This window comes from Miscanthus floridulus, chromosome 11 (genome assembly GCF_019320115.1).
Source record: "Miscanthus floridulus cultivar M001 chromosome 11, ASM1932011v1, whole genome shotgun sequence".
In the NCBI taxonomy this organism is placed as follows: domain Eukaryota; kingdom Viridiplantae; phylum Streptophyta; class Magnoliopsida; order Poales; family Poaceae; genus Miscanthus; species Miscanthus floridulus.
This window is the reverse complement of record NC_089590.1, coordinates 91,375,730-91,447,076: the sequence shown is the minus strand read 5'-3', so window position 1 is coordinate 91,447,076 and position 71,347 is coordinate 91,375,730. Positions and strand designations below refer to the sequence as shown.

At 44.8% G+C, this 71,347-nt stretch overlaps 3 protein-coding genes across 10 annotated transcripts; all 3 read right to left on the bottom strand.

Moving 5' to 3' along the window:
- Positions 1-33,970: 33,970 nt before the first annotated feature.
- LOC136493888 (filament-like plant protein 7) lies at positions 33,971-38,646 on the bottom strand. Of its 3 annotated transcripts, none has more exons than XM_066490015.1 (6): positions 38,517-38,646; positions 37,478-37,582; positions 37,255-37,387; positions 35,149-37,099; positions 35,017-35,077; positions 33,971-34,814 (listed from the first exon to the last, which is right to left on the bottom strand). In XM_066490015.1, the coding sequence occupies exons 2-6, from the start codon at positions 37,532-37,534 to the stop codon at positions 34,293-34,295; spliced, it is 2,724 nt and encodes a 907-aa protein (XP_066346112.1). In that variant the 5' UTR covers positions 37,535-37,582; positions 38,517-38,646; the 3' UTR covers positions 33,971-34,292. The 3 variants fall into 3 exon arrangements, with proteins under 3 accessions (XP_066346112.1, XP_066346114.1, XP_066346113.1); XM_066490017.1 differs by lacking the exon at positions 38,517-38,646 and adding an exon at positions 38,415-38,513; XM_066490016.1 differs by lacking the exon at positions 38,517-38,646 and adding an exon at positions 38,336-38,458.
- A 2,026-nt stretch (positions 38,647-40,672) lies between these two features.
- Positions 40,673-43,647, bottom strand: LOC136493886 (uncharacterized). 3 transcript variants are annotated; one of them, XR_010768446.1, is made up of 6 exons: positions 43,470-43,647; positions 43,217-43,306; positions 42,095-42,413; positions 41,352-41,410; positions 40,955-41,095; positions 40,673-40,914 (listed from the first exon to the last, which is right to left on the bottom strand). XR_010768446.1 is itself a non-coding variant. In XM_066490014.1 (6 exons), exons 2-5 carry the CDS (start codon positions 43,290-43,292, stop codon positions 41,055-41,057), a joined length of 495 nt encoding a protein of 164 aa, XP_066346111.1. In that variant the 5' UTR covers positions 43,293-43,306; positions 43,470-43,647; the 3' UTR covers positions 40,673-40,914; positions 41,020-41,054. The 3 variants fall into 3 exon arrangements, 2 of the variants coding, with proteins under 2 accessions (XP_066346111.1, XP_066346110.1); XM_066490014.1 differs by having other exon boundaries at positions 41,020-41,095; XM_066490013.1 differs by having other exon boundaries at positions 40,673-41,095.
- A 12,867-nt stretch (positions 43,648-56,514) lies between these two features.
- LOC136493885 (APETALA2-like protein 5) lies at positions 56,515-60,307 on the bottom strand. Of its 4 annotated transcripts, none has more exons than XM_066490009.1 (10): positions 59,649-60,307; positions 59,152-59,177; positions 58,971-59,001; positions 58,749-58,836; positions 58,506-58,654; positions 58,269-58,313; positions 58,029-58,120; positions 57,766-57,947; positions 57,546-57,680; positions 56,515-57,425 (listed from the first exon to the last, which is right to left on the bottom strand). In XM_066490009.1, the coding sequence occupies exons 1-10, from the start codon at positions 60,050-60,052 to the stop codon at positions 57,153-57,155; spliced, it is 1,425 nt and encodes a 474-aa protein (XP_066346106.1). In that variant the 5' UTR covers positions 60,053-60,307; the 3' UTR covers positions 56,515-57,152. The 4 variants fall into 4 exon arrangements, with proteins under 4 accessions (XP_066346106.1, XP_066346108.1, XP_066346107.1 ...); XM_066490011.1 differs by having other exon boundaries at positions 57,546-57,647; XM_066490010.1 differs by having other exon boundaries at positions 58,506-58,651.
- Between the last annotated feature and the right edge of the window lie 11,040 nt (positions 60,308-71,347).

Genomic DNA, 71,347 nt, shown 5'->3' with positions numbered 1-71,347 from the left:
CAGTAGGTCCCACCTTGTCAAGGACAAGGGAACAAGTCTGGTGCTTGTTTCAAGTGTGGCAGGGAGGGCCACTATGCCCAGGAGTGTCCGCAAAACTAGCCTGCCTAGTTAGCTTAGCCCTTAGCTAACTCTCAGCTAATCAAGCAGACTATTATCAAGAAGAAAGTGCCAGTAAGCCATTCTAGATAGGTTAATTTCATGGAGGCTGAGGAAATATTGCAAAATGAATCAGTGATGGCTGGTATGTTCACCATTGATTCTCATCTAGCTTATTTGTTGTTTGATTCTGGTGCATCACATTCATTCATGAGCATAGGATTTGCACATCGACATAATATACCTCTTATGGCTATACCTTTTGCCTATAGAATTAGTACTTCGGGTGTGCAGTTGTGTGTTAATACTTGGATGGACATAGTGGGCTTAGTATTAGCCACTCACACTTACAGTCTCTAGTTCATGGTGCTACCAGGGCAAGGCATTGGTGCAATTCTAGGAATGAACTGGTTATGGGTATATGGGGTAGTCTTGATCTAAAGCAGAGAGTTGTTGAGCTATGACTTCCTTCTTCTGAGGATAGGATGTCGCTTCTTATGCCCTTAGATCTAGCCTTACCTGTTGCTACTCATGCTGAAGCTTCTCCTGATCTTGCCTCTATTCCTATGGTCTATGAGTTTCTAGATGTCTTTCCTAAAGATCTACCTGGGTTGCCACTGGATAGAGATGTGGAGTTCTCCATTGAGTTAGAGCCTGGCTCTACCCCTATCTCCCAACGCTTGTACTACATGGCCCCGAAGGAATTGGTTGAAACAAAGAAATAGTTAGAAGAGTTGTTGGAAAAGGGATTCATCCATCCTAGCTCTTCACCATGGGGTTGTCCAGCTATTTTTGTGAAGAAAAAGGATGGCACTTTGTGGATGTGTGTGGATTACCGCCCTCTCAATGCGGTAACCATTAAGAACAAGTATCCTTTACCTCATATTGATACTTTGTTCGATCAACTAGCTAATGCCAAGGTGTTCTTCAAGATTGATCTTCATTCAGGCTATCATCAAATCAAGATTAGACCACAAGATATACCAAAGATAGCCTTTTCTACTAGTTATGGGCTATATGAATACCTAGTCATATCTTTTGGTCTCACCAATGCTCCTGTATTCTTCATGTATCTCATGAAGTCAATCTTTATACTGAAGTTGGACAAGTTTGTGGTGATATTCATTGATGATATCTTGATATATTCTAAGAACAAGGAAGAGCATGAACAACACCTTCAGATAGTACTGACTTGATTGAGGGAACACAAGTTGTATGCTAAATTCAGCAAGTGTGAGTTTTGGTTAGATCGAATGTAGTTTTTGGGGCATGTTTTGACACCTAACGGTATCTTTGTAGACCCCAGCAAGGTGCAAGATGTGCTAAATTGGAAGTATCCCTAGTCAGTGCACCAGATTCGTTAGTTCCTTGGTCTAGCTGGATACTATCAGCGTTTTATTCTAGACTTCTCCAAGATAGGTCAGCTGAAGACCAAGCTACTCCAAAAAGATGCCAAGTTTGTTTGGAGTCTAGCCTATGAAGAAGCCTTCCAAGCTTTGAAGAACTTTCTTACCACTGCTCCTATTTGGGCCCAACCAGATATTGACAAACCTTTTGATGTATATTGTGATGACTCAAAGACGGGGTTGGGATATGTGCTTATGCAGAAGGGGCGTGTGATAGCTTATGCTTCACGCCTACTGAAAAAGCACGAAGTGAATTACCTCACTCATGATTTAGAGCTGGTTGTTGTGGTCCACACTCTAAAAATTTGAAGGCATTATTTGTTGGGCAACAAAGTATACATTTTTACAGATCACAAGAGCCTCAAATATATCTTCACTTAGTTCGAGTTAAATATGAGGCAAAGGAGGTGGTTGGAATTAATTAAGGATTATAACTTGGAGGTACATTACCACCCCGAAAAGGCCAATGTGGTAGCTGATGCTTTGAGCCAGAAGTCATATTAGGTTGAAGAAGCACCTTTGTCTCTCAACCATGCTAAGGTGCTAGCTCACATTGCCTTAGTCTCAGACTTACTTGAGCAGATTATTATGGAGCAAAGGCAAGATACTTTAGAAATTCCTCACATTAAGAAATTAATTGCTGAAGGGCATGGTCCTTAGGTTAGTATTGATGAGCAAGGGGTAGTGAGGTACAAGAACATATTGGTGGTTCCGTCAAATGAGAAGATTAGAAGAAAGATTTTGAATGAAGCTCACCATTCCAAGTTGTCTATCCATCCTAGCAGCAACAAGATGTACCATGATTTGTGCCACTTGTATTGGTGGTCCAACATGAAGCAGGACATCACCCAGTCAATTGCGGAGTGCGACACTTATGGAAGAGTTAAGGCAGATCATATGAGTACCCTAGGATATTTGCAGCCTTTGCCAATCCCTGTGTGGAAATGGGAAGATATTTCCATAGACTTTGTTGTGGGTTTGCTCCGCACATCTAAGGACTATGACTCTATTTGGGTCATTGTGGACCGTCTCACAAAGTCTGCTCATTTTCTTCTGGTGGACACTAGATATTTAGCCATGAAGTATGCCTAGATATATTTTGACCAGGTTGTGACCCTACACGGAGTTCCCCTTACTATCATCTCTGATAGAGGGTCAGTTTTTGTCTCTCATTTCTAGGAGCAACTACAGCAATGTCTTGGTACTCGTCTCCTTATAAGCTCAACTTATCATCCACAAACTAATGGCCAAACTGAAAGGGTGAACCAGGTACTTGAGGACATGTTGAGAGCTTATGCCATTTCTTTTCCTGAGAAGTGGGACGAATGCCTGAAGTTAGCTGAGTTTTCTTACAACAATAGCTATCAAGAAAGCATTCGTATGGCACCATTTGAAGCTCTATATGGAAAGAAATGTAGGACACCACTTAACTGGGTTGAAGTGGGAGACCATGGATATTTTGGGCCTGATTTCATCAAAGAAGCTTGAGAGCAAGTCAGCATTATTCAGAGTCATTTGAAGGTAGTTCAGAGCTGATAGAAAGCTTATGCGGACAAGCGAAGAAGGCCTTTGTAGTTTGCAGTTGGGGATCATGTGTACCTCAAGGTGTCTCCTATGAGAGGGGTGCATCGGTTTGGTGTCCGTGGCAAACTAGCCCCTCGATATGTGGGTCCTTATAAGGTTTTAGAGTAGTGTGGCCCAGTTGCTTATCGTCTCCAACTTCTATATATTTTATCGATGGTACATGATGTGTTCCTTGTATCTCAGTTGAAGAATTGTTTGCGGGTCCTGGATGAAGCTGTGGAAATTGAAGGACTTCCCCTCTAGCCTGATTTGACTTATATCGAGCATCCCATTAAGATCCTAGACAAAAAGAAAAGAGTGACTAAAAATAATATGGTGAAGTTCTACAAAGTACAGTGGCAAAACCACTCGGAGGATGAAGCCACATGGGAACAAAAGGACTATATCTTGAAGCATTACCCCCATATTCTTTCTAGTTCACCGAGGTAGTTGTCTGCATTGAATTGTAATTCTTATCTCTTTTCCCACACTAGACACATGAAATCTCGGGACGAGATTTTGTTTTAGGGGGTAGATTTGTAACACCCTCGGTGTTACACTATAAATCTTTTGCTAAAATATGTCATGAGCATCATGGTTATGTGTTAATGCATGTGATATAGTGTGTAAATGAATTTCTATAACTTGAAATGATCATCGGAAACGCGAAACGAAAGCTACATTTCATAGTCAAGTTATATCACTTAGAGTTTTTAATCAATTTTTATTAAGTGAAAACACTATAGAATGTATATACGGAATTTTAGTAGAGTTAGAAGCATGAATTTTGTAGATGGTGATGAAATGCCTGCGGTTGAGAAAGGAATTCACTAGCTAGCATACTTAATAGCTTGGAAATCGAATTTGACGTGAACCTGATCAAGACTTAGTCGATTTCGTAAGTTTGAAAAGTGGTTTTACAAGGCCAAGTTTGGCAATTTTTGTAGGAGAATTGGATTAATTAGTGGTATGGTTTCATGGCTGGTTTTGATAGCCTAACATGCCCTCTCGAGTATAGAATAGGTGGTTTAGCAATTGAAGCATCGAATTGGGTTTTTGGGACGCTTTAAAAAGCGTGCATGGCACTTTTGGGCCAAGTTCCTAGCGTTGATGCGGTCACCATGCTTCTTTGCCATCGTCGGTATGCTAGCCATGTGCGTGTGTCTGGCCACACCCGGCTAGCCCTGGTGGTTGGCTACCTAGGTGCACAGCTGCTCCTCCCCACTGTTGCGTTGTGCGATGCCGCTGACGTCGCTGCTGGCGCTCTTGTGGCTATCCGCGTCCCTCTATGCCGGCTTTGCTCCACCTAGCACCATCATGTAGGCTCCGCATCACTGCTGCTGTGCCACATCGTGTTGCATGAGATGAGCACATACACACCCACGCCATGCACCGCCTCGCTCAGTGGGTCTGATGTCTAGTTGGTCCGTTGTCGCCTGGCTACCTGCCTTGTTGGGCCATCGCCGTGCCGCAGCATTGCGTTACGTCTGCCTATGCCGCTAAGCCACCACTGTCTTGTCACTATTGTGCTACGCTGCCACTGCCCACACATGGGCATGCCCCCTCTCCTAGCTGTGCTACCTCACAATGATTGATTGGGTGTGGTCATCATGTCCCGCCAAGGCTTGGGCAAGCAGCCGGACCCCATTCCTTTCTTTTCCCCTCCCTCCTCTACTACTGGTCCGGCTAGGCCATGCCACCAATTCGGCATGGATAGGTCATGTCCATTCAATTTAGCGCGCTTCCGACTCTGTCTTCAAGTCTACTGGCCGACCGACCCCGCACTGTGTCACATCATGCCTTGGCAAGCTTCAATTTGGAGCCAGCATTCGCCATCGTGCCATTAAAGGCTTAGACAATGTTGCCGTGGGCACTACCTGTCTGGTCCTCCTGAGCCTAATATGTTGCACCCCTAGCCACCGCGCCGGTGCATGCTTGGGTGCCCGGGGACCTAGCCATGGTAAAGATAGGATATTCCAAGGGTTGGTTTGCTTAAAGGTTGACTGTAGGAACAATGCTATGGATTGCGGATTGGTTTGGTAGTATTGCGGGGACTTTTGAGCAAATGTGCCGAAGCGTGCGGGCCTTCCCATCGTGGGCCACCAATGTGCAGTTGGGCCATGCCGCATGGGCCACGCTGGTGGGTCACGTGTGCGTGCAAGCGCTGCGCGGGAGTGGGCCGAGCAGCTTGCATGATGGTCGCGCGGATGGATTTCGGTTTTTTATTTTTTTAGGGAATTAGTAAATGTTTATTCAATTTAGTTTTGAGCTGATTTTGTTAAATTATAGTAAATTCTATAGGTGACCAAAAATAGTGAAACAAAATTTGTTAGGTTCATAAAAATACTATCTATCTGTTGGTGTAGTTAGTTTACAGTTATGTGTGATAATGATAGATTCATTAATTCAATTAGAAAAGCTTAGTATTATTTAGCTTAATATTTATAGGAATTTTTGTGGCAAATTGGTGGTAGATTTAGCTATGAAATTTTTACAGTAGGTTCATTAAATTATTATGTGCTCACTATAATTTTTGTAGCCCTAGACTAGGTTGATAAATAGAGTAGCTAGTACTCCTTGTTTTATCATATATAGAGTAAATCAATATTAAGAATAGGGATTCCTTTAGTTGCTAAGTTAATACATGAAATGTTTCATACTTGTTTAGTGGGAATGATAGGTAACGTAGCATCTTAGTCAATAGAGCTAGTTTAGTAGCTTGACAGATGTATTTTGTTTTAAGAGTTTCTGTTGCCGTATTATTAAGTGTTGCATCATCATTTCATGTATGTAGATAACGAGTTAGTAGAGTTCATGCCTATGGATGAATAGGACTACGAGGAGATCATTGAGGAGTACGAGGAGGAGATTTTCATATAGGAGGGAGCCCCAGAGCCATCAGTTGCTGACTTTGTTGACAACCCGCCTACCCAAGGCAAGCCCCGATGCATAACCCTTATTTTTGAATGATGACTGAATATATATATATATATATATATATATATATATATATATGATGAGCATTTATGTTATAGGCATTTTATGGAAACTGCATGCATAGATAAACTTACCTATGAGTCCTACTAGTATAGGTCGAGTAGCTGTTATGCTAAGGATTTCGGTAGCGTGAGTAACCTATCGTTACTCATAATAGGTGATTATTATGATCACTCATGATGAAATGGTGGAAAGGAAAATGGAGATCGGGCAAGGATATGGTTTGGGTATTGGTGGGTGTAAGAGGTTATGTCCTGCGGTCAAAAGGGCATAGCTTGGTTACACTTTTTCCCTGTCTGTGTCGGTTAAGGATCGACCATTGCATTGTGTTCTAGGCAAGTCATAGACTTATTATCCCGAGCACATACTTAGGTATGGGCGTAGGGAAGACATGTTGATCTCTTAACATGGGTTCTGGCTCTTTCTAGACCGATTGATTGGAGGCAGGGATGGTGGAGGTCTAAGCACTGCACTGAGTTCGGGACTCAGGAGCGGGGGCTTGGAGTCTAAGTTTGGATGGGGACCTAGACCTCATGACAGGAGAGTGATGGGTTGATCCTGCTTGTGCCTAGGGTACAAGCAGAGTGTGTGTTTTGAGGTACCTAGCTGGGCACCTTAATTCGTGAATCACCAACGTTTCGGTACGGCTTGTCTATAGTCTAACACCATAGTAAGAACTGAAAAATGAAAGGTGATGAAATGAAATTGTTTGCTCAACTCTTGCTTGAAAGTAGAACAGGTGCTTACATAAAATGGCTAGATAATGAAGTAATCATGGCTGCTAATAATAACATGAATAAGGATTCACTATTAGTATTTCTTTGCACAAAAAAAGGAACCCAACAAACCAAACTCCACCTTAGGATGTGAAATCCTCTCTTTTCTAGATGCCTATTCAGGCTACCACCAGATCATGATGAAAGAGTCCGATCAGGTCGTGACTTCTTTCATCACCGCGTATGGTTCATACTGTTACGTAACCATGCCTTTCGTTTAGAATGCTGGTGCCACCTATCAATGGTGTATGCAGCGATGCTTCACTGACCAAATCTACCCGCTCAACCAACCTGACCAAGTCGAGCGACCAAAACCAACAATCGCCGTCTATGTTGATGACACAGTGGTGAAAATGGCTCAAGCTAGCGATTTAATCGCAAACTTGGCCACCACATTTGCGAACCTCCAAAGGTTCAGCGTTAAATTGTGTTGACACCATTTTTTGCACATGCCAAAATGATTAGAGTGGGCTAATTGGCAGGAGGAAAGTTACTGTATACGCTGACAGCCGATGAAAATTAGCTTGTAAAGATGGTTACCGATGAATGGTGGTGATCGATGGAAAGGTTGATTTAGACTCGGGCGTTGCCGATAAGGTTGAAGATGTTATTGTCGATGCCGATGAAGGAAGGCTTGAAGACTACTGCCGATGAAACAAGAAGTATGCCGATGGAAAGGAGGTCGGTGAGATTTCCATCGTAATTGAGGCGGACAGGGAAATAGATAGGAGTTGATTTCCTTTTCTATATTTGTTAGAGTATGATTCATGTAAGAGTCACGTGTTTCCTTAGATATGGACTTGGTGTCCTAGTTGTATTTGGTTATGTCTCTTTAGATCAGGGTATAAATATAGATTGAGGGGCAATGTAATAGAGAATCAATCAATATCAAAACCAATTTTTACTCCTATTTGCATCTACTTACTTTTCGGCGACTTCGTCAATTTGCATATTTTTCCTTTTTACGAGTTCTCATTGATTCAGCGAGTTGCATCGTTTCAGTGCAACCTTTGGTGATTCTCGAGTTCCGCGTGAGTACCTCTTGGCCGTGACTTCCGGGCGTATCACTGTTGTCAGGACCAAAGTGCTCATATCTTCATCCTTGTCGATTAACAGGTCAAATCGACTGGCACGCTTTGGATATCAATTCGGGTATTAGCCCTTTGTGTTTGTAGATCCACTTTTGCATCAACACATCTTTTGGCACGCATGGTGGGACCAATCAATCAATATCAAAACCAATTTTTACTCATATTTGCATCTACTTACTTTTTGGCGACTTCGTCAATTTGTATATTTTTCCTTTTTACGAGTTCTCATTGATTCAGTGAGTTGCATCGTTTCAGTGCAACCTTCGGCGATTCTCGAGTTCCGCGTGAGTACCTCTTGGCCGTGACTTCTGGGTGTATCACTGTTGTCAGGACCAAAGTGCTCGTATCTTTATTCTTGTCGATTAACAGGTCAAATCGACTGGCACGCTTTGGATATCGATTCGGGTATTAGCCCTTTGTATTTGCAGATCTACTTTTGCATCAACACATCTTTTGGCACGCCCGGTGGGACCAATCAATCCAATCAATATGTTCAATTCTGAGATCGATTCAGGGAACATTATTGCGGTATCAAAAGAAGATCTCAAGGAAGAGCAGAGGCAGGCTATGGAAAAGGCTGTAGAAGAATACAGGCAGCTTTGTCTGAAATTGTTTAGCCTGAACAAGAGTGGACAAGTCATCCAGAAGCAAGATTTGTCGTTGCCTCGGCAGGTTACTTTTGACTCCAATCCTGGTAAACTTTAAGAGATGGTTAATTCTGTAGTAAATCATGCTTTGATTAATCATTCCAATGTGCTATCCAATACTGTTCATAATGCTGTGGTTCGAACTCTCAAAGAAGGATAAGCATCACCGCATTACGTTGGGCCTGCCTATCACCAACCAGAGCCAGCATCTGTCAATACTCCATCGGCTCCCTCGGCCATTGTAGGTAGAGAAGTTACTTCTCCTCCAGTATCGGCAGGCTTACCTAATATTCAATCTACACCGATACGATCAGATCCAGTGCTACCAGGAGGACAAGTTCAGCTTAATACAGATCTAGCGGCATCAGCTATGTCAGGCCTTGTGTCTTAGAATAGCTAGATTCCTGCTAATTGGTGGGGATATGGTATGCCTCTGGAGTCATCTGCTTTCAATCCTGAGTTACCTCAAGTGTTTAATGCAGTAGGAAAAGCTCCTATACCATCGGCTGTTTCGCCGATGGCTCAAGTGCCTCAATATGCCACAGCAACTACTGTGCAACTAACTCCAGGAGGTTTTCAGATGCCTTTGGTTCAAACACCCAATTCAAGTCCATCGGCAAGCTTACTGCCGATGCAGCAGAAAGCCCCTGTTATGAGTCAAACTAGGGTTCAGTTCATGCCTCAAGCTGGTTATAATTATCCAACAATGTCAGCAAATTACCAGCTATCAGTAAGTTTTGTACTGATAAGTTCTAATAATGGTTGGTCAGGACAGTTACCTGTTCAACATACAGTTCAGCAAAATCAGCAGGTTGCAAGGATTCAACAAGGTCATGTGCAAGCTGGTTTCTAGAATCAAGCATTAGCAGCTCAGCCGATGAATCCTTTCCAACAGGTTAATGGACCACAAGTAACGGCAAATATGCTGATTGCTGGAGATCGTAGGCCACAAAGATATGTGGAGGGATATCAGCAGGCACCTCCCATAGAAATTCAGCCAGTTCGTCAGCAGGAGGCTGATGCTTTTTGGGCCGATAAGATAGCAGAAATTATGAAGGATCAGTTTGGGATAAAGCCCAAGGTCAATACTTATTCTTATCGGACTCCATACCCTCCTGCATATGATTTAATTCCTCTCCCAAATTGGTACAAGGTACCAGATTTTACTAAATTCTCTGGGCAAGATGATACATCAACAATGGAACACGTCAATCGCTTCATTATTCAATGTGGAGAGGCAGCTAGCAGAGATGAATTAAGAGTTCGATTATTTTCATCATCTTTGTCTGGATCGGCATTTACATGGTTCATTTCATTACCACCAAATTCTATTATTACTTGGGTTGATCTAGAAAAATAGTTTCATAAGTATTTCTTTGCTGGAATCCATGAAAAGAAGCTTACCGATTTAGTAAAATTGAAACAGCATAATGATGAATCGGTAGAAAGCTTTGTGCAAAGGCTACGAGATGTAAAAAATAAGTGCTACAGCCTAGTGCTGGATGATCGGTAGCTTGCCGATCTGGCTTTCCAAGGGTTATTGCCACATCTTAAAGACAAATATGCTTCTCAGGAGTTTGAAAGCCTCAGTCATCTTGTGCAAAGGATCTCTGATCAAGATACTAGGGTTTTTGAACCTAAAAAGAATTGGAGTAAAAAAGTATCATTTGTTGAAGAAGTAGGAGATTCTAATCCTAATGAAGAACCAGTTATCGGCTTAGCTGAGTGGGTTAAGAATAAAAAGCCAATATCTTGTCCCTTTGGTCAGAAAGAACCAGAAAAGTTTACCTTTGATATCACCAAGGCCGACAAGATATTTGATCTTCTGCTTCAAGAGGGCCAAATTAAGCTATCACCTAATCATGTGATCCCATCTGCAGAGGAGTTGAAGAAGATCTTGTACTACAAATGGCACAATGCAACTTCACACAGTACAAATGAGTGCAAGGTATTCAGGCAATAGTTACAATTGGCTATTGAATCTGGGAGAATTAAGTTTGGTGCTTCCAAGGCCCAGAAGCCGATGAAAATTGATCAACATCCTTTTCCAGCAAATATGTTGGAGGCCAAAGGGAAGACCAAGGTATTGACGTCAGAGGCTGCTGAGAAAAACATATCAGTGGATCCCCAACATCGGATAACTACCGATGATGCAAAAAGTAAGGGTTTGCTGGGAGAAAGCAGTAGTTCCAAAAACCCTCCTCAACCTAGCATTGTGATTACCCATCGAAGGCAGCAGGAGGGTTGGCATCAGCGTAAGGACCGATATCGACAACAGCAAGAAGAGAGACGTCGGGAAGAATAGTATCGACATAAAAATCATTGGAGGTGCCCGTTTTTCATCCATTGTTGGGAAGAAGGTATTAAATTGCCAACTGTTGAAAATTGCCCTGAGTGCAATGGTTATTATGGGGTCAATCGGTCAGAAAGGAGGTTTCAACCTAGCAATCAGGGTTTATTTATCAATGAGCCGATCAGAGACAGAGCATCAGTGCATGATCGGCTGGGGAGTAGACTTAGTGTATATGAAAGGCTTGGTAAACGCGCTGGATATTTTCTAAGGAATCAAGAGGAGCTTGAGGAGATGGCAAACGCAAGAGTTCCTGATGAAGAAATATTCTACAGGGACCCTAATATACGCCACGTGGAATCAACTAGGACCTGTTATCAGCCGGTTTGGAAGACCAAGTTTCCTCAATGGTGCCCGGAGGGTCTGACAAAGACACAGAAAAGAAGGATGCAACGTGAGCATCAGGAGGATTTATACCGAGAGGAAAATTCCTCCAATGAGAGGTCCAGTCATCAGCAGTGGCAAGTAAAACATAAAAATAAGGGTCCATCGGCGGATGTTAATATGGTATTCATGTTGCCGATGGAGTTTTTGGCACTATCTGATAATGAGGAAGAAGTTGTTCTCTCTGATCAAGTAGCTCAGTTGACACTAGATCCAATGATGGCTATTTTTGAGAAATCTACTGATGATGAGAGACAGCATCTTAAGGCTTTGTTTGTGAAAGGCAGAGTTGATGGACAGCCTGTATCTAAGATACTTATCGACGGAGGGGCTGCGATTAATATTATGCCTTATGTGATGTATCAGAAACTTGGTAAGGGAGATCAAGACTTGACCAAAACCGATATGATGCTGAAGGATTTTGAAGGCAATGTGTCACCGGCTAAAGGGGCAATATGCGTTGAATTGACCATCGGCAGCAAAACCTTGCCGACGACGTTCTTTGTTATTAATGGCAAGGGTGCATATAATCTGCTTCTAGGGAGGGATTGGATTCATGCTAATTGTTGTGTTCCTTCCACAATGCATCAATGCCTCGTACAGTGGATTGGGGATAAGATTGAGGTTGTTCCTGGTGATTCTTCTTATATCATCGCATCGGCAGAATGAGATACTTATGAGCGAACTAAATGCATATTAGGAGAAGTTTGGGAAAAAGAATTCCTTAGAGTGGCTGATTATGAAATTCCACTGATCCAAGCAGTCGGTTCTGAAGAAGAGTTTTAATGGATAGGTTTGCCGATGATGGAAAATTAGGTCAAGGGTTCACATCGGCAGATGATTTAGTAGAAGTTGGTGATGGCGATAGGCCAAGACCTACTTTTATTAGTGCTAAGTTAGATTCCAAGTGTAAGCAGCAAATAACTGATTTGTTAAAAGAGTATAAAGATTGTTTTGCTTGGGATTATACTGAGATGCCTAGATTAGACCGATCGATAGTTGAACATCGGTTACCTATCAAATCTGGATTTTGGCCACATCAGCAGCCAGTGCGCTAATGCAACCCTAATATACTTCCTGACATTAAGGCCGAAATAACTAAATTAATTGAGGCAAAGTTTATTCAGCAGTGTCGATATGCAGAGTGGATCTCTAATGTGGTTCCTGTTTATAAGAAAAATGAAAAACTTCGTGTTTGTATTGATTTCAGGAATCTTAACAAAGCCACACCGATGGATGGCTATCCAATGCCGATTGCTGATTTGTTGATTGATGTTGCAGCCGGACATCAAATTATTAGCTTCATGGATGGTAATGCAGGTTACAATCAAATATTCATGGCTGAAGAAGATATTCCCAAGACTGCTTTCAGATGTCCAGGTCATGTAGGGTTGTTTGAGTGGATAGTCATGACATTTGGTTTGAAAAATGCCGGTGCTACTTATCAAAGAGCTATGAACTTTATTTTTCATGAATACATCGGCACATTAGTGGAGATCTATATTGATGATGTAGTGATTAAGTTTGGAGATATCACAAAACATCTAGCCGATCTACGAAAGATACTGGAGTGCACAAGGAAGCATGGATTGAAGATGAATCCTAATAAGTGTGCATTTAGTGTATCAGCAGGTCAATTCTTGGGTTTTATGGTGCATCAGCGGGGCATCAAAATCAGTAGGAAGTCTATTGATGCAATTAGTAAGGTGGTTGCTCCTGCCAATAAAACCGAATTGCAATATTTGATCGGTAAGATTAATTTCATTAGAAGATTCATATCTAATCTGTCGGGTAAGATCAAGGCTTTCAGTTCATTACTTAAATTGAAAGCCGATCAGGAATTTGTATGGGGAGCTGAGCAGCAGTTAGCCCTAGATGAAATTAAGAGATATTTAACAAATCCTCCAGTGCTAGTTCCACCTCAACACGGGAAACCTTTCAGGTTGTATTTGTCAACTGATGATACCGTTATCGGTTTAGCTCTTATTCAAGAATTTGAAGGGAAAGAACGTGTTATTTATTATTTGAGCAGAAGATTAGTGGATGCTGAGACAAGGTATTCGGCCATCGAAAAATTATGTCTGTGTTTATACTTTTCTTGTGTCAAATTAAGACATTATTTGTTATCTGCCGAATGTACGGTCATATGCAAAGATGACATAGTCAAGTATATGCTATCGATGCCGATATTAAGTGGTAGAATCGGCAAGTGGATGTTAGCATTATCAGAATTTGAACTACATTACGAATTGACTAAGGCAGTTAAGGGGCAAGTTATGGCTGATTTTGTCACTCAGCATTGTAATACAGTGGACTCTCTAGAGGTTACTCCTTGGACACTTTTCTTCGATGGGTCCACATGTGGTGAAGGAGCAGGTATCGGCATTGTGTTGATTTCACCTCAAGGAAGGAAGTATGAGTTTTCATTGCCAATTGTTGCTACATCGACAAACAATCAGGCTGAATACCAAGCCTTGATAAAAGGGTTAGAATTGCTAAAGGAGATACGTGCCAATGCTGTTGAAATCTTTGGTGATTCTATGCTAGTTATAAATCAATTGGCTGGGATTTATGAATGCCGAAGTGAAGTTTTAATTTCGTATTATGAAAGATGTTTGCAATTGTTGAAAGGGTTTAGAGATTTTCGTCTTGAACATATTTCTTGACTGCATAATGAAGAGGCTAATCGACTAGCTCAGCATGCTTCAGGGTATCAGCCTATTCAGGAAGTGCTAACATCGGTGGTCAATACCAATGACTGGAGAAAGGAGATTGTCGATTATTTAAAGGATCCACATAAAAAGGTTGAAAGACGTATAAGGTTCCAAGCTACCAAGTATGTGCTCCTCGATGATGAATTATATTATCGAACTATAGATGGAGTTTTACTTAGATGTGTTAGCAGTGATGAATCGAAAAGCTTGATGGGTGAAATTCATGAAGGAGTGTGTGGAGCGCATCAATCGGCTTTCAAGATGAAGTGGATGATCAGAAGGAATGGATACTATTGGCCAACTATTCTTGAAGATTGTTTTAAGTATTTTAAGGGATGTCAGGGGTGTCAAAAGTTTGGTAATATTCAAAGAGCGCCTACATCGGCTATGAACCCTATAATTAAACCTTAGCCGTTCCGGGGATGGGCTATCGATCTCATCGGTTAGATTTATCCGCCATCGAGCAAAGGACATAAATTTATTCTGGTTGCTACCGATTATTTCACAAAATGGGTTGAGGCAATTCCTTTAAAAAAGGTGACATCGGCTAATATGATCGATTTTGTGAAAGAGCATATTGTTTACCGATTTGGTATTCCTCAAACTATCACTACCGATCAGGGTACTATGTTTACATCGGGAGAATTTGATGAGTTTGTTGTAGGTATGGGAATTAAAGTTTTAAATTCTTCTCCATATTATGCTCAAGCTAATGGTCAGGCTGAGGCTTCTAACAAAGGGATCATCAAACTCATTAAGCGCAAAATTAAAGAAAATCCTAAGAGGTGGCATGCAGTATTAAATGAAGCCTTGTGGTCATATCGGATGTCATATCATGGTGCAACCAAAGTAACGCCTTATCAGTTAGTATATGGGCACGACGCAGTATTACCTTGGGAAATTAAAATTGGCTCTAGGCGAATACGTTCTCAAAATCAGCTGACAGCCGATGATTATGATACTCTTATGAAGGATGAGTTGGAAGACGTGGCGGGTCATCGGTTAAGGGCTTTAGTTAGCATCAAAGAAAATAAGAAAAGAGTAGCCAGATGGTATGACAAGAAGGTAAAGGTAAAGGAGTTTGCCGATGGAGATCTGGTCTAGAAATTGATTTTACCGATTGGGACTAAAAGTTCAAAGTTTGGAAAGTGGTCTCCTAATTGGGAAGGTCCATATCAGATAAATCAGTCTGTTCCTGGTAACGCATATATTCTAGAAACCCTCGAAGGGGTTGTGTTTCCTAGAGCATTAAATGGACAATATTTAAAGAAATATTACCCTAGTATCTGGATGGATGCATAAAAGTATAAGTGCCGATAACAGTCCTATCGGCTAGAATTATACAAGGATGTCAATGTCTCATAAAGTGCCGATGCAATAGACAAGATTTACAAGTTTAACAAGGACTGGATAGCCAATATTGCACGTAGGCGAATCTGGTCGGCTTCCTTCATTTCTTTGATGTCTTCATCGGCAGCACCCTCCACAGGCTTGAGTTTTTTCTTCATGGCCAAGGCTTTGCGAGCCTAGATGTCTCTTTCTTGCTGAAGGGCCTTGATGGCATTGGGTAGCTGGCTTTCTTCTTGTTGAGCATGAGTTAAGGCTGCCTCGACTTCTTTCAATTCAGCCAATAGAGCCATCTTCTCTGCCGATAAATCTAAGATTTTCTGTTTAAGTTCAGCGCCCGAAGTCTGTAAGTTGCCGATGCCCTTGTGCTTCTCATCGGTAATTTGTTTCAGTTGTAGCATCTCTTCTTTGAGTTGAGCCTGAGCTGCTCTATCGGCAATGCGTTGAGCAGCCCGTTGATATTGCAGTTGGCGGCTTTCTAAATGGGCTGTTGGGAAGAGTACTTCTTCAACATCGGCAGGGACCTGGCCACGGATTGTTTTGAAAATTGCCTTTGCAGGGTCCGAGTCATCTACCAGTTGGGCGGTATCCTACTGTAACAAGTTCAGGAGAGCTTCCAACTTGGACTTAATTTCTGCCGATATTGTTCCCAGTGCAAGGGAAGAACTTGTTTCCTCTCCATCATCGTCAGAAACGTCAATGGCAAAGGAAAATAGGCTGTTTGGGGAGTCTTGTTCCTGAGGAAAAGAAAAAGAGGTCAGTTAAGGATAAGTATGAATATTATAAATCGACTAGGTCAATCGGCTTACCTGTTTTCAAGGCAATTTCCTGTACTTGGCAGGAGGAAGCAGCCTGGAGTATGCCGTGTGGAGGATCAGCTGAGCTTACCGATGGGATATCCTCTGTGGCCTCATCAATGGTTGGCTCTTGGGGTATGATGACCGATGGTATGTCCTGTATAGGAGGATTAACTGCTTGCTCAGTTGCATCGACTGATTCTGGCCGGATTGCAGACATTGGGGCAGATGTGGGGATCGGCATGGACTTCTATCATTTTGGCTGTGCCTCGGCATCTGTTAAGGCTTTGCGCTTTGCTTGGGCCTCAGCAATGGTTGGCTGGGGGGCATTGGCACTTGTTGGTTGTGGAGCTTGGACATCTGGTACGCTTGCCGATGTACTAATTTGTTGCTGCAAAATAAGTGTAAGGTCAAGGTGGTTCAGATGGATATGGTAACTGTTCGCACGATAATCAAGGGATTGTATAGATGATTTGATGGCAAGTAATCATGACTTGGAAGAGATATTGGTACAGGATATTTTAATTCTAAAAGTGACGGCATTATTATGTTAGGATCTTGCCGATGGATTATTGTTTCGGTATCTTAACCATAATCAAGGCAAGAGTGGTTGGCAATTGTGCGATATTTACTAAGGAGCGTGAATCAGGATTAGATTTGATAACAGGTCAAGTTTTGGCTTGAAGGATGAGTTACGGTAATTGGGCGAAGGCCAACGTTATCTGGAGTAAATTTTAGAGCATTAATGGTTTTATACTCTGAAATTGGGGGGCATGTGTTGACACCGTTTTTTGCACATGTCAAAATGATCAGAGTGGGCTAATTGGTAGGAGGAAAGTTACTGTATACGCTGATAGCTGATGAAAATTAGCTTTTAAAGATGGTTGCCGATGAATGGTGGTGATCGATGGAAAGGTTGATTTAGACTCGGGCGTTGCTGATAAGGTTGAAGATGTTATTGTCGATGCCGATGAAGGAAGGCTTGAAGACTACTGCCGATGAAACAGGAAGTATGTCGATGGAAAGGAGGTCGGTGAGATTTCCATCGTAATTGAGGCGGACAGGGAAATAGATAGGAGTTGATTTCCTTTTCTATATTTGTTAGAGTATGATTCATGTAAGAGTCACGTGTTTCCTTAGATATGGACTTGGTGTCCTAGTTGTATTTGGTTATGTCTCTTTAGATGAGGGTATAAATATAGATTGAGGGGCAATGTAATAGAGAATCAATCAATATCAAAACCAATTTTTACTCCTATTTGCATCTACTTACTTTTCGGCGACTTCGTCAATTTGCATATTTTTCCTTTTTATGAGTTCTCATTGATTCGGCGAGTTGCATCATTTCAGTGCAACCTTCGGCGATTCTCGAGTTCCGTGTGAGTACCTCTTGGCCATGACTTTTGGGCGTATTGCTATTGTCAGGACCAAAGTGCTCGTATCTTCATCCTTGTCGATTAACAGGTCAAATCGACTGGCACGCTTTGGATATCGATTCGGGTATTAGCCCTTTGTGTTTGCAGATCCACTTTTGCATCAACAAATTGAATCTCAAAAAATGTGTTTTCGGGGTTCCAAACAGGAAGCTACTCGGATACATTGTGTCCGAGCACGGCATTGAAGCCAACCCCAAAAAAATCACGGCCATCTCCAACATGGGCCCTATACACAATGTCAAGGGCGTACAGAGGCTCATCGGCTATCTAGCCCCTCTGAGTCGGTTCATCTCCCAACTAGGCGAATGAGGGATGCCTCTCTACAAACTTCTCAAGAAGACAAACGTATTTGTCTGTACAGAGGAGGCACAACAGGCTTTGGGAAGCCTCAAAGTATCACTAACATCGGCCCCAATCCTCATTGCCCCCAAATGGGGAGAATCCCTCCTCTTTTACATCGTGGCAAGCAACCACATTGTGAGCGCCGCCCTTGTCGTCGAGAGGAAGGAGCTAGGACACCCCCTCAAGGTCCAATGACCGATATACTTTGTCGGTGAGGTACTCATCGATGCCAAGGTTCGCTACCCCCAGGTCTAGAAGCTTCTATATGCCATTTTGATGGTGACCTAGAAGCTCCTGCACTACTTCACTAATCACAAAGTCATTGTCATCACTTCATACCCGCTCGGAGACATCGTCCGCAACCGCACCGCTATTAAGTCTTAGGCTCACACTAACTTCATCGCCGAATGGACAGAAGTCCAGCTCCTAACCCTGGACGTCACCCACAAGTATAGGTCAATGTACTTCGATGGGTTGGTCATGGTGCCTGGCTCAGGGGCTAGAGTTGTTCTGATCTCCCTAGATGGGAGCAGGCTCTGCTACGCGATCCATCTCCATTTTTTAGCCTCAAACAATACCATGGAGTATGAAGCCCTTATCAATGGACTACGCATCACCATTGAGCTCGGTGCCACGTGGTTGTATGTCCACGGTGACTTAGAGTTGGTCATTGACCAAGTCATGAAGGAGTCCTCCTACAAGAGCCCTCTCATGGTGGCATACTACCAGGAGGTGCACAAGCTCAAGGACAAGTTCTGAGGGATTGAAATGCATCTTGTCCCCCAAAAGAACAACGATGTCATCAACTTCCTCGTGAAATGGGCTACCAGGTGGGTTCCATCTTCGAATGGGGTCTTCATCAACGATCTCCATGAGCCATCTACTCGCATTCTAGAGGATCCAACCCAAACACGCTCCAACACCAATCTGGCACTTGGGGGCTCTGACCCGTCGACGTGCCCTGACCCCAACCAAGTGCTCAAAGGCTCTGACCTTGGCGCCTCCATGGCAATGTCCCCCAGCGACATCGCCATGATGGTACTCGATCTAACCGACTGGAGAGCACCGCTGCTCGCCTACCTCCTTGATGAGGTTCTCCCACTAGAAAGGACTAAAGCACGTTGAATCGCTCGATGCGCTAAGACATTCATCGCCATCGGTGATGAACTTTACAAATGGAGTTTGTCAGGAGTACTCATGAAGTGCATCCCAAGGGGAAACATCTCCTCCTCGAGGTCCATGCTAGAATTTGGGGACATCACATGACCCCGAGGTCGCTGGTTAGGAAAGCCTTTCACCAAGGTTTCTATTGGCCCACTGCCCTCCGAGACGTAGAGGAGGTTGTCTGTAGGTGTGAAGGATGCCAGTTCTATGCTCAGCAAACTCACCTACCAGCGTAGGAGCTTCAGACCATCTCCATCACCTGGCCATTCATGGTCTAGAGCCTCGACATGGTTGGACCCCTCAAAAAGGCCCTAGGTGGCTTCACACAGCTACTCATAGCAGTGGATAAGTTCACCAAGTGGAAAGAGGTGAAGCCCATCACCAATATCCACACAGAAGAGGTGGTCAAGTTCTTCCTCAACATCATCTATTGGTTTGGTGTTCCTAATTGTATCATCAACGACCACAGAACAAACTTCACCGGGAAGAAGTTGCTGGACTTCTGTGACAGATACGACATCAAAATCGATTAGGCCTCGATCGAACACCCGCATACTAACGGTCAGGTCAAGCGGACCAATGGCATGGTCCTCCAAGGACTCTATCATAGAACCGACCAATTTATAAGAGCACAAGTACAATGGTAGCCCGCAAGTGGTCGCACTATCATACTTAAGCCCATATAAACCTGGTAGTCCATCGAGTACCACGATGGATCTCGATAAACGATCCACATACAATCAATATCATACATGATTCAACACACATGTCACATGTTATATAAGGTTCATAGATATAGTTCATTCATCAGACTACAAACTAGAGTTATTACAAACCAAGTTTGATAGATGCTAGCAGAAGCAAATTAAAGTTCAAAAGTAGCATTTGCCAACATAGTTCAAATATAGTGCCAACACATGATCACCATCCACAAAAGCGTATAGAAGGGTTATTAAAGATGCCTGCCCAAAGCTCACTCCTCATCTATAGTGGGATAGAAGCAATTCTTGTAATAGCCATGATAGACGGTACCATCTGCAACAATGGGAATAAAACCCTAAGTATGAGAAGGTACTCAGCTATACTTACCCATCATAAACCAGAAATAAATTGACTCCAAGGATTATGCAAGGCTTTATAAGTGGAGGTAGCTTGACAACCTTTTTGCATAAAAAGCGATTAACTCCATTATACAGTTGTAATTAGGTCATCGAGTTAATTATACCTATTCATCTCTAGATTAGCAACTATCCTATGCCAAACATGTGATATATCATTTTAAGAGCATACAATAGTAACCATAGCCGGTGTAGTAGTTCCATGTTTATCTGAACCATCACATTCCATAATACAATTACTATGATATTGGAGCTAGCCAAGTTTCTCACTCTCCGGGAGAGACGGCGATTCGAATTAATTTCAACCAGCTAGAAATTTATTCCTAACACAAATCTAGATAGGTTAGATCAATGGTCACCTTTAGTACAACTCAAGTACACATTTAACGGGTTCGCCTAGGGCCACACAATCAGGGACAACCAGCTACCAGGATGATCAGGACTACCCTACCTTTGGACTCATGTCTGGCTCCCCGCACATCCTTACTACTATCCAGAGTGCGCACTTTGATAGAGCGAGGTCCGGCTTGAGTTGAGCTACTCGGCTTCACGGTCAGAACGAGTTATCTAACCAGCTAAGTGATAGACATGCGTTCAATCTTATCAGAAGTTCCAACAATGGTATGGTCCTTCATCGGCATCGATGGGATCACATGAGTCAACCCACACATAGACTCCACCTGGCCTCCATTTACATTACCCCATGGTTCTTTTCCACGATAGCAAATATAGCCAACCGTGCTTTGGTATCCATCTATATCTCGTAGGTGACAGAAAATCACCCGACTTCTACCGGTCTAAGCATGGCTAAGCATATATTCGATCCTGGACCTACATAGGGTTAAAGGTATATGCATCTAGACAAAGTAGTTCCATGCATCAAGTGTTTTCAATCAACTCTTATAACTTAATGTATCAAACATAAAGGACTCAAGTAGTATTTTGTAAAATACTGAGAGACATAGAATGCTCCGGGGCTTACCTTTGAGTGGAGTCTACTCCTCTTCTCCTAGAGCTATGGCTTGAGGAATCTCTTGCTGATCCCCTTCCTCTTCTTCATTGAATTCTAGCAACGTTATCTCTTCGGTCGATCCTATATGCATGATCATGGAGTAAGATATTGCGAATGCATGTATGACGACACATATAATATGATAAAACATGATGAATGCATCCTCGTAAGTATTTTCAATAGCATGGTGTTAAAGTAATAACAAGTGCATCCTATTCTACTGAGTAGGTGCATATCTCTTTTCTATTACTTAAGCAAACACTTTTGCAATTCATTTACCAAACTACAAAATAGTAGCTAATTACTTTAACCATAAATGGACTAATATACATTGAAATTATATGGTTGTTGACATTATGGAAAGCTTATGAAATTGTCTACAAATTTCTTTTAATACTCTTAAGGTGATTCAATAGTTATCTAGGTCAAACAATTCGGTTGATCAAATCTATCTAGAAAGTAAACATTTTTGGACAGAAAACTTCTAACAACCAAAACTCTTAAACCCTAACGCCTATGACCATGAAAATTTAACACAAGGTATATTAATAAGTTATCTACAACTTTGTTATTAACAAGTTTTACAAAAAAAATCCATTATCAACATGAAGTCATCCACACAATCGAAACTATACATGCAACCATTTATTTGAATTATAAAACAATAATTTAATTAGTTGCATACAACCACTTGCTTATAAACCTTACTATTAACACCAACAGTTCATATGCATCACAAGAACCATAGAAAACATTATGGTCAAGCACAATCTATTTATTTAAATACCTTTATTTATTTAATTAGATAATTAGGGGAAATAACAAACATATACCAAATATGCACAATAAATTCTCATAAAATTACAGTAGCTTCCTAGTGCTCACAATAGTCTACTATAAAAATTTCATACTATTTGCATATGTATAGGATTCGCTACAAAAATGACAAGCTAGCGAGGTCTATTTTAGTGAAAATAGTTAACCCTATAGAAAAGTGTCAAACAACATATTATATATTTTTCTAGCTTTATATTAGTGTCATACTACTGTACAAAAATGTGCATAGAAATATGTTACAAATTTTTGTCCCTATAATTTTCCTCAGAAAATGCCATTTATTAATAGATAAATAAAAAAATTATATTTCACTCTAGTTTACTGCAAGGTTAATATTTTTCCTAGCTAGAGCATGTCAACACAAGACTAGCAAAATTGGAATCATAATTTTATCACATTTCTAGCTCAAGATACATAATTTACAAAATTGTAAACATTCAAAAAGTATTTATCTAAATACATTTTAATCACCATGAAAAATACCAGGAATTGTACACTTTATATTTTTATAAAACACTACACTTCATGAGGAACACAACAAAATTTGGTTCACAAAAATTTGACACCTACAACTCCACTTATGATTTTTCAAAGTTTGCATACAAATCTAAAATAAACGAACTAGCCTTCAACCCTATAGCCACTGACAGCTGGGGTCCCGAGTCAATCGGGCCCGCGCGTCAGTGAGCCAAAAGTAGAGGACCAGCACGGATCGGCCGGAGTTCACCGACGGCGAGCCCTCCGATGATGGCACCGGCACTACGAGCTTCCCCATGACATCCAGCACGCACTAGTGTAGCTAGTTGGACCGATTGCTAGAGCTAGGGACGACGACGGCGCTCATGGCGGTACGGCGAACGTGGTTGACGATGAGCCACCAGAGGTGACCGAGATGGTGTAATCTAGGGTTCCTCTAAGCTCCTACATACTACGGTGATCCTATCGCACACACTAGCATGACCAGCGGTGGTCGGAGAAGGCCTGACCACGGCAACGTGGCACGGCGGTGAAACGACGGCAAGGCCGTGCGCTGCACGGAGGCCTTACCATGCGGGGCTAGCAAGCAAGGTGGGTGCAGTGATGCGGTGGGAGTACGACAAAACTACGGCAGTGGCGAAGGAGCTACGCAGTGCAAGCTCAGTGGCCGACAATGGCGACAGCGGTGAGCTCTTGCTGCTACAGGCGAAGGCACAAGCGAAGGAGGAGGTAAGAGGGGAAATGAGAGCACAGGAGAGAACAGGCGAGCTCAGGGCATTTTAGTGTGCATTGTGGCCCGACATGGCCTGACCAGTCGGGCCGTCGGTGTCACGCGGCCTCCACACGGTGGCCAAGCCCTAGCGCCGGTCGGCCACTGATGGCCAGCCGAACATGCCATCAGAGTCGAGGGATGAGGCCTGACAATGCCATTTGATGACGTTCAAACTCCTAATCCACAACACATTAGCGAAAACTATCTTAACAAAAATTGTAGTCCTATATACCATCTCCAATTTCTCTTAAAGGATCAAGGCCTAAATCTCAACGAATAAGAAGTAGAATCATCACAAAGTTGGGTACGTCAACATTGTTAGCGCAAAAGACAGCAAAATTTCTAAGTGCTGAAAACTATGAAATGTTGATTCTTGTGAGCTAAATTCAAACATGTTAGGAGCTGAACTAGCCTATGACTCAAAAATAAAAGTTGTTGCTTTCATAAAATACTACAACTTTGCTTTAGGCCGCACATCCATGCAAAGGCTCTATGACAAGGTTCAACCTAGGTCAAACATACCACATTCAAATGATGACTTACACTAGAATTATGACTTAGAGACCAAACTAGCCCTAGTCATGAATACCAAAGTTGTTCATGGTGACATTCTAAACATATTTAGGGTATTCCTAAGGTCACACAAGCATTTCATACATTGGTTACATATAATACTTCCCAGGTCAAAAAGCATATCATCACTTAGGAGCTTAATTACATAAAGTGATCTACATGAACATGGCTCCCTTAGTCATCCTAAGTGTAGATAAGGTGGTTTAGTGACCAACATCAACCATTTACACTTATTCACACATGATCATAAGCATACACATATAAAAACATAAATTAACAAGGCATGTTTCACATGTTTCAGTTGTATGTTTCATATGTAAAAGCTTATATATGAATGCTTGATGATTATGCTCATGCAATGCAAGTCAAATTATGTAAGCCTAACACCTAGGGTGTTATAGCAAGCCTCACATCTTCGACCAACTCAAAAAGTATGCTGGGCGATGGGTTGTAGAGGTCCCAGCGATCCTCTGGAGCCTAAGAATGACCCCAAACTGATCCACGGGATTCACCTCTTTCTTCCTGGCATACAGAGCCGAAGAAGTGTTATTATTCGACCTCGATCATGGCACCCCAAGAGTAAAGGCCTTCGATAAAGACTGAGCCATGGAGGCTCAATAGGACATGGTCAACCTACTTGAGGAGGCTTGTAAGATGATAGTCATCCGCTCTGCTCATTACCAGCAAACTCTCCGTAGGTACCATGAAAGAAAAATCAGGGGAGGATCCTCGAGGTCAGTGATCTCATACTTAGAAGGACCTAGTCAACCAAGGATAAACATAAGCTCTCTCCACCATGGGAAGGGTCATGCATGGTGGCTAAGGTGATCTGACTAGGCACCTACCAGCTGAAGGATGACAACGGCAATGTTTTCACCAACACATTGAACATCGAATGGTTATGTTGTTTCTTTCCCTAAAGCTTGGTCTTATCGCTTATTTCCATTCAACGTTTGCTCCTATAGTGCCCCAACCCAAGCACTCTTGGTCTGGGTCGCTCGAGGGCTCCACGGGGGTGTGATACCACCCTCCTTTTTTACTATCATGTAGTAATACTTTTCGCCAAAACAAAAGGGCGTCGCCCAAATGAAAGGGCATTCTGTTCCTTTGATTACCCTACGTAATTTGCACTTTAACCTCCCGACCGATCACACCCCGCCATGACCTATGGTTACAAGCAGCTGAGCCTCATAGGCCACGCTTGGGTAATTAAGGTTGTAGCCTACGGGTCAACAAGTAGGTGCGAAAAACAAAGGACAAAAAACAAAGCTATGCAAGGGTAAAAATAAGGGCGAACGGGACAAGCTTCCCCTCACGAGTGATTTCATCACAAAACGAACTTAAAATATTCACGAATGTAAAACTATTCATGTGAGGGCTCCCCCACTAACTCATCTTTTACATAAACTGACTATTTCTACTATAATTCTATTATGGCCCCCAGCTGCGTCGGCTGACGGTGTGATTGACAAGGATGAAGGTAGCTTGGTTGTGGTCAAAATGACGCTCGCCTCTGACCCGGCCTCCGCTACCTCTGTAGGCTGGATGACATCTTCCCAGCGCACATCTACAGCCACGGTCGAACGATGAGCCTCCATCACCCACTGCGTGGTGACATGCTCCGTCTCGCCTGATCCCTTGGGTTTGTGCTCCATCTCTCCTGGCCCATTGGATTCGTGCTTCGTTTCGCCTGATGCCTTGGGTTCATGCTCCATCTCGCCCGACCCCTTGGTTTGTGGCCCTGGCTGACGGGACATGGCTTGCCCGATGAAACATCACCTGGCTAATAGAACATGGCCTAGGCAGGACCCACCACTACCACAACCTAGGCATAGGAAACAAGGCTCAACCACATGCAAATGACCCTTTGCCTTCCTAGGTAGGATTTGGAGGGGGCCACCAATGGAATCTCCATTGAGGAGAGTCCAACTGATCACTCGAGTCGATCAAATGGCTTCGGCGGCTACCGAGAGATAGGTAAGGAGTAGTGGGATGCCCCATACGGGTTATGTCGACTCCATCATGAACGATGAACCTAGATTCCACACATACATATCCGATAGGAGCTCCCTGAACCCGTTGCTCGAGCCATCAAGGTAACTTTACCAACCCCCGTTCTACTTTTCTAGTGCATGATCATTCATTCATCCATTCTCATGCATGCATTCATACATTCATCCCATACATCCAAGCATTGCATATGCAATTGTTGCATCATAATGTTTCATGTTGCGTCATAAAGTGGTAGTTGTCTCATTGATATGAGCGGCGACTGACCAGGGTTAGAAGGTCGGCCCGTGAAGGACTCAAAGCTGCCTCACGTCAAACAAAGCCAGGGGAGAAAACACAGATGTGCCCCAGTGGCCTTCGCTCGATCTGCTAAGAAATGAATAGGGTCATCTCAACCTTCTTGTTCGATCCTAACCTCGAACCATGCCCACCAAATCTCCATCAAGGGGAGGACAACAGGCCACCAGAGCTGATCTCTGGAATGGCTCGAGCATCTACCAAGAGGTGAGTTAAGGAGTAGTGGAATGCCACATGAGGGCTATGCCAACCCCATTACAAATGACGGACCCAGATTCCACTCGAACATGCCCGTTAGTAAGCTCACCGAGTGTGTCACTTGAGCCATCGAGGCAAGTGACATTAGCTCAACCCCTCCGGTTGAGGAAACCATGGATGGGTTGACACATGAAACTCGACCAACCCCTACTGAGCCTAATGGGGCTCGAGGGCTCGGGCCACCTGACCATGACTCAGGAGTCCAGTCGACCGCACAGGTTATGGTAAGAATGGGCATGGGCGAATGCCCTGACCGGAAGAGACACAAGAGTCCATAGCCCCAAAAAAGAGTACCAAGGTGCTCAGCCTTCGACTGACTCCCCGGTCAGCTGTAGGCTCAGGGGCTACACCCACTAGGTGCGCTCGTGCGCACCTGGTGGAAAATGGATTGCCAGCGAGTCTCCTCCTTAGGGGTTGGGCACCTATGTCTGCATGGCGTGCCTCCGTGGCCTTCGCTAGTCCCTTCCTCAGGGGCTGGGTGCCAATATCCCTTCGGCGTGCCTTCGTGGCCTTCACTAGTCCTCCCCATAGAGGCTGGGGCCCATATCCACTTTGTGCACCTCCACGACCTTTGCTAGTCCTCCACATAGAGGCTGGGTGCCAAAATCCTACTCGGTTACCCTATGCGGTACAATAAACCAAGGGGGAAAACACCGAAGTTCCAATAACAACCCCTTCACGACTTCACAGAAGTCCCAAAAGGGGCTCGGCGCTCCTGTCGGGTTCATTAACCTGGGGTCCCCAATGAACCCGCTTCCATACAAAACTTGGCCCAGCAGGCGGCGCAATGATAGCACACGCCTGGGCCGCCCAAGATACACAATAATAGGCCAAGACCAAGATCTGATCCCCAACTGGCACCTCCGACCTCTAGGGGCAGGCCTCACACTCGCCCGACCTCTAGGTCAGGGTTCCACCTCGCTCGACCTCTAGGTCATGGGCTCAGCCTCGCCTGACCCCTTTCTCAGACCAAGGATATGTCAGACCTTTGCTCACTGCTCTTTCTTGACCAACATGGTCGGGGATGACTAGGAATGATCAACTGGAGATGCCTGCTCAGTGTGGGCCTAGGGAGCAGGCGAAGCAGATAAGGTAAGGCGCTTAAGTCAAACAAAATACCAAGGATCGTATCCTACCATACCCTGTGCACCTGCAAGACAGTGCCTCTAAGTCATGGCCAATAGACACGATACAACCTTCTAGACGCGTCATACCACAAACAGTATTGCTATACCAGGTGATCACGGTAGAGCCTGCTAGACACGTCTAGGCATTAACAGTATTGTGGGCGTTGGCAGCCATCCCGTATCCAATGGTATGAGCAACAAGACTAGACAGCACACATATACACTTTCTCTCTGACTTGTAAGGCCATCCCATTCAACTATAAAAGGGGATGCGCCTCTCCTAAAAAATGACGCTGGCTCTCTCTCTCGAAGACTCTCGATGACTCGAGAACACAACAGCTCAACAAGCTTTAGAGACACATAGAGCATACGCTCTAATACTTAGCATACGTTAGAGCCCCTGTCACTCTCGGCCACTCGGTTTAGAGTTCGACCAGACCTCTAACATCCACCCTTCTCATTTCTTACTTGTTTGTAACCCCACAACAAACTTCGAGCACCTGGGTTCAGGAATAAAGTAGCCGACCGACTTCAACTAGATGTAGGGCCTGTTGCCTGAACCAATATAAATCATGTATCATTGAGTGCTAGGCCACATTCGATCAAAACGCACAGCAAGACTACAAATATTTACTTGTCGGCCATATTTCGCACCGACACATTAGGACAATTATATCTATGCATGTGGTTTTCATAAAATTCCTATAACATAAATGCACATCACATATATATATTTAGTGATTATAAAAAATAAGGGTTATGCACCAAGGCTTGCCTTAGGCAGGCGTGGTGTTAGCTGAGTCAGTCAGTGGCAGCTCGGGACCTCCTCCTGCATGAGAATCACCTCCTCATACTCCTCGACGATCTCCTCAAACTCATGATCGCCGGTGGTAATGATCTCCGCCAACTCATTCTCTACAAGCATGCGATGATGATGCAACCTTAGCATTTATGCAACAACAACTCGTAAAATAAGAATACACATATTAAGCTACTAAGCTAGCTCTAATGACTAAGGTACCAAGCTAACTATTATTTTTACCGAGAAAAGTGTTGGGTTCAACTAACAAACACCTAGCTTTACAAATGAAGAATATATCTTTATTTCTACTAATGATTCGATGTATATTGAAACAAAGAGCATTTAACTACCCTAATGCTTAGTCTATTCTAAAGCTACAAAAATTATTGTGAGCACATAATAATACAATGATGCTACTGTAAAAATTTTAGGACTAAAGCTATCACCAATTTACCATAAAATTTCTACAATAATTCTCCTAACGATATTAAACATTGTCAAATGATTTAATAGCTCCGAGTATCAACATATACAAATATGAACTAAATACACTAACAGATAGAGCACAACTTTAGGAACTTAACAAAATTTGTTTCACAATTTTTGGACACCTACATGATTTTATATGATTTACCAAAATCAGCTCAAAAATTATATTAGAAAACTATTTCTAATTCCTTATGAAAAAGAAAAATGAATTCTCCTGCGCAGCCTATGTGACGTAGCGTGCTCGCAAGCACGCAGCGGCCCATAGTGCGGCCCACGCGACGCCGACCCATGCGGAGACGGCCCGCGACGGGGAAACCCCCCGTGCGCCGGCCCTTTTGCAGAAATGCCCCCACGCTATCCTCTATTAACATGACGACTATGCGCACTATTTCTACAGACTGCGTTTATGCAAGAAGACCCTCGTATTAACCCGTCTTCGCATCGGAGAGGTCCCCGATGCCTCTGCGCTCACCGGTGCGACATTGACCGGCACTGGGCCACTACGCTAGCCAACTGGGACCCACGCAGACCTAGCTACAGGGTCGATGCTCAACTATGAATCGACGCGCAACGCTGGGCAACGGTTAGAAGACTAGAGATGGAGCAGGGCGACCTCTCCACGTCGGTGGACAACCTACGATGGCGATGACAATGTTCTAGTGAGCCACGACGCTAAGGAAGTAGTAGAGGTAGCGGGTGAGCATCAACGACTCACCAAGGATCTGGCCGAGGTGATGGTTCAGCCGAAGACGCCCTGAGCAAGGTTGGCCACGTACGCGCGGCAAGCTCGGCGATGAGCCACGGCGGACACGACCGCGTCAGCAGTGTTGGGATAGCGGTAGGGGTATGGCTTAGGTGCGCATGGTGAGGAGGGGTTCAAGGCGAGTCTAGTAGTGTAGCCAATTTGGCCTGAGGTGGTCAGATGAGAGCTGCCCTCGATGATGGGCGGACTCGGCCTTATCATCACGGTGGTAGGGAAAAGCTCCAAAATTGAAGCTCGATCGGGCGCCATTCAAGGCAGGGTGGGACATGTAGCTAGGCAGTTGTGTGATGGAGCCAACAACACGATGAATTGACTTGAGGTGATCTCTCCCTAATGAATTTAACGGTGCGCTCAACGGCGGTAGTAGAGGGAGAAAGAGAGAAAGAAAGACACGGGGCGCGACAGGTGGCTCGGCTCATCCTCGCCTTGGTGGGACATGAGCGGCGCGATCAGGACACCCATGCGCTGACGCTATATACAAGGCGTGTGCGCGTCCGACCGGCGTGGCCCGTGCGGCCATAGTATCTTAAATGACAAGGCGACGGTGCCTCGGCCATGTGCACGCGACAGTGACAGCCTTGAACTAGGCTAGCAGCGGCGCAGCGGGTACAGCGGGTAGGCGCGGACACGACGATAGTGGTAGCATCACAGTGTGAGGCTGGTCGGTAGTGCGGCGAGGCGATAGCAGCATAGCGCGGCCATGGTGGCACCAATGGCGGCAGCGCAAGGCAGGACAGCAGGGCGCGGGGCCGGCAGCTCGCTATGGCCGGCCTTGGCCAAGCCTAGGCGGCCTGACCGACCCAGCGTGGTGGCACAGGATGACCGCGTGGGACGCAGTCATGTGCGCGGCGCGGGGTAGCCGTGTGGTGACCGCGCGCACGACACTAAGCATCCCGAGACTATGACTTGCACGAATTTTAAAGCGCCTAAAACGACTAAATGGTTGCTCTAGGAGCCAAACCATCTTCACCATGCTCAAAAGGGCATATGAGACTACCAAATCGAGCTATAACACTATACCATCCCTTAACCCAATCTCTCAAAATAATTTGCTGAACATAGCAATGTCTGGCTATTGACAGACTTAGAAATTTTCTAAGTTTTGAGCCGAATTTGATTTCAATTTGTGATTTCTAAGCTAGTAAAAATATTAGCTAGTAATATCATTTTTCGACAGCAAGTATTTCACTGTCATCTACAAAGTTTGTACTTTAAACTTTATTTAAGTATCACACACATGTTCTATAGTATTTTTGCTTGATAAAAAATGGTTTTAAACCCTACTTGATATACCTGAACTATTGAATCAACTTTCGTTTAACATTTTTATTAGTCATTTTAAGTTACAAAAAAATTATCTATAAATTCTATCACATGCATTAACACATAAACATGATGCTCATGACATGTTTTAGTAAATGATTTAGGGTGTAACACCGAGGGTGTTACACATACTTTTCATAATTTTGTTATAATCTTGCCAAGACATGTTTCCCCACTAGGTCACCTTCATAAAATCTATTACCTTAGATTTAGGCCACGAATGTTGTTGACTACATGGACTTCTTAGGTCAACCATGTCCCAATAACTTCTAACTAGCCTACATAGGCATCTTTTGGAAGTCATTAGAGCAAGTATAGGTATAATAAAGGGTTGTTATTGGGTTGTATTCTAATGTGAAGGAGAGAGGAGAAGAGAGAGAGAGAGAGAGGAGAAGCGTGAGAGAGATAAGTGGGCCATATATTAATAGTGAAGAGTTAACTACTTTATGGGTTGGTTGAGAGATGAGCTGCAAAGATTATACAACCGGATGTTAGAGCCTTAGAAGTGTGATTCTTTTTGAAGATAGGTTTCTTTTACCATGCTATTAGTCAAGAACCAAACGGCCCTGCTAGACAAATTTGAGAATTTGTATCACTCTCTCAAGGAAATTTTAGTGGACAGAGGGACCAATCAATATTCGATAATGCTGGGCCACGGGTATTCGTCCCGTCCGAATGCGGCTCATCCTCATCCACTCATCCGCTCTCTCTAAAAAACAAATATATACGCTCGACACACGTCCACTCGTCCGCCTGACGCACATCCGCTCACGCCCACTCTGCCATGCCCGCCGCCCCCTTCCTCACTGCGTGCTCGTCAGCTGCGCGCCATGCTCTTCCCCTACCGCCCCGCGCCCCATCGTCGGCTACGCACGCCCATCCTGGTTACCTGCGTCGCTCGCTCCCTCGTCGTCTATCTGAACCCCATCGCTGTCGTGCGTGCCGCTGACGCCGTCATGGTTGCTGGGGCGCACGTGTTGTGGCGCCTTAGATCTTCCCTAGCCGAGGCAAGGGCACCCACGAACACGCCTAGTGCTGGCCGTGCTCGTGGGCTGCAGCTTGCCGCCGGCTCCCACCCTGACGATCGAAATCGACCGGCCCCGGCCTTACCCTCACCTATGTTGAATATGTATGATTCAAGTATTTCAAACGTTTCAGATGTATGTTGTAATTGTTTCATCTTGATGTTACAAAATTAGATCGGGGGAGGTTGCACAGGTTGCTTATGTTCTAAGTGTTTTAGAGGCATATTGCAAGTGTTTATTTAAATGTTTTATTTGTTTTCAGACGTATGTTGCAATCTTTTTTTATCTGGATGTTTCACACATATGTTGCAACAGTATGTTCTGGATGTTTCACACATATGTTGCAACAGTATGTTCCAAAAGTTTTAGCTGTTTTCAGTCTTATGTTGCAAGTTGCAATTTGAATGTTTCATATGTTTCACACATATGTTGCAAGTGCATGTTTCAAATATTTCATCTATTTCCAGACATATGTTGCACTTAAATGTTTTTCATGTGTTTTATGTTGTTTGGCCGGGGGCGAACGGACTGGCCGTGCGGTGCGCCAGGGGGGCAGCGGACGGGGGCACTGGGGGGCCGATGGATGATGGTGCTATGGTCGGGGCGTGCTCGTCCTTAGCTGCTCATTCTAGCTCCTGAGTGGTGCCCGCGCGGAGAGAGAGGAGGGGATCAGGGCAATCGGCAGGCGCAGAGACGGGGCGAAGTGCGTGCGTAGGGTAGGGCGAATGCAGACAGGGTCAGGCTGCGCGGGCATCTGGACGCGTGCGTCCGTCCAGATGTTCGGATGTTCGAGCGCTAGACACGCCCCTCAATATCCCGGACCCGGATGACTGACTCGTGGCCGGTCCAATGTAAGGATGGCAACGGATCGGGTTTGGGGCGGATATCCGCGGGTTTCGGGTTCTACGGGTTCAGGTTTGGGGATGGTTTTTCACCCACGGTTTTCGGGTTCGGGGCCCCAAAACCATTCGGGTTCGGTTTTCCACCTGTGGATATCCAATAGATATCCGAAATAAATTATTTGGAATTAAAACTCATGTTTTATAATATACTAATAATAATTTATTTACTTAGATTATTAAATTTATTTAAAGTTGACTCATGAAAATATTTATTATTTGTTGCATCTTGTTTATACATGTGAATATGTGTATATATATCCGCGGGTTTCGGGTATCCATTCGGGTTTCGGGTATCCGTGGGTTTGGTTTTGGTGATGGATTTCCACCCGAATCGGTTTTCGGGGCGGATTCGGGTTTCGATTTCGGGTTTCGATTTTGGGTGCACGGAGACTCCAGCCGATCCGAACCCGACCCGTTGCCATCCTTAGTCCAATGGCTGCTGGTTTGGGCTCTCCAAGCCCAAAAGCTGTGGACCAGACGTGTGTCTCCGAGCCCTCTGTTGATAGATTGTGTATCATGTTCACGTCTCTTTTTTTCACATTTCTGTAACATAAGTAAGAGAAAGGGCAAAAGAACTCACGAAAATGACGCAGTCACTCAACTCAATATACGAGTAGAGTACAGGCCGTGCCTTCGATCTCGAGCAAGACATCAACTAGAGATGCGAGATACCTTTTGCCCCGGCCAGACCCCAAAATTTCCAGAGTGTTCGGTTGAACTAGATTATTTACTGTTCATGCTGAAAAACACTGTTTATACTATAATGTTGTGAGAGAAAAACACTGCTCCGGCTTGGGGAAAAAAACAGAACAAGCCGGCTAACTGGGTAAGACCCCGTATATCACCATCCTCCACGCCTCCAGCCCTCCACCATTATATCCGAGCCAAACTAGGAACTGTCACGGAGTAGGTTTATTTTCTCAACAAATCGACACTGATAGTGCAATGTTTCTATTGATAAAGTAGAAAGTTGACACTGCACATAAGAGATGTAACCAAGTTTAGAAACAAAACTGACGTTGCTCTCTGAAGAAAAAGGGAAGCAGAAACTCACAGGGGACATCTGCGGTCATTCAGAACATGGTTCTTTCATCAGAGGAAGCACATTAACACATGCCATTGCCAACAAACTAGGCAACTAGCCACTATCAAACAGGTTACAGGTATAGGAACCTCCCCAGAACACACAAGGAGGTAGTCTTAAGAAAACAGGGTCATGAGTTCATGACAGAGCACTACGTCACACACACACACACCACTAATACATACAGCATCTACGCAGCACACTGCAACTTTATTACTAACCTCACATGAACACGGCTCCACGCACAAACGCACACAAATCTACACATGAAACAGAGACTTGCCATGTCCAAAACCTTCATTCTGTCTGTCAGCTAAGAACTCAGCACCACCTGTGGCTTGGCCATGGCCTCCTTCCTCCTGCCCGTCAGAATCCTCTTCAGCAGGCTGCCGTTCCCTTTTTGCTTTCTCGGTACAACGGCAAGCGTCACAACCTTCACGTCGGCTTCGCCCTTGCAGGTTCCATTCACCCTGCAAGCCTGCTTTACGTGTGCAGCCACTGGCATTGGATGTGAAGAGCTGCATGCTGCGGCAGAACCGTCGTCTCCCTCATCGGCAGCAGGACTGTTTATTTCGCCTGACGCGCTTGGTTCAGTACAGATGATCTCCTTGGTTTTTGGGGAGCCTGAGTAATAGAATCCTCCATCCTCCATGGATAGCATCTCGCTTAGTGATTGCGATCGGGGCTTCCGCTCAGACCGAGCCGCCGTCTGAAGCACCTGGTCGAAAAGGATGGCGTCCTTTGGCGATGCAAGGGCTTTCAGTTGTTTCCCCAGGTTTATGATTGTCTCCCGGCACTCAATCAGTTTCTCTGATGCTGTTGAGATCTCAAGCTCCTGTGGCACAGATGATATAAGGTCTGGTTAGTAATTTGAGCAAAGAATGGGCATTAGTTTCAAGGTTCGCTTAGTAATTTGGACAGAAAATGAGCCTTTTCTGGTGGAAAAGAAATGTCGACTACACTAGTCAGTTTTACAGTAGAGCTACTAATTGCTTTGAGGAAAATGATAAGGACAAGAAAGATCATAAGGGTCTCACCATCTGTAGATGTTTATCTTCATTCTCGATGACATTTTTTGAGCCTTCTTTAGCGGAGCAACTGCTAGCAAATAACTTATGTTATACAGAATAGTATCAACCATGGAAGGACAAGGCTGAAAAAAGAATTACCGTTCAAGCTGATGCTTGGGTTCAAGACAACTAACCCCCTCTTGCTTGCCCTTATTTTGTCCAGATATGAAGATGGATTCATGTGTAATACATTCAGTCAATGTTGATTTACCATCGGCATGTGCCATTATTTTCCTGGATTCCTTCAGCTCATTAAGTTCTGCCCGCAAATGCGAAGCCTTTTCTTCTATCCCCTGAAATTTAGAGACAGCTACTTCATTGCCTGTCTTCTGTTTATTAACATCAGGTTTAATATCTATACAGCTTGAGTCAGATAATAAGGACATCTGAACATTCTCCGGCGTTCTAGGCTCATCTGCTGTATGGATTCCAGTGTGCCTGGCTACCGCAACAATTTCAAGTCCATCACTGTTGTTTAATTCCAAATGCTTCATGATGGCTTCCTTCATGTCTGATACATCTCGAAGTGAGAAGCAGTGGTTGATTATCCAATCTAATGTGAGTTGGAGGTCATGAACAAAGCTTTCGACATCGGTACTCCCATACAGAAGCTCGTTGCATGCAAAAACAAAATTTTGCAGTACAGAAGTAAGTTCTGATGTATTCCACAAGAATGCACGAGCAACATAGCCTGATAGTGTTCCTTGGCCATTTTCCTCATCGCCGCCAGATAGCACAACTGTGCTACTACAATCTTTTGATGATCTTTGGATAACTCCCTCAATAAGTTCAATTAACTTCAGGACAACCTTCTCAATCTTAGGTCGGCGAATTTGGTCAGTTGTTCCAGTGGAGATATCAACTGCAACTACCTCTTTTCCAGATGACTCTGTGGCTTCTCTCTTTGAACCATATGGTTCCACATGTTTATCATTACATAAAGATGCTAACTTTACTATCTCTGCAAAGTCATCCATGAAACTCATGTCTGATACTCTTGTGCTCTTACTGGAATGTGCTGTGAGTTTCTCCTTCTTGAAGTGTTCCAGTTCAGACAACAAGGCTGATGCCCATGAGCCTGAACAGCTGACATTATCTTCATTGCGGCCATCCTCAGAAATAGATGAAAGAGGGTTTTCAACCACTGTAGGGCTACCTTTGACCAATTCTGCAGTAGTACGACCTTTTGACAAATCTTCAAGCTGGGCTTCAACTTGGGAAAGTTTGGAAGTTGTGCGAGCAAGCATAGTCCGAGAAAACTGAAGCTCACCATCCTTTCTAGAAAGAGATTCTTTTATGGCCTTATTTTCGTCTTCAATGGCATGTAACCTTGCAAGTAACGGAGAATTTCCATGTGATGTATCATGAGAGTTCTGTACTAAAACACTCGAGTTCTGTGATGTCACTGAATTCAACTTTCTTGTCCTTGTGATCCCTGCATCACTACCCACTGTTTCAACTTCACTTCTCATTTTGGCAATGGCAGCAGGACCTGGTAACCTTTTACGTACCATTGAACGCAACCTCTGGCATTCTGATTCGAGCTTGGTTATCTTCTTTACATTCTCAAGGTGCTGCTTGTGTGCAGCGTCAGCAGATTTGAGACTAAATTTCCTTTCTTCGCTTCGAATCTCAAGTTGCTTCTGCAGCATGCAAACCTCATACCTAAGTGAAGAGTTAGATCTTTCGGCTGACTCTAGCTTTACTGCAAGGTCCTTGAACTTTGACTCTATTACTCCCTTGGACTCAATCAGCTCGCAGATGATGTTCTCTTTTACTGACAGAATTTCAGAAAGTTTGTCGTTCTCGGCATCTAAGCTAGCAATTATGTTTATTTTCTCCACTAAATTTTCTTCCAGCTTCTGAACTTTGTCTTGTTCACAAGAAATCATTTGAGCCGTCTCCTTTATTAGTGAGTCCCTCTCTACCATTGCAACATTTAGAGCCTCCTCAAGCTGACAAATCCTCTGTTCCATTGCCATTTTTTCATCTAGTGTATCATCAAGTTGTGTCTTGATAGCTAGTGCCTCAGCCTCAGCTTTCTCCCAACCTAGTATCCATATTAGCAATACAAACACTGTGAAAAAAAAAATCCAGCGTATATGTCCATTTTACCTTTAGGATGGTGGAACATAGGTAAAAACTACTAGTTATGATCCCAGAAAATGTGACACCATAATACTCAAATAATGAGTACAGTAATACCTAATATGGCTTCTTCAGCTACCTTTGACTGTTTAGCTAAAATGCCATCCTTCTCAACGCACTTAGAATGAGCAAATGAAAGTTGTTCGTTTAAGTCTTGCAAGGATTTCTCTAATAATAAAACCTTCTCCTTCTGCATGGAAGAAAATTCGTCGGTTTAGATATAAGAATCTAGTAACAAGTTTATATAAACTTATTAATTTTGGAAGTGTAGATGATGTACCTCCAACTCCCTTTCTGTTGATTTCTTTCTCCAGAGCCATGCCTTATGATCCATCATGGGATGCTTTATATCTATCAGTATTCGATGATATATATGAAAAGTTCCCTGGAGACAAAACAACAGACGCAATGTAGGTTTACAGCATATCCAGCCTTAGCGTGGATACAGGTAGAACATTTGCTAGGGCTACTAGTTAGCAAGATCAATTCAACATGATAGATATCGGAAAAACTTCAACTACCAAGTTATCTTTGCAAATTCAGTCTTCCAGAGACCGTATATATTTTTGAACGCAAGAGATCGTATATATTCAGTGTAAAAGGAGACTGCATGTCCTAAAGTGTGAATATAATTAGTTATACACAGAATTGCAGCTGTAACGCAGTAAGGATTGCACTTGCACCTAACGCAAGTACTCTTTCCAACAACTTAATACAAATAATAAAAGGCTTATGAAGTGGAGTATGAAGACAGGAGTAAAGTTGATTGACAGTTGGGACCAACATGGCACTATCTCTACTTCACCTCTTTCTCCGAATTGGCTGCACCAAAGTTCCGGGCAAAGAACCACACTACACGCAAGGAGATGGAGAATAGGGGAAAAAAAGGAAGAGAAAGGAAACCCCAAGTAAGAAATGGAAAAAAAAAATCTACACACTGGAGAGTGGGCATATCCACAAAAGAACACTCAGGAAAAGAACAAACTGTACAACACAATCTCGCCCAAAATGAAGCAAGAATACAAAGCCGTAAGGTTCAATTGCTAAGCAGCAGTATAACAACAGGGACTTTGGCATGCATGCGTAAGTGCAATGAAGCAATTAAGCCAAAAACATCAACATCTGAAACCCCAGTTACCCTAAGTTCTCCATCAGGTACTAGATTTCCCCATCCTTTTCACAACCACCAAACAAAGGAAGATGGAGTGCATGCTCACCGCACTCCACACAGCGACAAGATCCAAAGGATAAGCGTAACATAGAAGGAAGAAGGATTGGAAGAAGGCAGTGGTGATGGTGAGCTGAAGTGCTGAACTGACCTTCAGTGACAGCGAGGACTGGAGTGGCTCTGCTGCAGCTGAGCTCACCAACACTGAGCTGCCGCCGAGTCACTGTGTTCCTGTGACAGCATCCTATGGATCAATGGATGGGAAGGGGAGATGAGGACAAGAGCACAAAGTTGGATGGTAGGCAGTAGGGATGAAAACGGTACGGATATTTTCTGATTGTGTTCAAAATCGAATCCGTTTAAAGGGATTGAGATCTGTTCGTATCTGAGTCTGGATATCAACATTCGATACCGTATCCGTATCCAAATACTCAAATCACATATTTATGATGTCGATATCCAATCGTATCTTATCCGACATAGTTGACACTATCCGTATTCGAATCCGAATCCGAACAGAAATATGAAAACAAATATAATATCAGTAATATCCGTCCGTATCCGATCCGTTTTCATCTGAGGCGCTGTGTATCGCGGAACCAAACTTAAAAAAAGGTCTTCAGCATGATATCTACAGTGTTCAACAGAATATTGATATGAAAGATTCATTTCAGGTATAGAGAGGTATAACCTAAATTTAAATATTCTTTCTCCTGAAAATTCATTTAAAAAAAAGATATTTTTAGATCTTGTTGTTGAAAAAACGGTATTGAACCTTTGCTTATAGCACTCATAGTTGTCGGAGACAGTACAAGAACAAAGCTTTCTAAGTGGGAGCTACCTGGCTAATAAAGGTGTCCTTCCTAGTCCCTTGAAATGACACAAGTACAGCAAGGATGAAAGGATAGTCGCCCTGTTAGTTTAACTTATAAATCGTACTTAATAGCGAACATGACAAGTAGCACTGCATTGCAATGGTAAGCTGATGAGTCTTTTGGCTCACTGCCGCAAGGGTCCGGGGCCCAAAGGTTAGCCACTGCAGCAGGTTAATCGCAGTGTGCAAAACCGGTGATGAGCCTGTCAAGCGGATAGATTAGCATGACAGGGTTTAAATTTGCGTAAGTGAGGAGCTTTAAATGTCTCGTTCGTGGGCTCTTAAATTCAGCTTCATCAGTTTTTTTTATCTAAAACGGTATTTTCCTCTCAAGCGAACTGGACAAAGTGTCGGCGGTGCCAGCGATGGACGGGAGGGCTGCGTGCAACAGCATTTGGTTCTCCATTAAATTGGATGTTTTGTTCGTTCCCCTTAAAGTCTGCAAGCTGTGCTTCAGGTGGATTAGCCATCTTGATCCTAAATATTGTTCTGACTGATTTGTTGTAAAAGAAAAATGCTATTTCAGCTAGAAAAATAAGCTGAAAATACGGATTATAAGACAAGCAAACATGACTAAGCTAATTATGGTGATAGTGCTACAATTCCCTACCACTGTTTGTTTTTTTCTCAAGAGATTCGTTAGCGAAATCATGATGGGCCTGTTCAGCCAGCTTACTCCATATTCAACTTATTCGACTTCTTTTTTTAACTAAAACAGTATTTTTCTCTGACCACCATTCTCGTTTTTCAGGCAGGTTTCAAAGCCACGAACGGAGCCGCTGAAGTTAACTTTACACTGTTGCAAGTACACAGTCTAGAGACGGTTCACTAAAACCTTGAACCAAATGCATTTAATGATACGTGAATGAGAAACATGCAGACCCCACGGGATGATGCAGACATGTCAGTCAGCAGGGACAGTCTCCTGTGAATGGGTATGCCTTGGTTTGGTAGGTCAGCAGACCCAAATGCCCTGTTTACTGATCTAAAACTTAATTAGAAAATAATGTTCTGACTGAAAAAAAAAAAAATCAAACAAACCAAACCAAATATGAAGTAAACCGAACAGGATAAATATGTCAGTATCCGTATCCATCCAAACCAAACCAAACCAAACCGTTAAAACATGTTGAGGCCTTGTTTAGATGACCTCAAAGTTCAAGTTTTTTCACTCTCTCTCTCTATCACATCAATTTTTGAACATATGCATAAAGCATTAAATGTAGGTAAAAAAAATAACTAATTACACAATTTGATTGTAAATCACGAGACGAATCTTTTGAGCCTAGTTAGTCCATGATCGGACAAAGTTTGTCAAATACAAACGAAACATGCTATAGTGTCCAGATTGCAAAAATTTATAATCTAAACAAGGCCTGAGTTACGGCTAAATCCGTTTGCTGATAGTCAAGTCACCACACAACGGACTAGCCTTGTTGGAACTATCTTGGAAGATTATTTATCCTCAATGTCAAAATTAACAATGCTCCAGGGCTTCAACAAGGGCAAGAATTGCCTGTTCCTGTCTAGTTACAGTGGCATCTACAAGCCATAGGCTCAGGCTCCGTTCGCTTGAACTTATAAGCTAGAATCAGTCCTACTTTTTCAGCCATAGAATAGTGTTTTTCTCTCACAACAAATCAGTCCTACAAATCAGCCGTAGCAGCAATAAGTCCTGCCGAACAGAGTTTGATTAGAAAAACAAAAGAACTGACGTTGAGGTTGCGGTAGACACTACACATGTGAAGATAACACCCCTTTGAAAAGGGAAGAGCTATACAGTTTACAGGAAACCACTCATCCAAGAGATCTGAATCATGACTTTTCCTTGTTCGTGATCCTGGTTTTTGTGCCTCCTGTACAAAAAGAGAATAAGCAAATATGAGCATGCACCAAAAGAAAATCAAATTTAAGTGCCAATGACATATATAACGGAACTGCATATATTCATCATTCTCATAATTGAACAGGTAGAGATATATCTAGAGGAAAATATACAAGATTGTTTGTTAGCTCACAAGAGCAATGCATTAGCTTGTTCCAAGTAACTGAATAAACAGCCTAAGGTTAGCTCATAGCATCTATATTCTGTAATGTCGACATCAAGCATACCATCAACTTCCTCAAATTCGACCACCTTAATAACTTCAGCAGCTGCATGATACTCAAACCTGCAGGATGAAAAAACACGGTGTTGAACAGTAATTCATCAGCAATAAAAAGATGTCAATGTTTTCAGGCATCAGAGATGTTCATTTTTGCCAAATCACAGTGGTGAGAATATTCAGGTGCTATTAAAATTTCTGCATAAACAGTGAAGATCATTAAAGAGAAACACTGGATACGGTGTGCATAGGGTAGAACTACTGTTGAAAAACTTAATGTAGAAGAGCCTGGATTATAGTCTTAGCCACTAGGTCAACTTAAATACTACAATGATACAGGCAATCCAAATGTAGAGGGTGGCAGGGTGTAGCAAAAATCAGATCAGCGGAACATTTTAGGCTGGTCTATCAAAGTGTACTTGGCTTTTGGTGGTTGATGTAAAACATATAACATATGTATGAAACACAATGTACCACATTGTAGTTATTCTCCTATTTTAATGCTCATTCTCATTTCGCACTTTTTAACTGCGGACATTAGTTCTTTCTTACTATGAGAATTGGTGTCATCATGTTCATGGAAGACAATGATAACCTGCCAATGATGTATAGAGTTTCTAAAGGTCTAAACTATAGTACTGCAGGTACAGCTCCCAAAAGAACTGGGTGAGTTTGAGCTGAGAAGCAATTGATCAGAACAGATCATGGCTATTAGAATGACACATCAAAGGTTCTCGAGAGACAATATACCTGTTAGAGGAAGCCACCTCAGGTTCATACTCAGATGTGCTCTTGATAGCCTTAACTATGACATCAACAATTTCCTTCTTTCTAGTGCTGGCCATTAAACAATCGTACTCAGTCGGCACAATGATCGCAAAGAAGTTATCACTGAGGTTGCTAATGCATAGCTTATCCACAGCAGCAAGTGCTATCCTCCTCTTCAATATATTGGCATCGGGGTCAACAAGGTATAGAGCAAAATCTGTGATCACTAGGATGCGCCTTTTCATCTTTCCTGACTGGGTGAACTTTAATATCTTCTCTGCAAAGAGAACTTTGTTGTCCCCTGTAATATATTGAGCATCTACTTAGAGACTTGCATAGTTTAGTTAGAAAACTAAATGGCCATGAGACTGTGCATGAAACTAGGAATAGTTAATGTCAGGCAACCGTATCAATGACACAACATTTTATTGGTACAACAAAATATGCTAATGACACATCGCAATTCATGGCCTGGTAGGCCCAGCACATCTAGAATTATACGGTATTACGGTGTAGCTCTTCACATTCATGGATGCATAATAAGGATAACCTAGAAGCATGATATAGATGTGAGTGCAGCATCCGGTACTTGGTAGCACTACATCAGGATGTCAACACCTCCAACACACCAAAAAAAATCAGGGTGTCAACACAGTAGTTGGTAGAATTGCCTAATGCTACATGTGGAAACTCGAGTCCCGTGCATTAATCCGTCATAATAAGATCAAAACCAGGCATGCTATGAGTCCAAGCTGATGGAATTATGGCAATTTCTGATGCACGTCATTCAAAAAACATTGGCATCTTTACCACAAGCAAACGCATCAGATCCCCATCAGAGCACTACCGAAACTGCAAAACAACCATCTGTTCGGACATGTAAGCGCCTTGCGCAAACAAAATGTTTTCTGACTTATCACGCCTTGAGAGGACAATAGATGAATGAAAATCAGGTGGGGGATCCTTTCCCCTTCCATAGACTTACAAACAAAACAAAACAAAAAAAAAGGCGAAACAATTGACCTTTAGCAAGATCGCACGCATTGTCTACCAACGATAAACTAGCACAAGAGATCAATTGAGACATGAGTAAAGGAACGGCACCTTGCTTGGACAGGATCTTGGTGAGGCAGGGATCATTGGCGAGGGCGGACCCAGTCAAGGACATGGTGGCACGCATGTATACCCGATAATCTTCACAAGAAAAATCGAAGTTAGTAGACATAATACAAGTGTATACTTTTGTAATTAGATCAGATCCCAGTTCAATCCCAATACGAATGGCCAAATAGATGACGTTAGGGTTTGGGTGCTCGGCTTCGCACAGCAGGAGGGGAAGAGAAAGGGGTGGGCATACCTTGTGCGTGCTCGTCGCCGGCCAAGGCCCCGACGAAGACCTGGGCACCTGGCGTAGGGAGGAGGCGGTCGCCCACCCGGGGTGAATGCCTGACGGATCACGGATCCCAGTCAGTGAGATCACCAAGAAACTGGCTGAGAGCGTGTTTGGTTCGAGGCTTTCACAGTTAGCGACATGATTTGCATACGCAAGCCTTCGGGTCAGTCTGGAGATCTTTTTATTATTATTATTATTTTTTGTGAAATTAAACTGATTCTTACTCCCTCCGTTCCTTAATATAAGCTATATAGATTTCTAAAGAAAATTCTAAAATATAGATACGTATCAGCTCCCACGTCGATTAGTTTGGAAACCTTCCCACCATATATAGCACATGCCCCAACCAATCCCTTAGATTTAGGAAGCAATCTGATTGGGAGAGAGAAGATGACATGATTTTCCTTTTTTTCCTCGATCTCACATCCTTTTTTAAACCGTGCGTTAATATTAGTGCTAAAAACTATATGGCTTATATTAAGAAACGGAGGGAGTATAAAATTCTAGCGCAATTTCAGTAAAACTCCTGTGTTTCAAACAGACCTTATAATTTTCTAATTTGTTTTTAGGGAATTAGGAAATCTATAAGCCTCTCACAAGTTGAGATGATAGTATTTAAAATTTCCAATTAAATTGAAGTTAAGATATTTAGTCGCTTCTAAATGGCGATAAATTATTTCGTAGTACAATTGGCGAGAATAGAATCTCGCCATATCAAAGTCACAAGAAGAGGTGGCAGTGTGAAGGAAGGCACCACTGTAGAACCAATTACATACCTTATAAAATTGTTAAATTTGAAAACATCATCCTTAAAGACAATGATATGTTACTATCAAATCGTGGCTGGAATCAGTAGCGACAATAATTTTTAGTGTCAATGTTAATGGGATCCTGATCCTAGGCTTAAAATCCGATGGTGAAGCGTTATCATAGCCGACTCCGGCGCATATGGCGGTGATAGGCCCGCAAGGATTGCTAGTTCTGTCAAAGTGGTGGACACTGACAGCATATCTCTAAACATCATAACTTTTCATATGACTATGTATGTACAATTTACATGAAAAAAAAACATTTCTCGATGTCATCTACTACTTTATATATCACAATGTTCTCATTTGAATCCATATTGGTGAATTGAGACAAGTTTCTTGTTGTATTTGTAGATCTGAGCATCATATTGATTATTTGGGCACCAAGATGGATTCATGTGGAATAAACCCCAAAGTTGTCGATATCGGCGAACTATATAATTTTCATATGAATTTTATCTTCGTTCAAGCTCATATAAAAATTTTATAATTTTCTTAAGTGCACTGCACCGTTTGAATCGACGGAAAGGTAAACTCCGCCGTATCAATCTGCTATTCCTGTATAAATATGTACAGTATTTTTTTATTGGGACAATTATTTTTGCAAAAAACAGTTACAAAAAAATTAATAAAAAATTCAGAAACGAGAACTGAAAGTTACCCCGGTAAAAAGGCCGTACTTCAGCCCAGCCAGATGAAATTCGTTGCTCCAACAGATGGGGACGGCCCATACACAAAATTCCCAAGCTGTTGTGGGCTCGTGGCATGCCGTGCGAGAACACGCCACGCCCGAGTGCCGTGATTTTGCCGGCGCGATCATGGGCTCGTGGCGCGGTGGCCTGGCCCTGAATCCCGTGTGACCCCAACCCAAATGGCCGGCGGGCAGATAAATGGCCCACGCGCAAGCCCAGACATCCGCGCCGCGCGGCGCCAGCCCGCCACGACTCACCGGCTGATGCGTCATTAGTTACGCTGCGGCCGGCCGGCGGTGCACAAGTGTTGGGTCAAACCACGTGCACGTGCATCATAACGAAACTGGCGTCTACCGGCGGCGAGTCAAATTTGCTGATCCTGCATCAGCACCCAAGTCAGCCACGTTACGTACAGCAGATCACAGAAGATGCCATTGGTTACATCGCATCGCCGTTGTCAAAGCGCATGCTTGCACGGCAATTCCTCCTACTTATCCAAAGTACAGGAAAAAGGGATGCATGCAGATCGATCCACCAGCAAGCCTGGCCAAGTCGTTCGTAACGTGCAGGACTCCATGATCTGTGGTAAATGCCCGCTGCGTGCATGCCTGAATCTGAATGAAAAGCTGAAACGCCTTCTCGGAATCTCGCATGCACTGCAGCAGCAACACAGGTCTCCCATGCGTACGCTGATCGATACAGCACGCATGACGCATCAACTCACGCCATGTCAGCTAACGTGCTTTCGCGGATCACGGGCTCTCGGCTTCAAGCACGGCGCCTTCGCCACCGGGCAAATACGAAACGTGGAAGAGCAAACAGCTGAGACGACAGGTACTGGCCCGGCCGTCACAGTCGACAGGATCGATCGCTTGCCGCAGGCGAAAGGCTCCGCCCACCCTGCCGCCACGGGCCCGTACGTACATGCATCATGCACTGCTGCCATACTGGCGCATGCACGATTTCAGACTGGGAATAAACTCCTACTGTACGTCGACCCACGTACGTATCGCTTGCCCAGGCTACTAGTACGTACTCCTAGACAGGTGTGTTGTGTACGTAGCTGCAGTAGCACATCAACTGGTCAATTTCAGAGATAACCTTGCCACCTTGTCTCCTTTCGTTGGATGCCCCAAATGACTTGGAGCTTCGTAGGCTACTCATCAGACAGCCCCAAATGACTTGGAGTATATAGACACTGATGCACAGCAGGTACTACTAGTACAAGCGCATGCATGCAAATGAAAAACGGCCAGCTAGCATCGATACGTAAAAACATTCGGCCGACAAGGTCCACCCACATTCATGCTCACACCTACAGCACACACGGCGCAGGCATAGCGACGCGAGCAATTCATCTCCTGCAGTCCTGCCGCCCGCGCGCGGGGCCTCTCGCCCCTGGGGTCGTCTTGGCGATCTGCCTCCGCCACCACGCCACGCCGTGAGGAACAGTGAAACAGATAGACGACCAAAGCGCGCGGGCCGCGCGAGGCAAAAGGCAAGCGCCGCGCCGCGCCGAAGCAAGGACGTCCGGCGGTGTCGGCACGCACCCACGTCGGCGCGTTACTCGGTCACGCGCGGGCAGCCGGCCGGCCCGGTCGTGCCCACCACAGCCACGGCCACGTCCAGGTCGATCAGTCCAGCGAGGGAAAGTGTAAAAGACGACTAAGGCCCATTCTACACGTTGAATGAATTACATCTGCTAATGCTAATTAACTCTCTTACGCTTTTGTCCTCGCTTCGCGCAAAAGGATTGATCCAGAGTTACTAGCCTCCTAGGTCCAGGTTTTTAAGCTGGTCTAGCGCTCGTTCCGTTTCCGGCATGGGACTAAACTGGGAAAACTGTGCCGACGTTATCACGAATTCGGTCCGGCCCAACTGGCCCAATGGGTTGGGTCTTACATCCACCGTACCCACCTTCAAAGGATTCAACGTCCTCAGCTTACCCCATACTTGACAAATGTTTAGGATCGACTCTCTTGGCCACGGAGCCATGCACAACTTGTCTAGGTTTCCAGACCATACCAACCGTGGAACGGCGAGAGTCAACTTGTTTGGGCTTCCAGACAATACTCAACCGTTAAACGATGAGAGTTGGCTCTGATTAACATTTGTAACACCTCGACCCAAGAAGACAGCTAAGGCCCATTCTACACGTTGAATGAACCAACTGCTACGTTTTCGTCCTCGCTTCGCGCAAAAGGATCCATCCGGAGTTATTAGCCTCCTAGGTCTAGGCTTTTAAACTGGTCTGGCGTTCGTTTTGTTTCCGATATGGGACTAAATTGGGAGTATTATGCCGACGCTATCAAAAATTTGGTCCGACCCAACTGATCCAATGGGCTGGGTGCCTGGGTCTCACGTAAAGACACGAGCAAGGGGGCTACATGGGGGCCGCCGGCCGCGCGCGTCGTCCTCGGCGTCCCTCCTTTTCCGTGCGGCGTCTCCTTCTCCCGTCGCCGTCCAGGCACTGGCGCTGGATCTGGACCGCGGGGAAATAATGCGGCTTTTTGCCCGAGCGCCAGCTTTGGGTTGGGCGGCCGTGATAGCTATAGCTAGCTGCGCTGCGCGTCGGTGCCCACTTTCCGTTTCGGGAAGGCCGTGAACAGTGCCGTCCACCCAGCCAGCACCACGGTCCACGCCCACGCCAGTGCCGATCCATGCGTGATCTGTCGATGCACGCAGTGCAGCGCTAGCTAGCTCTGCTATAGCGAATAGCGACGCTAGGCGCACTATGTAGTAGGTTGGAGGGATGTGTGGCCTAGATCGCATTGCTCATCCGCTGCATGCGTAGGATAGATACATCTCGTTGGTGAACAACGCCTGCAGCCTACCGTCGTCGCGCTGGCTGGCTAGGCCAGGGCGTGCGTCCATCTTTGTGCTTTCCTTTTCTTCCGTCCATGTAGCTTTGTCCTTATGGGTGCCGTCCATGTTATGTACGTACATGAGGCCGATCTCAGCTAGCTATCCTATGGAGCGATCGACCGGTCCATCGACCATCGGTCCAGCAACCGACACACACAGGAGTACATACAGGACGTATGCTACCTCTTGGAGTACTCGCTGTGACGCTGCATACATGCATGCACCGGCCCAGACTGCATGCACCCGCCGGCCCCCGGCCAGAAGTTTTTTTACCGGCCTCTCGACAACGATTGGTTCATTGCTTGTAGTTGTAGTACGATCGATCGAGCTGATCGAGTGCGCGCGAGGTTGAAAGCTCCCTAGCTTTGGATGGATGGATAGAAAGTACTCCTACTGTCCTATCCAGCGGAAGCATAGACGATGATATATTGGTATCATAGCGAGCGATGGAGCATTATCTGGCAGCTTTTTTTTGTGCGCGAAAGCTGTGCGCACAGTGCCCGCACTTGCCGGCAATGTAGTCATCCATTCATATATAATGATGATGATGACGGCGTGGGGTACGGTCTCGTCTCATCCGGCGATGACCGCGATGAGGGTAACCGGGCGCCAACCGCCGCGCCCACGGCCGCCGGGTCGGATGGGGCTCACCGTAGCAACTAGCCTTCCGGAACGATGAAATCCAAAGTGGGTATACCTATTTGCATTGTTTGTTAGAGAGATGGAACACGTGACTGATATAACTAGAACGATGTTATTGTAACGAGGAATGTATACCACTTTGCTAATGCATTTTGAGACAATCGGTATGAACCAATTCCGTTGTGTAGCCCGTTGGATTTTAATGTAGAGTCTATACAGTACTAGTCTATCGACCGCACGGGTTAAAATCTTAGGAGTCAATATTTACTCTTAAGTACCATGATGACATAAGAATATTTACTCTTAAGTATCATGATGACATACAAGCAATCATTTTAAGCCTACACTATGTCACATAGGATTAGTGGTAGAGCTTGATGGGGTAGCTGTGCTTGATGATATTAATATTTAAGCCTTATAATAATTGTTTACTTGAAAATAATCTCAAAGAGTAAGAAGATGTAGGCACCTATGGTTTGTACTAACCTCCTCCTTTTCTCAAGATGTTTGTTTTTTTATCAACAAAATTTTTATGTAGTAATAGTTACATTATCAATATGGATATGTCAAACATTTTAGTTAATATATATACATCTCTCTCTCATGTGTGTGTGATTTGCATGATGGTGGTGGCACAACATGCATGTTTACTTTAATCAATTTTAATGTATTAATATTTAAAAATGGGCATTGCAAAAACATATTTGTGCTCATGGTTATTTAAACATTTTTTTATAAGCTACTAAAATTATAGTAAGCTATAGATAATTTAGGTTCAAACATAAATACGTTATTTTATATTATCTTCCATAATGTCATATTGTAACATGATTTTAAATAACATAGAGTGCTTAAAATTAAATTATTACAAATTTTATATATTTTAATATTTCTGACAAAATGTGTACACTTATCTTGAATAACAATTTGACGCTTGATAAGTTACTAAAATAAATAGTTATCCTAATGTATACATGTTTACTTGGTCTATATGGTGGAACATAAATTATGCTTATTTTTGACTTAACAGTTGTAGATGTATATATTTTAGAAATATATATAGGTACTTCATAGATAATCTTTTGTGATAGCTTATATTAGTAGTTATACAGTGCATGTGGTGTCTATTTTAATTTTATTGTATGTATGTGTAACACCCTAGTGTTAAGCATTGCATTTGGCACTTGCAGTTCATGAGCACATGTATCATCCAAGCATTCAGGAGCATGAGCATGAGCATGAGCATATAGAATTTCATCGTATTCTTTACATATTATCACATGTGATGTTGATTATATCCATGCATATGCTTGTGATCATGTGTGACTAATGCAAGAGATGGTTGTGAGGTCACAAAAATAGCTTAGACATGTCTAGGATAGTAAATGGAACAATGTTTGTATTCATGACATGGGCCAATTTTTCTTCTAAGTCCTAGTTTACTCATAATGTCAATTTTCATGATCCTATTTTGACCAAAGTTGAACTATAGCCTAGAGTGTTTGCATGACAATGCACCCTTAATAAAAGTTATAGTTCTTGACATGGATAACAAACTTTGTTTTAGGTCCATAAGCTAATTCAGTGTCTAACATAGTCAAAAATAGCTTCAAAGTAGCAATGAAATATTGTTTGTAGACTTCAAAATTTTACAAAGTCAAAATGCAGATTTCAGTTTCAAGTGCACCACTTTGGAGCTCTATAGTTTAAAAACCATAGCGATTTCAGCAATGCTTCTTAAAGCAAAGTTAGAGATCTCACATAGCTCTATAACTTTTACTAATACCATTTTCACTAAATCATCACAGATTAGGAGTTACAGGTGTATGAAGTCGCTCTATTAGTCGGCTCCTTCACCCGTCCGAACCGGTCGGGGCAGCAACCGTCGTGGCCGACCGACCACAGGCTGCGGCCGCCACTTGGCGTCCATACACTGGCGCCGGCCCCGCGCGTCAGGCCAGAGTGGGCCGAAGAGGGCGACGTGTTGCGCTCGCTCACTCTCTCTGCCTCACCTCGCTCTTGCTCTCTCTCTCCCACAACCGAGCAGTGCCATAGCTGCACTTCCATCTGATCCATCACGCTCATAACTCCGCCATCATCTCCTCTACCTACTCGACCCACCATTGTCACAGTTTGAGCTAAGGTATAGCCACACTGTGCGTCGCCGTCGCCGCCATGGCCACAGAGCGCCGCCAAGCTCTGAGCTCGCCGTGGCCAACCATTTCCACTACTCCTACCTTTTTCTCAATAGCTCACATCATAGTCGGTTTAACCGCTACCGCTGCCGCGCGGAACGTGCGACCACATCATGCGTGTTCACCATGGCCGTGAGCTCAAGCTCGCCGTGGCCATCCCTAACTAGACCCCGTTGTCCCCCTCTAGCGCGCGTTGCCGTATTGCCGTGAATCCTAGCACCATCCCCGAAGACGGAGACCTGCCTTCGACCGTTGTCTCGTCGGAACGGTGACACCACCGCCGTTCTCTATGCGCCACCATGCACGTGGCCAGAGCACACCGCCACTTCACCGTGCCCTAGACCTAACCCTAGTGCTCCGCTAGGACTCCCTGATGCAGTAGCATCGCTCGCCTAGCCGTGTCATTGCCAGAGACAATGATCTCATCGCTGAGCACCTCCGTCGTGCCGCCATTATCGTCGGCAAATCGCTGAGCCAACCAAGGCCACCAGTCGACGCGGGATGTTGAGTAGGTCACGATGGTGAGACGCTACCACCAGCGAGCTCGCCGTCGCCGAGCTCTAGCCGGTCAGCGCCGTCCTCTGCTCCTGTATCACTGACGCGTGGGCTCGTTGACCCGTGGGGCCCAGCTGTCAGTCAGGGTTTTGAAATTTTTATTTATTTATTTTTCTAGATTTTGTTGTAAACTTCAAAAATTCATAACTAAAGCTAGGAATGTCCAAATTGAGTGAACCAAATTTTGTTGGGTTCATCATGAAGTATAATATTTGATAAAAATATAAAACCTACTGTTTGAGATATTTTTCTAGGAGAATTAAATTGAGCTCGTTAAGTGCTTTTAAAATAGTTTCTATCTTGTAAAATGCATATCGTGAGCTAGGGAAGTGCAAAAATTATGATTCTAATTTTTCTGGTCTTATGTTGACATGCTCTAACTAGAAAAAATACTAAACCTATAGAAGGCATATTTAGAATATAGTCTTCCTATTTAATCTTAAATAATTGCTAGTTTCTAGTGAAAATAAATAGGGTAAAAATACAAAACTTATGATCATGAAAAATTTTACACAGTGTTCTTATGCTAGGATGACAGTAAGAAAAATATGAAATATGTTGTTTGGCACTTTTTACTATGTCAAACTATTTTTGCTAAAGAAGGCCTATGCGCAATTTTTAGAGGTTGCTATACTTATCCAAATGTCATGAAATTTGTATGGTATACTATTGGGGTCAGATGTAGACTATTGTGATTTTTTCATAATTTATTGAGCACTATAAGTATTTATCCTTTAAATCACCTTATTATATAAGGAAATTAATAAATGCACATAAGTAAATTATTTGGGCTTAACCATGATATTTTCTATGGTGCTTGTGATGCATATGATCTATTGATATTAGTAGTTGCACTTAGAATTGATTGGTTATATGCAACTACTTAATCATTGCTTTATAATTCAACTAGATAGTTGTAGGAGTAGTTTCTGTTGTGTTGACAAATTCATGATGATAGTGACTTTTTCTGTTAAACTTGTTAATAATAAAGTTATAGGAAACTTACTTATCTTGCTTATCATAAAATTTCATAGCTATAGGCTAAATGGTTTAAGATTTATAGCTGTTAGAAGTCTCAAGTCAGATTTGCTTGTTCTCTAGATTGATCTGGAAGATTGAATTATTTGACATGGATAGATACTGAATCAACTTAAGATGATTAAAAGAAAGTTGTAGGCAATTTCATAAGCTTTCTATAAAGTTCACAACCATATTGTTTGGGTGTGTATAACTCTAGTTATGATCAAAACAAGTAGCTGCTATCTTACAGCCTAGAAAATATGTAAATAGGTGTTTGTTTAATTACTAGAGATGAGATATGCACCTACACAGTAAAAGAAAATTTATCGTGTTATCCCGTTAATACATTACTGTTAAGGACACTTATGAGTATGCACTTTATCATATCATATCATCCATGTTATCTTATTTCATGCTCATACATACATACATACATACATACATACATACATACATACATACATACATACATACATACATACATACATACATACATACATACATACATACATAGAGTCCAGATTTTCATTTTTGCATGTACAATTATGGTAAATTCTAGGATTGATATATTTTTAGAGCGGACTCAGTGAGGATTTACATGAAGGCTCCATTAGGGATCTCCGGTGAGGATTAACATGAAGGCTCCATTAGGTACCTCTAGTTAGAATTTGTAGAATTTTTTTCCCTAATGCAGAGCTGTATTTAGTTAAAACTTAAGCTTAAGTTATGATATCTTGTTGCATCCCTTTCTATGACATAATTAATTTATAGTTTAGCTTTTAATCTACTTGAATTTTGTAGTCCACATGTTAAGTTAAAACTCGAGTGTTTATTGTGTCTCTTATTCAAAATTTTTGTTTTTATTTTATTGAAAAAACTATAGGTCCTACACTGTCCTCATGTTCTTACAATGGCATAAATAGTGGTTTTAGCTTGCACCATGTAATTAGCATGTTGAATTTGTTATATTACATAATTATATTATTATAATTATATGTGCAGTAGAATGGTTTTATAAGCATCATGAACTGTCAGGGTCATCGCTATGTATAAACTTCTTTAGAATTAACATTTTTCATGCTTGATAAGCTATTAAAAAATCTTTACACTAATATATACTTGTTTACTTATTCTACGTGGTGGAACATAACATCATCTTTACTTTTAACTTAGGACAAAAAATATTACATAATTATATTTTTATAATTATAGGTGCACTAGATTTTTTGTTTACTGTTATGACATAGAGGTGGAAAATTTAGATACTAACTAAAATGTATAACTTTATATTTTCTTTCATAATAGAATGTATAGGTAATTTGAAAGCCAATGTAGAGTTTACTTTGTATTATCTTTTATAATGACATATATGGGTATGATTTAGCTGCAAATTTAGAGGGTTATTTTCAATTATCTCTCATAATGACAGAAGTGAGTAATTTTTATATAAATTTAGAGAGGTATTTTGAATTATCATTCATAATGGCAGAGGTGGGTAATTTATATGTAAAATTAGAGGTTACTTTATGTATTTTTTTTATAATGAAGAGGTGGGTAATTTTTGATAAAATAGGATAGATCCAACGGTTATTATTGATCATGATGATTAGAGTTTACTAAACTAAAGGCTAGATTTTTCTGATATTGTGAGAACTTCTAGGATTTATCTTTTTTCTTAGCGCGTCTGGTGAGAATTAACGTGGAGGAGGTGGGTAATTTTTGATAAAATAGGATAGATCCAACGGTTATTATTGATCATGATGATTAGAGTTTACTAAATTAAAGGCCAGATGTTTCTGATTATTGTCAGAATTTCTAGAATTTATCTTTTTTCTTAGCGCGTCTGGTGAGAATTAACGTGAAGGCTCCGTTAGGACCTCTAATTAGTAATAGTAAGATAGTTACCCAAACAATGCATGGATAGAATCGAATTGCATGGTGAGAGTCAGGAAAGTGCGCTCTACTACAAGATCCTAGACTCTCAATTTAGTTCCTTGCCTCCGTACCTTCGATATGGGTCAAATTTTTGTTGCGTTTGGAAATGAGCAGCGTCACTACATCGATTGGACGACATGTTATACAGTCGCAAAACCATGCATTTCGATCGATCCCCGCGGCAATTAAAAGCCACAAGGTGTTGCTAGTATTACGCATGTTTGGTTGCCGGCCACCACTCGCCATGTCTAAGTTGAGGCTCGCCATTGATGCTTAGGAGGTGTTTGGTTTGTGATCCAACTGAGGCTCGCCACACTTCAGATAAGAGCTCGCCACAGTTTTTCTAAGTCAAAGTGTAGCGAGCTTTTTCTCCGTCTCCGCCACAAACCTCCTGCTGCTCTCCTGCTATGTCACCGCGCCCAACTGCGCTCGGCGGAGTCAAGGACGGAGACGACGACGATCAATGAGGCGCGCTCGGCGGAGTCGAAGACGCGGCTCTAGCAACCGCGCGTGCCAGAGTCCCGCTGAGAGGTGGACGGGGCACGAGGCCGCCAAGGCGCCGGGATGCGAAAGCACGCGTCTACCAGGCCCCTGGGCACATCGCGTGCGGTGGGAAGAAGATAAGGTTGCGTTTTGCGTGGCGGTGCGTCCGTGGGAGCGGTGGATGGGGTATTGGGGTAGAGAGATAATAGAAGGAAAAATAAAATAAGTGAAAAAATTAAGAAAAATAAAATAGAAAAATAGAAAACAGAAGGGTATTCTAGACCACTAGTTACCTATATTAGTCTTAATTTTCATGCTTATTCTTGGTTCATTAGAAACATCATACAAATTTGTGATTTGATTTTAACATAATGTGGTCTAAACCATATGCGGCAATTTTGTCATTTTTTTGTGGCAAACATCAAACAATAGCCACACAATTTTGCCACAGTTTAGTAATAAACCAAACAATTTAATTTTACCACAGAATGTGGCAAGCTACGGTGTGGCAAATACTTAACCTTAGGCATGGCAACCGGTGGCGGGCGACCCCCTACGGCTGCTGATCCAACTCCCACCGCGCGCGTCGCTGCTGGCAGCTTGCTCCAGTACGTATGACGTCTCTATCTACCCACAGAAATGGTGTAGGACGCGACCTATAACTCCAGACTGGACTCTCGGCCTTGTCTGCCGCGCAACCGCGCGTAAGGAATCTGGAATCGAGACAATTTTTTCCCAGCGAATTGCCGGAAGCGCACACACAAACACGGCGCTGAGTTCCAGGGGGAAGGCGCAGTCACGCAGCGCAGTTGCCCAATGCAAGCATCCCGAACAAGCATGTCTGCATGCATTCAGAATTCAGAACGATCCATGGCGCCAGATGGTTACGTTTCTGTTTCCCTGCACACGATGCATCTGGTGGTGCCAGCAGCCAGGAACCGGAAGGAGCGGAGAGACGAAACGAGAGGTCATCAGGAGGACACGGAAGTGAGTGCGCCGGCAATTACTCCGGTTGCAGCCGGCAGGGCTGACGAGGAGCACGGCGTCCATTCATGAATGATCCCTGCGACCTGCGATCGACTGCGAGAAGGAGAAGAAGCATGGGAGGAGGAGTGGAGACGACGAGGGCGGCAGGGCAGCGAACTGATTCGGAGGGCCAAGGAGAGCGACAGGGCATCGGAGCAGAGTCCACCACATTAACTGATGCCCAAAGGTAGCCAGTTACTGGAATCAGCTTTACCGCGGGGAGGGAGCCTTCGGGCGCGCCTGGCCCAGCCCACTTTTGCAAAAACGAGAGACCCGGGGCCGTCGACACATGCTCCCGCTTTGCTTCCTACCCACCTTGCTGGTGTCTCCTCCACTCTGGCCCCCCTGGGCTCTCTCGGCCCCCGTCATCTTCTCCCTCAATTATTGAAGTGCCCGAATCAGAAACAAGGAATCCCCTTTCTCCAGCAAAATGTTAGGTCCACTTGGCCGGGGACTGTTCGTTTCTCTTTTCTTCCTTTTCCGGGAGCCGCGTAGGCAACACATTTTAGATTGCAATTTATATTAACATCAAGAAAAATATTTATGCGGTGTGCCATTCCTTCTCGATCAGTTCACTTGTAGCAGTTATGAGCTGTTTGGATGGATGCGGCACAAGTCTACCATTGTCTAGCCAGTAGCCAAGCTTCCATGATTCCATCCAAACAAGCCTGCATCGAGCAATAGTGGGGTTTCGAGCCTACAGTAAAGATTACTGTCAGTTGACAGTTTCAGACTCGTCAGCTTTGCTGTAGTAAGCATTACGCTTCCACATGACAGGAGCCCGCAGTAATCTCAAGATTGCCATCTTATTTCAAGTGATCTCCGGTGATGACAGTTAGTACATAATACTAGGTTTACACGAGCTCGAGATCCACACGCACTGTACCTCTCATATTCTAAGACGGTAGCAACTTACCAGACGATGCAGCCCGCAGGTTGTGTCGGCTGACCGGCGTGGTGTGTATGGAGCAAATTTCAGATACAGCGAGGCCATCGTGGGGCAGCGAGTCGAGCGCGCGATGCAACATGAGACCAAACAAAAAATGAGCTGCCATGTTGACTTGACACCCACTGTCATCATTTCATGGGTGCTTGCCAATGGTGAGCGAAAGAAGAAAAGCGGCAAAAGGACGCGACGCGACGCCTAGTCGCCTACGGCCTACCAATCACGCACTCGGCTTCGTCTCGGGAACTCCTCATTTACAAGTCCATCCATCCTCGGATCCATGTCTCACCCAATCAAGAACACAGAAGGAAGGGAAATGGGGAGAAAAGAATGGCGTCCAGTTTTCTCCGGTAAAATCAAACGTCGCCGTGCAGTGGTGCGAGGAGTCGTTTGCCCTGGGTCAGATCAAATGATCGACCTCTGCCGTGGAAGACGATCGATGAACGAACGCCCAGTCGTGTCGTGGTTCTTGGTCTGCTCTAGGTGGGCCTTGCCAGCGAATGGAACCCATTCTTCTGAACCCAGCCCGCCGGGCCTTGCGTCGTAACAACGTAGGGAGGGAATCGTGATGATGCTGCAGCTGCGGTCGCGGCGGTGATCGGTGGCGGCGGCGGCCAGTTCGTGCCGCCGCCGTGCAGCCACTGCTGCTGATGCTGCAGCTGGGGAGGCCAGTGCCCGTTGCCTCCGCCGACGGCGCCGCCGATCGCCAGGGACAGTCCTCCCGCGGTCCCCGGATCGCCGTTGCTCAGGAACTGCCGCAGCAATTTGCATAAAAAGAAAACAAAGCGTCAGCCAGTCAGGTCGCGCCGCGCCTACCTAGGGAACACAAGGAACTATCGGGGAACAAAAGGAAATCCGACGCAGATACCCACTTGCGGATGCCTGGGGCTGAACGGCAACGGCAGGTGCTGGGCGACTTGCAAGGCAGGAGGAGGAGGAGGCAGCATCTGGGGTTGCTTCGAGCTCGCGCCGAGCTGCCACCCGGTGGTTGAAACGTGACAAGCTTGCTTTATTAGGCAAAATTTTATAAGACACACCTCGTTGATGCGGAACGCGGGAGCAAACTGAGTGACGGGCGGACCAAATGGATACCTTTGCTTTCGTGCTCCGGGGCGCGGCCGTCTGCCAGTCGATGTCGAACGCCATGGGGACGCGCTGGTCCGAGGTCTCGTCGTCGCCACCACCGCCGCCGCTGTCAAGGCTGCCCCTTTTGTTCCCCGCTGAGCTCCCCAGCGACAGGTCCAGGTTGTGCTCGTCGCCGCCGCCCGTCGCCGCTGCACGGTGAAGCATCGGACCGTCAGAGATGAACAGAGATTGCCTGTAGGTCGTTGCAAACTGCGCAGGGATAGACGAACCCGCCGGCTCGAGCTCCTCGGCGTAAATGCTGGGATCGAAGTTTGTCACCGCGTCCTTGCCGTTGCACTTGATGGCCGCGCGGTCGTACGCCCTGCACACCACACATACAGAGACCACCGGACCCGACAATCCCAGAGACACGGGGCATCCATCAGTCAGTTTCGCGGCCCAGGGGTGGCGGAGCTCCGTTCCGAGAAGAAAACGCCTCGCGAGCACACAGTGCGGTCCAACTATTTTACCTGGCGGCTTCCTCCTCGGTGTTGAACAGGCCCAGGTAGACGTACCTGCAGTGACACAGACCGGAAGTGACAGCCATGAATAATGAGGGTGAGACGATGAGAGGCGCAACGACAAAGAAAGAAGAGCTGATGCCGAAGCAGGGATGGGGAGGAAAGATGAACTGAAGAAGTGGTTGGCCGGGGAAGAAGGAGGAATCGGAGGCGAGAAGGGAGATGGACGACGGACGGCAGGCATACTTCTTGCCGAGGAACTGGCCCATGCGCGCCTCCCACCTCCCGCACTTGTGGAGCGTCACGCCTCTGTACTTGGAGCTGCCCCGGGGGAACCCCGTGCTCTGCCGCCGGAGCACGTGAACGAACTCCTCCTTGCTCAGGTGGCCCATCTGCTGGTAGACGAAGGAAGACGTGGATTAGATAAATGAGAAAAAAAAACATATCTTCTTGTTGCTACATGCTCCGTAGTATTACAGTAAAATTCACCTGCTTCATGTCGTCTTGGTAATCCTCCAAGCTGAAATTGATGTCGGCCTCCACGCCGCGGAACTTGATCGCCGCCCGATCGTACGCCCTGAGTTTGGCAGGCAAAGCAGACGTCAGGGATTACAATTTGACGGCGAGCCCCGCTGCTATTGGCGGAGAACTTGGCATGGGAGTCAGTGAAGAGAGCCAATAGGAATCGAAGAAAGAGAGAGGGTTTATTACCGAGCCGCCGCATGAGCGGTGTCAAATGCGCCTGCAAGTTGTCACAAAACCAAGCCAAGCCAAGCCATTTGTGAGTGAGGAATCCATCCTGAACTGAAGACGCCTCGGATTGGGCAGCATCTGCTCTCCCAAGTCCCAAGTATGGATGTGTATGGACAAGATGGACATGAACGAAACTCACCCAAATAGACCTGCTTGCCGCAATCCCTGCATTGCACAAGCACAAGCAGAGAGCATTCCCGGGTAAAAAGGTTAGTGGCAACACCACCATTCGAAAGAATGAGCACCTGTCATGCACGAAAAGAGCAAGCTGGCGGACTGATTTCGCAGAGGACCAAGAACCTAAAATTCCCCTCCTGCTGATCCCGGTACGGAAACAGAAGTTATCCGAACCGAGCACTTCCCGTCGACAGGAGAACCCGAGTGAAGGAGTGAGAGTGAGAGAGAGAGAGAGAGAGAGAGAGAGAGAGAGCATGGCATATTGGCATGGTAACAGCTGGTAAGAATAACTTTGATAAAGTGTTGCTATGAAAGGCAAAAGTAGCAGAGGCGAGAAATGCCCTAAACAAGAGGAATCCAACCCAATAGCTCGCGAACACCCCCCTCGCGAGCTGCTGCTGCTTGCTCCGTCTATGGCTCCTCGTCGAGAAAGGAAAGGGCGGCGGCAACGGAACTTACCATATGTGCGACTCCCACCGCCCCGTCCGGCGGTAGAACGTGACGCCGCGGTACTGCGAGCTGCGCGACCGCGGCCCGCGCCGGCTCTTCTTGCCACCAGCCGCCGCGGTGCCGCCAGCCGGGGCGACGACGCCGTTGCTGCCCGCGGCGGGCGGTGCGGCTGCGGCGGCCAGGCGGAGCCAGCCCGCGCGCGCGTTCGACGAGCCGGGCGCCGCGCCGATGGCGGCCGGGGCCGGGAAGAACTGCCGCGTGACCACGGCGTCCGCGGCTGCAGCAGCGGCGGCGGAGTCGTCGTCCGCGTCGTCGGGTATCTCGACTGGCGCGGCCGCCGACGAGGAGGACGCGCCGGAGTCGTCGGCCGACGGCGACGGCGGGGCGGCCGGCGAGTCGTTAAGATCCCACATGGCTGGTCTTCCTTGCTTTGGTACGACGACGCTGGTGTGTGTATGTGTGTGCGTGTGTCTGTGGTGGTCCACTCTGCCCTCCCTCCCTCCTCGGCTCGATCTCCTTGCCTCGCACTCCAACTCGCGTGATGAACGAGCGAGCGAGAGAAGAGAAGGGGAACGAGAGAATAGTCCTAGGGACGCAGAGAGGAGAGCAAGAGCAGGAGGACCCCAGCCAAAAGAGGAGAGGGGAGGCGGGAGAAAAGGAGGCCAGAAGCAGCCGCTGTTGCCTTGTTGGGGATATGCAAGTACTTTCTCTTTTGCTATCCCCTTGGCCTAGGAGAGCAGAGGAGGCCAAAAGCACCCGCCCGCACCCCGGGTAGGTCCAATTTTTTACAATTTAGCTTTTTTTAAAAATAAAATTTATGTTTGTTTCTCCGAAAGATGTAAAATCATCTTTAAATCCTGAGGTAGGTGTTAGACTCATGACGTCGAGGTAATACGTTTCGATGCCATAGATCTTGGCTCCGAGGTGCCTGGCCGAGCACAGCAGAGAAGTCTAGGTGGCGTTGACGTGGTCGGTACCTCGGCGCCAGAATACATGACGTCGAAGTCGGCGTCAAGATCTGTGGCGCTGCGCCATGTATTCTAGCGCCGAGCATTGATTCAAGCGTGTCGCCGCCGCAACTCTCTCTCTCGCGCTCTCTTTCTCCTTCCCTCTCACTCTATCTCTCCTCTCCCTCTCACCACCGCCGCCAGCCAGGCCCGCCGTCGCCTCCTCCGCCGGCTGTTGCCCGCTCCACTACTGAAGTTCACCGCCCGCCGTCCCCCGCGCGCCGGTCGCCTCCCTCGCTCCCCCATCCGCTCCCTCGTCCGCCCTCGTCGCCCCATAGCTCCTTCCACGCGCACCGGCGGCGAGGGCGGCCCCTGCTTCTCCCCGGCGTCCCCGCCGGCCGGCGGGCCGCCGGCGTCCGAGTCAGGCGGCTACCCCTCCCATCCCCCCACCGTGGCTCGCGAGGACGCCATCGGGCTCGAGGCCGCAGGAACGCCGCACGCTCGCCGTGGTTGCCGCGACTTGCGAGGACACCGCCACCCGCTAGAGCCGCTGCCGCCCCAGCCAGCTGCCGCCGAGCACTCATTGCCGTACCGAAGCAACGTTGCCGGAGCTGCTGCCACACCGGCCCACGACGCCGCCTCGGACCTCGCCGCGAGCTACCACCGTTGGACCCGCGCCTCCTCTCGCGGCTCCCAGTGACCCCACCACCCCCATTGACGCCAACGGTTCTCAGGTTTTTTTTCTTTAGTTTTTTTTAATTGAGTTAGTTTAGATAATATTGTTATTTATTTTATATAGTTTTGTAGTTTGGTAAAGTTTTTTTTAGTTATTTAGTGATTTAGTGATGTTTATTTAGCTAATTTAGATAGATAGTTATTTAGTGATTTAGTAATGTTTAATTAGCTAATTTAGGTAGATATTTATTTAGCTAATTTAGATAGATAGTTAGATAGTTAGGTAATTTAGCTATATAGGTAGTACTTGTAGTTAGATAGATAGGTGGCTTAGATTAGATACTTATTTATTTATGTAGAGAGTCAAAAACTTTTATATGTAAATCCGTAATAATTTTGGTGTTGTGCATACCAACTAGATGGACAACGTAGTCATCCTGTATTATGGAGAAAATGTGGAGGAAGATGAGTTTGGGAATGTCAATTTTGTTAGAATGCAAAGGGTGCCAGTGATATTCGATGATCGACCATTGTTTTGTGAGTTGTTTGGTAGGGCTCGTGATGAGTTTAAATGCAATTCAAATGAAGATGCCATCTTAGTTGAGGGAGTACATCACCATGGCAGGTCAGGAACAATTTTGAGGTGGTTGGTCCTAATTGCATCAGAGGCTCAATGGGACAAATATGTCAAAACTATCATGAAGAATGAGTTTCAATGTTTGGATTTGGTTGTGCGGAAGTTGTCCAATGATCGTCGTTTCTTCAAATGTCTGTGAGCATGGGTAATTGCTATTACTATTTGTTTCTTCAATATGTTCCTCTTCTATACAACTTACATGACATACTTATTGTAGTCTTCTTTGGCCGAAGAAAACTATGGGTTCACTAGGTGGATCGATCCTCAACCTATTTATCCGTATGCGGAGTACATCTACTACCTACAGGATCATATCTTCGATCTAGAAAGGGAAGTTAGCAGCGGTTACAAGGACGACGAACAGGAAGACGACAACAATGGTGCCAGTTCATAGGAGGCACTCTGCAATGATCCATATTGCACCTGCCCTAATCACAGGAACAAGGGTCCTCCGCCGTCACCCCCGCCGCCACCACCACCAACAATGGAAGGATACTGTGGAGAAGGTGCAACACAATTTGCTATGTGGCCATACTACTAGGACAAACCAATCTTTTTAACGGGCCACATCCATGTGTTTGTTTGTTTTTTGTTAATCACCTAAGGCATGTTAGGGTTAGTCGAAGGAAATACGTATCCTTGTTTGGCACATGTTCTCACATGCCATTTCATGTGCTTGTTGTTTGCTTCAATTACCTAAGGCATGTTAGGTTTAGTCCAGGACCTCTGTACCCTAGTTTGGTACATGTTATCACATGCCATTTCATGTGTTGTGTGTGTTGAATTAGGTAATCCACTACTTCGTTACGTTTTATTTGCACTATGTGAGCTCGTTTCACTACCTATGTAATATTAAACTCAATATTAAGACAACAAATAATGAAACTAAAAACACTATGAAAGATCCAATAATAGAGCACGTTAATCAACAGCCACAACATTTAAAGTACATGACGACAAACTAAAAGTACATTACATGACAACACAATGCAAAGTCCAAGATTAGACAACATTGTTCGTGAATATAGCATAGAACTAGCAAGTTATGAAGACTATTAAGTGCAACGAGGCCACTTTCCCTACCTCTGGGCATTGGGATTCTCCTCCATCGCTGCCTTCGCTCGCTGTGCACGCTCAAGCTTCCTCTCCCTCTCCTCCCTGTGCAAAACAACACGCCTCCTTTCCTCCTCTTCCTTGTGCTCCTTTTCTAGAGCCTTCTCTCTGCGTCTCTTCTCCATCATCTCCTTGTCCTCTGCCTCCCACCGTAATAGTTTCTGCATCCACTCCTTGTCTTCCGGCTTTATCTCAGTGTCGATCCACTGCTCAAAATCACATAGTGGTGGAGGGGTCTGCAACAAATGCAATTGTTACAAAACAAATAAATCATGCAAGACTTCATTTGACACAAAATAAATATTAAACAACATCAATTTCTCACCATTTTGTTAATACAACGCTAACGAAGTGTAGGCTCAAACGCAAAATTGGCACACATCCAATACCTCTGCCTATAAGTATCCTCTTCATTGGACTTGGCTACCTTACAAGGATCGCCGCAAAAGCACATGGGCACTAGAACACCACTAAGCAGAGGCAATGGGTCGAAGACATTTCCGGTCATCCGGCCATAACTATAATTGAACCAAATTTGTTCTAAGAACCGAAAGCAATGAACATTAAACCCTAAACCTAGGGTTTTTCTATTTGTTGCACATAAATGAAAACATAATATAACACGATGATAAGAGATTACCTTGGTTTACTAGTTTTACCACGCCTTGACATCCTACCGTTACATAATTCAAAAAATAAAAAATCACTTCAAATATTAGGTAATAACTTATCTAGGGTTGTAAAATAGAGGTAATACATATCAAATCAATGCGTAAAAAATGATAAGGGGAGAGAGAGGATACCTTGCTCGCGAAGATGTATAGATCAAATCCAAGTATCCAAGGTCAAATTCGTCAATTCAAGAGATTGGACGGGTTAGGGAGAGGAAGAAACCGAGAGGAAGAAACCAAGAGGGAGGAGGAAGAAATGAGAGTAGTCTTGGCAAGAGAAACTTGGCCGTGGGTTTTGAATCCATGCTCGGCGTCAGAATACATGGTGCCGAGGTCGGCGCCAAGATTTGTGGCGCCGAGCTCGGTGCCAACTGTTCTGGCGCCGAGGTACCGGCTACGTCAACGCCACCTAGACTTTCCTGTTGTGCTCGGCCAGGCACCTCAGAACCAAGATCTGTGACGCCGAGACATGTTACCTCGGCGTCATGAGTCCTGACGCCGACCCGTAGGGTCCAAAAATGAGTTTAAGTCTCCTAAGGGGCCAAATGTATTTTTTTTTAAAAAAAAGAGTCAAATTGTAAAAAAATTAGGCCGGGTAGGCGGCTACCCTGCTACCCTGGTGGCGGAGGAGGATTGCACTGTGCGCCAAGGTTGCCGCGGCTGCAAGTTGCCACCGGTTCGGGGTCGCAGCATAGCGTGATACTGGCGGGATGCCAGGGCAGTGGACGGAGGGAGAGGCGGGCGCCGCGGAGGTTATAAAAGGCGCGCGCCGAGCACGATACCGAGGCAAGCGGCGTCGGCCATCAAGCACCAGTCATCACACATCCATCAGCGGCACCTCAGTCCCGTAGGACGGTAAAAACAAAAGCAAAACAAGTGTCATGTTACTCTAATCGCGGGCGGGCAACAACCTAGGAGTAGTAATCATTCGCTCGTCGTTCCTTCGTCAAAGCGACCAGACCGGCCATTGGCCGTGGTCATTTGCCCTTGGATTGGATTGGATCCGATTCGATACGCAGACGCCCCCGTTGGGCGTTGGGGTGGCCGGTGCCCCCGGCCTTCTCCTTTTGGGGGCGGCACAGGGTGGGCAGCGGACGGTTTGCTCAAGCAAGAGCCAGCCAGGGTAGGAAGCGTCTTTTTCCACGGTGGAATTTGTAGGTTTGCAAATGAACACGGCTCGTAGAGTAGTCATGTCACGCAGCAGGCAGCAGCAGGACTAACCTGAGATTTGAAGAAGCTTATTAACCAGTTTCTTACTGCTGCATGTTTCCTTGAGAACTTGTCTTTCTTTTCTTTTTACTGCAATCGCATCTTCTTCTTCTTTTTGACCAGACAAATACATACATGGTCTCCGTGCCGATCACTTGATCATCGAGAGCGGCTGGCTTTTTCCATGCCAGTGTAGTCCTGCTCGTCTAAAGCGTCAGCTCAACACGTCAGTGGGAGAAATGTCAACCTCTACCAGGCTGTAGTAGCGAGTTAACTTGCCAATTCAGAGAAATTTCCAACGTCGTAAATTGCCAGTTCCATCTGAGACCCCATGGGGGGGCTTCAACTGTAGCAACCACCTTCGTGTCCTTGCTGTCTCCCAGAGAATTATTAGAGCTCTCTGCCTCGGTTGTTCAGTTTCAGCCCGGAATCATACGGTGCCAACCTGCCTTCATGTCCTACTACTAACACTTCTTCTTGTGGTGATGATGGATTATTCAACAAAAGATTAGATGCTCTCTGCTAGCAGCATTCTTGTGGAAGGGTTCTGAAAAAAAAAACGCAAGTTGAGGACAATGCCTAGTTAAGTGGCAAAAGGTGATGAGACCAGAAGATTTAGGAGGATTGGGCGTTCTAAAAATCAACCGTTTTGGTCGAGCGCTTTGCCTCAGAGGGCTGTGGCTAGATTGGGTTGAGCCTGATCAGACTTAGCATTGTGATAACGCAGACAAAGCATTGATGATCAGAGCAAACACAAGGGTATATACATTAGACAAGGAGATAAAAGCTAAATTTTGGCATTTTTTCTTGGCTAAATGGGAGAGCCCCCAATTGATTTGGCAACAAATCTATTCCCATTGGCACGGAGGTGTAAGCATAAACAATCCACAGAAGCTTAAAAGGATTGTGTTCTTTGATACTCAATTCATTGATAAGGCACTGTTTGCATCAACCTGACCATGAAATTGACCAAACATTAGTACTACTATTAGGAGTCGACCATTGTGAACTAGCAATGCATTAAGCCTGGCCATTCAGTGTACTAACAAATGTATTAAGCCATCCGTTACGTACAAGCTAAACACGCGTTCTCATGCTAGCACTAATGCATGTGTTATTTAATTAGCTTGTACCAAATAGCCACACACAATTGTCTAATTTAAAGGGAGAGAAGAGGGTATTTCAACCCACAATAATTTATATCCTTTAGTCTAGCAACCATCACACATAAACCTATTAGTATAAAAATTATTTCTTTAATTTACATGGGCCACTTCAAGTTAAAATAATATAACAATAGGAAGTTAAAATAACCCAAGATCCTAGGGTCTCACGAAATATTTTGCCACGGTGCAAAGCACGGCACATCACGAAATATTTGTGTTGTGCCATGCCTAGGGTCTCGATCGGCACGATCAGCTGCACTGCCCGGTCTGCATTTTGGGGCGTTCCTCTCCTTTAATTCTTAAATGGATTACGAAAATAATTAAAATGGTACATAGAAAATAGTTTTTATCTGTCACGAGCGAACAAAGAAAACTAGATAAGATATATTGAGGGCCGTGTTTGGACTGAAATAAAGACTTATCATATTATACCGAACGACTCGATACTCGATGCCCCTTACGTGCCTAGAGGTCTCGATATGAAATTGCACGAAACATGAGAGGGTTGTGACACGTTCCAAATTTCACCTCTACTACTAGTACCCATGACACCAGTTAATTATTTCGATAATTGGTAGTAGTGTTTGGGTCCTACAGTAACATCGATCATGTAATAAAACACTGTGCGAACTTACTTTTTCCAAAAGGAAAAATCTCTCTGCTGCAGTTTTCTGGTTATGTCTCAGCAGTTCGTCAGTCATTGTGACCCGTGGGCGGTCAAGACTGATCTGGCCCTTGGGCAGGCACGCACATCACACATGAGTACATGACGCCCTCCCTAGCCTGCCAAAGCTGGCAAGTCAAAGCGGCCAGCAGACGTTTTGTGCATGGGATGTAGTACTTGCATACCGGCACAGTGCTTCCGACTCATCCTGCAAGGTACTTGGGCACCCAGTTTTCCTGGCCCGTCCACTAACCGGAGCAGGACGGCGCTGCATCAACAACAGTACTTCGTAGCCGTAGTCGCCCGTGCGACGGCGACGCGTACGTGTAGATGTGCAGAAGGGGGAGAGTTCCGTTTTTGGAGGGGTATACATGCCGCGATCCCATTGGTAGGCTGGCAGAGTGGCCGTGGAAAATTCAAGCAGCACAACGGCGGCCGCTGCTCTTGGTTCTGTGTTGTTAACGTACGTGAACCAGTGCACACGTCTCGTCTCCATCGCGGGCATTGGCATTGAAAACCTTTGCGAAGGACCGGAAACGACGACCAGAGAGGGGGTGAATGGGAGCCTCAAATTTCTTTCGAAATCTTCGACCACTGTCCCAACATCAATCCCCAAAAAGCATACACGAAAGACTTGATGACCACGACCCTAGAGAAGGGTGGATGCTCCCTCAGAACACAGCGGGTCACCACAGAGCAAACGGAACACAGATCAAAGCCCAAACGAGCAAACTCCCAAAAGAAAACAGCACTGCTCCTGCAAATATCGGACACGTCCGGTATTTTCCGGACACGTCCGGTATGATATCGGACACGTCCGGGATTTTCAGCAGCAAGCTGACCAAAAGAGAAAAATCCAAAACCCCATCAAACGGTGTCCAAAAATCATGAAATTTTAACCATAGCTCTTTAGACACCAAGGGAAGGTCTCCACAAAATTTCAGCTCAAAACTCCAAAGTGAGAAATATCGGACACGTCCGGTATGATATCGGACACGTCCGGTATGAACGAGCAGTTTCTCGGGAAAAATTAAATCAAGCCATAACTTGATCAAATCAACTCCAAATGACTTGAAATTTTGCACAAGAGTTCACAAGCGAGTAGAAAGGCAACCTCTAAAAGATTATAGCCCGAGACAAACTCTAACTCCGTGAATCGAAGGAATTGAAGAAAACCCCCAAGAAATAGGTCAAGAACTAAAATTGCCCGGATCTGCGATCTCGTGAGGAATTAGTGGATTTCCTTCGGTGAAAAGCTTCTACTCATGTCACTGATCGATCCAAGGCAACAAGAACGAACCAAAACCGTCCCAAATCGAAGAAACGAGAGGGGAAACCAGAAGGGACAAAAGGAGCTCGTGAAGAACACCAAAATCGCATCAAGAACACAACTAAATCATGAATCCCGGAGGACATACGGTGGTTACGGCCACCGATTCCTTCAAAACCAAGTCACAATTTGAGTTGTGGACCTCTCTCATACATGGAAGCAAACTAGAGGAAGAAACCCTAAAGGAGAAAATGAAAACTGGAGGAGGTGAGGAAGATGGGGGCTCCCTCATCCTATTTAACAGGGCTATTACACATTCCCAGTTTTGCCCCTGGATACAAATGAGTTGAACCGCTAAGCCCAAGGGCGTTGTTGTCCAACCCGGTGTAAACTTGATCCGACGGCCACCGCGCCTTCTCACCGGTAGCTTCGCCTCGACGCGAACTCCCCGATGCCGCCACGTGCCGTCCGTCCCTCCTCGGAACCTCCGCCCGGGTTTTGAGGCCCAAACCCGTAAACCGTCCATCCGATGGTTTTGAGGCCCAAACCATCAAACCGTCCGCGAGTAGCGTACTCCATACGCGTCCCCCGCCATCCGACGCGTGTCACCGCCGTCCTCGACCGGCCGGCCCACCAAGTCCTCCTGAGCCTCGCTCGACTCATGCGTCCGCCGTCTTGACCTGGTCAACACCGTCACTCCATGTCTTCTTGCACTTGTCGATGTCCCAAGTGTCAGCCACCATGGCTAGTCACCCGGCCTCTGGGTCCCTCGGTCCAAGCCTCACGTCCGTCCTTCACCGCTCCCGGTCTGTCGGCACGGCACGTCCTCCTTGACCTTCACCTCGCCGTCGACCACCACATCCGAGCTCCACACCTGCACAACACAAGCCAAAAGACATGTCGCACACATAGCTTTCGCCATGGTAGGGTTAGTCACCACTCAACCTACTTCGTGGATCACATTGACAATCACTCATCACAAAACGAACACACAAGGGTACTTGTCAACCTTGTGTTCGCAATCTCCCCCTTGATGAGTGCATTGTCAACACCAATACACGAACAGCTTGAGCAAAAGAAAAAGAAGAAGAAGAGAAAAGAAAGAACTCACCCAAATGACCAAAAGCCAAAGAAAAGCCAAAAACTGGGTCATTTGAAGGTGAACAAAACTTGGTCCCCAAAGACATGGGCAACGGCTCGACGCAACCAAGTAAAACAAAACTAGCCCTCAAGAAGAGGCAACGGGCTCAACACCACTAGCAAAGCTCGAAAAACCGAAAAAACTGCTAGACCCTCCAGAAGAGGCAAAGGCTCAACACATCTAGCAACACACCTCAAATGCAAAACTGCTAGACCCTCCAGAAGAGGCAAAAGCTCAACACATCTAGCAAAACACCTCAAATGCAACTCCCCCTGAACAAGTGCAATCTCTCTCAAATGAATGCATATCGCTCAACTTTAGGTGACATTGTGAGTGTGGAAACTTCTCCCCCTTGTTGACACATGCACTTATCAAGCTAAAGCCCAAAGATTGCATCTCCCCCTCAAATCATGCTATGAATGTAGAAATGCACGAATGCAGAAGCTTCAAGATTATAGTAAGTAGATTGAACAGAGGCTCTAGTTGATGCTGTCATGTATATATAGCAACACATACAAGTGCTAGCAAATGCTCAAAGTGACCAAATGAGACGAAATATGGCATTTAAGCAATTTTGATCAAGTTTGAGCAATTTTAAAAGAGGGTTCACCACCAAAGGAGCACATAGCAAAAATAGACAGGAGATCGACCTTGTGCTACACATGTATGCAAAGTGAACTACCCCAAACAAAGTTCACACATCATGTCATGAGACAAACTTGTGGTTTGATCAAATTTTAGACACCAATTGAAATTTATCAGAGTTATGCAGCTTATTACCAAAGTTTGTCAGACAAGTGTGTGCGGGAGGTTATCTGTGCCACCAAAACCTGACTTAGCGACCATGTCAAGCCTATGCCAAAAGCAATCAGAAGCTTAAGACAATGATCTCGGTATCCATTACAGAGCTCAAGTTCACCAATAAGTGCAATTTGGAGCTGTCTCGATACTCTGACATAGGATAGTACAGACCATCCCGATCTTTTCAATTCACTTAGTTTGATTTTCAAGTTTTAGCACAAATTCAAGTTTCTCAAGCAAGTGTGTAACTCAAAGTATGAGCCATAGCAACTAAGCATATACATGAAGCAAGAAAAAGATCTCAACACATTCTACACATGCTAGTGCCACAAGTAGTGGTGAACACATTTCATGTTTCAACAAGTTTTAATCAAGTTCACAGTTTGGAAAATAAGCTTAGCTCATAACATGCATCAATTGATCAAGAGGAGCCTAAGCCAAAAGCACATCATGTATATCCATAACATCCCCAACAAGAGCATAGTGTCAATCTAGCTACTATAAGGATGAAGCTCAGGATGCAATATGATACATGATGATATGATATGCAAGTATGATATAAAAACAAAAACAAAGACTAAACTACAAAGAAAAGCAAAACTAGAATACAACAACCAAAGTTCCCCTCCTCTAAAAAGGGAAACAAACTCCAAGCTCCCCTCGCAAGCGAGCAAACTGGGCTTGGTCAAGTGGTTTGGTGAAGATATCTGCGAGCTGGTTTTGGGTATTAATGTGGTGCAGATCAATATCACCTTTCTCATAGTGGTCACGCAAGAAGTGAAAGCGGACTTCTATGTGCTTTGTCTTTGAGTGAAGGACTGGGTTTTTGGCTACACTTATGGCACTGGTGCTGTCACAAAACAAAGGCACTCGCCTAAACTCTAACCCAAAGTCTCTCAGAGTAGCTATCATCCAAAGCAACTGGGAACAACAAGCAGCAGCAGCAACATACTCAGCTTCTGTGGTGGATTGGGCAACGCTAGACTGCTTGCGAGAAGACCAAGACACAAGAGAAGATCCAAGAAACTGACAAGTCCCCGAAGTGGACTTCCTCTCAACACGACAACCAGCATAATCTGCATCAGAATACCCACAAAGAGAAAGGGAGGAGGAAGCTGAAAACCAAAGACCAAACTCGGGTGTGAAACGAAGGTACCTGAGGATCCGCTTGATGGCTTGACGATGAGACGTGCGCGGAGAAGACTGAAAACGCGCGCACAAGCAGACTGCGAATTGGATGTCCGGTCTCGTCGCCGTTAGGTACAGCAGGGACCCGATCATGCTTCGGTATTCCTTCTGGTCCACGGCTTCTCCCTCCTTGTCCTCATCTAGGGCCGTCGTGGTTGACATGGGCGTCGAAAGAGGCTTGGCCTCACCCATATCAAATTTCTTGAGCACGTCCTTGGTGTACTTG

Excerpts from the sequence above, each read along its gene's own strand:
- LOC136493888 (XM_066490015.1), bottom strand. The coding sequence starts at position 37,534 with ATGATGGATCATAAGGCATGGCTCTGGAGAAAGAAATCAACAGAAAGG. Across the intron at positions 37,100-37,254 it reads AGCTGAAGAAGCCATATTAG|GTTGGGAGAAAGCTGAGGCT; the intron begins GTATTACTGTAC and ends TATGGATACTAG. Across the intron at positions 35,078-35,148 it reads CCCAAGCATCAGCTTGAACG|TTGCTCCGCTAAAGAAGGCT; the intron begins GTAATTCTTTTT and ends ATTTGCTAGCAG.
- LOC136493886 (XM_066490013.1), bottom strand. The coding sequence starts at position 43,292 with ATGCGTGCCACCATGTCCTTGACTGGGTCCGCCCTCGCCAATGATCCC. Across the intron at positions 42,414-43,216 it reads CAAGATCCTGTCCAAGCAAG|GGGACAACAAAGTTCTCTTT; the intron begins GTGCCGTTCCTT and ends AATATATTACAG. Across the intron at positions 41,411-42,094 it reads GAGGTGGCTTCCTCTAACAG|GTTTGAGTATCATGCAGCTG; the intron begins GTATATTGTCTC and ends TTCATCCTGCAG.
- LOC136493885 (XM_066490009.1), bottom strand. The coding sequence starts at position 60,052 with ATGTGGGATCTTAACGACTCGCCGGCCGCCCCGCCGTCGCCGTCGGCC. Across the intron at positions 59,002-59,151 it reads CGGCAAGCAGGTCTATTTGG|GCGCATTTGACACCGCTCAT; the intron begins GTGAGTTTCGTT and ends GACAACTTGCAG. Across the intron at positions 58,121-58,268 it reads ACCGAGGAGGAAGCCGCCAG|GGCGTACGACCGCGCGGCCA; the intron begins GTAAAATAGTTG and ends TGTGGTGTGCAG.